At 33.5% G+C, this 72,089-nt stretch overlaps 2 protein-coding genes across 2 annotated transcripts; both read right to left on the bottom strand.

The window, feature by feature from the left end:
- Nucleotides 1–14,812: 14,812 nt before the first annotated feature.
- Nucleotides 14,813–27,050, bottom strand: LOC129222837 (all-trans retinoic acid-induced differentiation factor-like). Its single transcript, XM_054857389.1, has 5 exons — nucleotides 27,026–27,050; nucleotides 25,548–25,619; nucleotides 21,028–21,146; nucleotides 19,014–19,111; nucleotides 14,813–15,482 (listed from the first exon to the last, which is right to left on the bottom strand). Exons 3-5 carry the CDS (start codon nucleotides 21,071–21,073, stop codon nucleotides 15,369–15,371), a joined length of 258 nt encoding a protein of 85 aa, XP_054713364.1. The 5' UTR covers nucleotides 21,074–21,146; nucleotides 25,548–25,619; nucleotides 27,026–27,050; the 3' UTR covers nucleotides 14,813–15,368.
- Nucleotides 27,051–34,070: 7,020 nt separating this feature from the next.
- Nucleotides 34,071–51,841, bottom strand: LOC129222734 (zinc finger MYND domain-containing protein 19-like). Its single transcript, XM_054857267.1, has 6 exons — nucleotides 51,640–51,841; nucleotides 49,969–50,028; nucleotides 43,133–43,239; nucleotides 40,190–40,373; nucleotides 37,425–37,479; nucleotides 34,071–34,538 (listed from the first exon to the last, which is right to left on the bottom strand). The coding sequence occupies exons 1-6, from the start codon at nucleotides 51,721–51,723 to the stop codon at nucleotides 34,339–34,341; spliced, it is 690 nt and encodes a 229-aa protein (XP_054713242.1). The 5' UTR covers nucleotides 51,724–51,841; the 3' UTR covers nucleotides 34,071–34,338.
- Between the last annotated feature and the right edge of the window lie 20,248 nt (nucleotides 51,842–72,089).

Below are 72,089 nucleotides of genomic sequence, written 5' to 3'. Positions count from 1 at the left end.
ATAGTTTCCCAAAAAGTAGTTTTGGACACTTTTGGACACAAGGGTTTTGAACAGGATGGTAAAAACCTTGTCAACCCTGCTTTCATTTGCACACAGGCATAAACATAGGGAAATTTGGTTACTAATATAAAAATAAGAATAAAAATAAATAAACTCATGCATACAAATTGAAATTTTAATCAATAAGTCAACTTCTATATAATTAGATAAAATCAGCTGCATAAATAAGTTGAATGTTCTCATTGAATAAATGTTCAGTATAAAACATTACTTTGATACATTTTATTGTTTTTGATGTTTTCTCACAAAATTCAATTTTTCTAAAAATATAGTTTTGGACACTTTCGGACAGTTTTGGACACAAGGGTTTTGGACAGGACGGTAAAAACCAGGGTTTTTACCATAGTGTCCAAAACCTTGCCAACCCTGTTACATGGGTGTTCATTTATTTTTTGAAGCATATAAAATTACCTAATGCTAATATCTTCAATGAAAATAGTAGACTATAAGTATTCAATAACTGCGCGTCTCTTATTTCTCTACTAATAATAAAGCTGAAAGTCTCTCTGTCTGGATCTCTGTGACGTGCATAGCGCCTAGACCGTTCGGCCGATTTTCATGAAGTTTGGTACAAAGTTAGTTTGTAGCATGGGGGTGTGCACCTCGAAGCGATTTTTTGAAAATTCGATTTTGTTCTTTTTCTATTTCAATTTTAAGAACATTTTCTGGAGCAAAATTATCAAAAGATGGACGAGTAAATTACGAAATTATCATGACATGGAACCGTAACATGGGAAGAGCGAATGAACATAGCCAATTGGCGAGAAATTCATCATCCATTATTTGTATACAGGCTAATCAATTGACCTTTTAATTTTCTACTACGGGCAAAGCTGTGTGGGTACCGCTAGTTTCAAAATAAAACTGCTTCTAAATTCTTGAAGCTAATTCGAAAAGTCGAAGAGTCGGAGTGCTTGAAAACGTACCGACTCCGACCTGTTTTTTTTTTTTTTTAATTTTCTAGGACTTTCCTTACATTAAAAAAATAATAGGATCACTTGCTCCAATCACATATATAACTACATACTAATTTGCAAATAACTGCAATTGGCAAACAGCTGGCTTGATTATTTGTTGAATTTTCGAACTAATTAATCAACGTCAAACTGCTAGTTTGCTTATTTTTATAACGTTCTTTAGAACTCAGCAAATGGTTTTGTTGTCGATAATTATTGAAATAGAAATAGTTTTTGAACCTGACGTTATCACTTATTTCTTTTGTTTTTGAGAGCTCTCTGTGTCAACAAATATTTACGTTTCTTTTTACAAAAATTACAACTTAATTTTTCACTCAATACAAAACCTTGACTTTTACAGTGTCTTAAAGATGAACCATCAACAAAATATTCAGTTGGTTTCATTACAGGCAACACAAATTTAAATTCCTCTGATCTACCCATCCCTTTGCACACGATTCTAGCTTCAACGTCAATAAAAAGTTTTCTGACATCCGATACTGATTTAAGGACAGGATAATCTACTTTTACACCTTTGACTAAAATAGTAGCATTGATTTGTAAATTTTCTTCTACTTCAATAATGATCTTTTTATCGTCAATACTATTTTCCACATAATTTTCATTATAAGCAAAAACTACAATATTTGGAGATTTTTTAAATTTCATACAAACCCAATATTCATTAGGCAAATTAATATGAACAATCTCAATACTAATAGATTTATACGTGGTTATTTCAGTTTCATCTGCGGAAAGATCAAGTTTTATTTTTTCAAACAGGGAAAAATTTTCTTAACTGCATAATTCCTGATGGACCTTTGCTTTGGTAATTTTTTAGTAAAGTATGTCGGCAGATTTGGGAAAATTGTCGGAATTGCCTCATCTTTCAAAAAAGGTTTTCCTCGAGGAATCAAAACTTTCTCATTATTTATAATATGCTTATAATGTGTTTCAATAAAATGTTTTTCGAAATGCAGAGCACAAATTGAGCAATATTTATCAAAAACTTTATCTAACCTGGGAATTAACGAGTTCCACTTCTTTAGTTTTTCTTCATCTGCTGGGGCTTTAAAAAGCAAAACTTTTTCTTTGCATGTTTTGTACCCACTTTTGCACCCTGGTACGAAACAAGATAAAGCTTTTCTTCTTCTAACGTTTAACTTTGATGCTTCCATTAAAAGCCTTAAACACTGTTTCATGAAATATTCACAAAATAAAGGTAAAAAAGAGAAACACGGAACTCAATTGTAACAAAATCCCGCTTCTACTAATATAAACACTGCGTAATTGAACGTGCATCTCGACCGCACTGCCCTCTAGCGGTTTTCATACAATTTGTCTTCAAGAATCGCGGGGGGAAAAGCGCCGATCGGCACACTATTCTTTCTAGGCACTATAATACAGTCGAATCTATCTATCTCGAATTTCACGGGAAAAGAAAAAAATCCGACATAAAGAGGTTTTTCGAGATACGAAGGTTTTGAGAAACTTATTGAAATTTGGAATCTGATGATGAATGTTTGAATTTTATACTACACACAATACGTGCGAAAGATTAAAATTCTTCCGTATTAATTTTGTGAAGTATTTATTCTACTATTCTATACCAAGCACTTTATTGCAAGTTAAAAAATCATTTTGACAGTAATGAAATTTTAAGCTTTCCTTTTTTCAAGCAAAATAGTTTTTTATTTTTTGGTGCCTAATTTTTTTGGATTCAACTATGCTCTTGAGGTTGGCAATTGCTGAAAATATATCATTGAAAAAATCTTCCACTTTTCTTTGTAGCATTTATCCACGTACTGGAACACAATAGTCCCTGCATTGGAGGAACCATTTTATTTTATTTTTTCATTAATGGATTGCCGTTCAAAAATTCTAGAATTTATTTTTTTTTCATCTTTTTTTTTACGCCTATAATCGGCTTGAATGACCTTTAAACACGAACTTAAAAAACTCGCCCCACATTTCATATCTCAAGTTCACCCTTCACCTCATTGCCCTATTCTCTGCCCACTGCTCTGCTTCCGAAAAAGTGCTCGAAACGACTGTCCTTTCATTGGTCTTCCTAGAAAACCTACGTATTCCTGGATGCGTTTCTGTCTTTTTTACACTGCCCTCTCTGCCCTTGAGGACATACTACTGTTTCTGTGTTTAAGGGAAGTTGTTGTTAGTTGTTTTGAAGATTACTGGGCTTCGAATCCGAAAATGACCGCATTGCTGGAATTCGAGATAAAGAGGTTTTCGCATTTTTTTTTTCAAGATAAACATGGAAAATACATTGTATTTTGGTTGCAAATGCAGGGAAATTAAAAATATTCGAGATATACAGGTTTTCGAGATAAGCAGGTTCGAGATAAACAGGTTCGACTGTATAGGCGTGTATATAAAGGCTAACCTCCCATTAGCCCCTAAAATAACACTAGGGCACATAACATTAACTTCCTAACGGTATATTATCTTGTATTGGCTGTGACGCACATTATGCGTGACTTACATTACAAGATAAATATGCTTATTTTCAATATATAATATTAAAAAAATTAAAATTGGTCTATAATTTCTTTTTAGTTACATAAATGGGTAGAAGCAATGGTAAGATTGTTTTAATTTACAAGCTATAAAATTTAGAAATATTAAAAAATTCAATATTTTGTGACTCACATTACATAGAATTTAATAATTTTACAATCAAATCCATTCTAATGTTTTTAGGAGAAATTTTACAACCTACTACAATAATTGGCTCCTTATGAAAGGAATCTCTCGGAAAAAGGGTAAATAGCTGGCAGAAGAGGCTAAAACAATAAAAACATGCCCGTTCTAAATTGCTTCTAGTGGAGGGAGAATTCACTTGAATGTAAGCTCATAAAACAAGCCCTTCTTACGGAGAAAAATTAGTTCACCTGGAGTTACCTGATTCTAACTTGTAAACTTTAGTTAATGCAGAGAACAAACAAAAAAAAAAAATTTGGGGCATTTTTTCAAGATTTTTTTTAACACCAAGTTCCCATTTTTTGTGGAATTGCCCATGTTTTCAACTGTGTTTCTCCTACTTTTGCTCTTACTTTAAAAGTTAAAGCAAAACATGCATAAAAAACAACTTGGTGAATTTACTGCACATACAGATAGGATTGAATGGGATAAGTAGTACCTACCCTTTATGAGAATAGTTTGTGTATATAAAGGTGTGTTAAATGAATGTAATACAGTTGATTAAGATCAATTTTGGCAAATTAGCCAAAACTAAAAGTTCAAAAAGAAATTGGAAACAATAAATGACTGCGTCTATGTAAAGTTGGCAAAGGAAGAACCTTTATCAACATTAGTCCTACATAAATCTTAATGGTTTTCTTTGACATAAGTTTCCTAAATAACTGATCACCAGCTTTAGCAGTTTTTGTAGCTGAACTATCAATTCCTACTAAATCATCATAGTTGTCTTGTATTTCACTAATACAAATATTTCAACAGAGTTGCTTTTGATATTCAAATTCACACTGTTATGGGGAACCACTTACCCCTTAGTGTAGGGACCTCCTATAGCAAAATTTCATGGAGTAAGTGGGACCCCCTCCTTTAAACCAGTTATCTTACTAATATTATATATGCAAAAGTTTGTCTGTATGGATGTATGGATGTTTGTTACTCTTTCACGCAAAAACTACTGAACGGATTTTGATGAAACTTTACAATAATATAGCTTATGCATCAGAATAACACATAGGGTAGTTTTCGTCCCGTTATGGGGGGGCAAAATCCTCTTAGGGGGGCAATAAAACACAATTTTTGTATAAATTCTCTAATATTGGGATGAAAAAATACTTGCACACATTTACATTATATGTCCATCGAAAGCTCTGATTTTTCTGCTGAAGATGGCACCTGTTCGAAATTTAAGTAGAATAAAAAACGAGTTATGAGCTTTTTAGATCCATGTTCGAAGGCTTTCCTCAACTCAATACAGTATTTAGTGTATCATCTCAACTCCCAGTCGATAGCGACAATTGTTGTATTGTTGACTTTCTTTGCTTTTCGTGATTGTTCAAGGCTTTTCTCCAGTCAAATCTTGAAGTAAGATTTTTGCACAAGATTGGCAAATAATACATGATTTGGCTGATGATTTTCCATTTAAACGGAACTTTAATGTAATTAATGGTTTTTATTATTATTTATGCTGAATGAACACTTACTCATTATCCAAACAACCAGCAGATCGCCAAAATTTTTGCAGAAATATTTCTGTTGCTGTTTTTGAAGCCAAAGACTACGTCATAATGTTTCTCAGCTTTCACCATGTAAACAAAATATCACCAATCAAAGAATTTTCAAAAGACTTTTTTTACTGTGTTAAATAATCCAGCAACTAAATTAGGCAAATCCATAAACAACACAAAAACTTCCATTAATTTTCCTTTTTGCACAATTTCAAACAATCACCAAATTTTATTACTTATTTTGGTAACATTTCGGATGAAACCGTTTAGCGCCACTTTATGGTGACCAAAAATATCTCAGCATCTGGCGACGATATCTCTGTAACGAAAATTAATATCATATCGTTTTACAAAGTAAGGAAAGAATGGGGGAGCATCATCGAAGGTACCCCGAAACGACTTTTGCAAATTCGGTAAAATCGCACCAAGAGCCACAATGATTGAAATTTCCCGAAATAACTAAAGCAAGTATAAGGGGATTACGAGCGCAGCTACTTTTTTTTAATCACTTCGTACTTCATTAGCCATACAGAGAAGGTTTTAGACTCCATGTTAAAAAAAAAAAAAAGTATCAACAGATTAATCTTTTTAAACATGAGAAGATTAATTTCATGTTTTGTAAATTTGTATATGCTTAAATATAGTGCTTTCGCTTCTAAATCAATACTACTTTGTTCTTTATATTTATTGCTATTTTAGTTTTATGGGTAAGGAAGAAACTCGATTTTTAATCACGTCAAAAAGATGTGTTTTAAATTCTTTTACTTAAAACAGAAAACAAAAGCAAGTAACGATTTTTTCTAATAATTATTACTGACCCAGGCAACGCCGGGTATTTTTACTAGTTAATAATATTTCATTCAAAAATTCTGGTTGCAGTATGCGCTTTAAGTTAAACTGTATGTGAAGGTTTAATGATCACGAAAAAAATGATAAAAGCTGACCGGGAGACAGTTCTTTGAAAAATGTTGCTTAAACTAGGCAAAAAATATTTTTCAGATTTTATTTATTTATTTATTTATTTTTGACTAAGTTCTCTGACCTAGAAAAAAACTACACGAAACCCAAAAAAATGCAAAACCAATCACTGTGATGAACCCTGACATGATCAATGTAAAAAAGCATAAAACCTTATGCTTTTTTCAGTTTTAGGGAGGTGACCCACTTCCCCCAATCAACCCTACTTCTGAATTTTCTTGGTAAATTTTACTTCAGTATATTTAACTTGTAATTTACATATTTATAGCTGCAATCATTGTTCTATATTTACAATTAAGAGCAATAGTTTACATCCAACATAAACAATTTACGTCCGACACCAAGGTAATAATAATTTTTTTCTTTATAATATCATTTGAAAACTGAAATATGCTTCAATCATAAGTATACTTAAGAATTAAGCTGTTTTTAAAATAAAAATATAAGTCAATTCACAGGCTTTTAATAATTTTTAAGTGAACCATCAATTTTATTATTTGTGTCTTTACGTCCGACACCAATTCTTTTCTTTTTTTTTTTAATTTATACTTTAGAAATCTATTTTGAAGAACTAACATAATTTTTCATTCAGTGGGATGAAGTAAGTGTCTTGTAAATAAATTTAATAATTTTGGATCAGTTTATATTTGGTAAATGGAATTAAAACTGAGAAATTTTTCTTCATTTTTTACGTCCAACACCATGGAATTGCTCATTTCATAAGAAAGAAAGCTAGTAATGGTTGACATTATTTCAGCACTTCTCTAATGGCCGCTAACGAAATTAGATCAAGTGTAGCTTTATTTTTGAAATTATAGTTTTTTTAGAAATATTACCGTTCAGAGATTAAATTCAACAGGCTCATCCATTAGCCTGGATATCTTTAACTTATTTTTTCTTTTTGAAAGAAAATATGTAAAATATTAACGTAACATAATTTCATAGCATAACTTTGCAGTCTGTTCAGTTTAAACATTTTCAGAGCTGCTTTCCCAAAAGTTGTCTCTTCCCTGTTGTTGTCTTCTTCATTAATTCTTACTTGCAGATAACATTCATTCTGACTACAGTGTTTGCTTCAGTGTACATTTCAATTCTTGTCATCTTCACTGGACAATTAAATAAATGAAAAGCAGTTTGTTTGACTTAGCTCAATTTGATAATGTTGACCCTATATTTAGCCCCCACAAATATGAATACTGTCCTGCTCTATACAAAATTATGAAAAATTTAATCTCATGTCAGTTGAAAACCCCCCGCAAAGGAAAGAAACACTAGTTTGATTGTTACACATGATTTTCGCTTGAGCTCTACAGCAGCAGAACATTTTTTTCACTATTCATAGTTGAGAAAATTCCATTTTCAGATCAGTTATGCTAACATTGTAATTTTAAAATATCCCATACAGTACATTTGTTATGATGCAGTAACTTGAACAAATTGTACCATCTTTAACCATACCCAACTTGTAAATGTTGTAGGTTAATGAGACCTTTAATTTCATCGTGCTATAATTCTGGGCAAAGTTAACGTGTTTCGATATTACTTTTCATCTCTTGAAATTAATTTCAGTAAGGCATTTCACAAAACAGGAATTATGGGAATGTGCACAGCTGATTATTTATTCTGTTTAAAGCTATTTCACCCCTTTAGAAATTTTTCAAGAATCAACAAAAAGAACTTACTGAATAACCAGAATACAGAATTTTAAAAAAAATACTAAGCACTTTTCATAATGCACTCAAAACAACAAAATAACTTTTCTTGGTCAAAAAGGACTATATTTAAGTATTCTTGTAGTTTTCAGTTATTCCAAGAAAATGACTACACAACCAATGAAAAGTGCGGCTCAAGTCCGGCAGAGAATTTCTTATCGTTATCTAACTTTCTGTCATAAATTTGAGTGTTGAAACATGCACTTCTGAACATATTTTCCTGAGAAAGTTTGGTTTGAAATGACTTGAGCTGCACTTTTCCCTGTTTGTGGAGTCATTTTCTTGGAATAATTGAAAACATCAGAAATACTTAAATATCGTCCTTCCTGACCCAGAAAAGCTCTTTTGTTCTTTTGAGTGCATCATGAAAAGTGCTTAGAATTTTTTTTTTAAATTTTGATTCTGTTATTTTATTCTTTGGTGTGTAAATGTATTTCAGAAATAGAATAATGTTGCCATCAAGAAATTTCACCTCTTTTTTTTCATTTATAAATTATTTTAGACTAAAAGAAAAAAAAAAACTATATATGTGTAGAAAACTGTAAGCATTTGGCACTAAAAATTAATCCTTGTTCTCCTTTAGGATTTGTTTGTGTGCTAATTTAATTAAAACCGTTTAAATATTAAATGTTTACAAAACTAATTCATATTTCACAACATACAAGTTACTCGTGATAAAGATCCTGATATGTGTACTTACTTTGCCCCCTTTTTGATTATTGGCATAGATGAGGATAAAAACCCTAAGAGAGCAGTGATAGTGGATAAATTTCATGCTTGGTAAAGAGAAGCCTTGCTTCAAAATTATTATTATGATTACCAGGGTAAGATAAAGGCGTGGGCACATGGGGCACAGGCCCAGGGCACCAAATCTGTGGGGTGATTGATGTACAGCAAAATTTAGTATGGCTGTGTTAACACGCGAATACCAAAATATTTTGTTGCTTCGTTATATAGAATAAGTGCGGGGAGGGGGTGGCCAAAGGGGAGGAGCCCCAAATAAATTTTGTGCTTTGTGTCTTCCAAAATCATAGTCGGGCCCTGCACATGACTGTTCTTCCAACCGCTAAATCAGAAAGTTTAACTTTATTTCCATGCTATAACTCAAAATTTTTAGTTGTATCACTTTCTTTGCCAGCTTGTGATGTGTTATAGGCAATTATTCGAAGAAAATCAATGTAACACCACCAACTAAGATTACATGAAGAACGATTTTTTTTCTTTCGATATTCTCTGAAATAGTCTTAAAAATACATGGGATGTAATGCATATCCAAACTCTGAAAGTGGTCCCAGTTTGAAATAAAAAAAATCATATGATTTGGTTATAAGAACATGGGTCACTTTCAAAGTTTTGAAGAGTGACCTTATAGCGAGGTTCGAGTGTATATCTGTATGTTTCTATATATCTGGTTGTAAGCGAAACTCTTTCCACCTTAAAAAGCTTCTTGTTGCAACACTGGCGTGAAGAGGTCCTATGTAGTGAAAAATGTGCCTTAAAATAGACCATATAAAGGCCCTATTTTTTAATTTGCTGGAAGAGTAGGAACCCTGGTTATTATGTAGTACACTTCACGCTTATGGAAAAACAAACTCAATGCATAAATAAACAGTACTGAGTAGTATAAAAATAACTAGCAGATGATACTTAGAAAAAATTTAATTAGATGTCGGACTTTTCTCAGTGTCCACAAAGACTCTCGTACACACTCAAATCTGTTTTTGTGAGGTGGATAGGGACCACATTAAAAAAAAAAAAAATCACTTAAAACTTCACAAGTAGCTATAGAAAATTGTTTTCGCAAAACGGTCAAAACAATTTTTTATGCCCCATATAGAAACAGCATAAAAAATGTCTCATGTAGAAAATAACCCAAAAACTTACAAAATAGCTATTATTGCTGCGTGGAAGAAAAAACGAGTTAACAGATAAAACGTCACACTTACTAACAAATAAGAGGAGGTCGCCACCTGTCTATCAGCTGCTATTGGCTGGCACGTTTGATTCAAATGGATAAAACGCTCCGCGCTGCTTCACTGGTAAAATTGAAAATATTTAGTGATTGACAGAAATTATGACAGAAAAAGGTTACATATGAGTGGGTTTAACTAACTATTCAGATTTCTAAAGCGAAGAGCGTAGTTTCACTCGAATATCAGACACGGTGATAGGCACTATTTCCTTCGCTTGGTCTCAGCTCATTTCTCCACTGTCAAGTAAGCTTGCAATCGAGTATAGGAACTTCTTCAAACAAATTCAAGACACTGAAGCTACTCTGAATCTCAGCCAACCTTTTTATAATCTGGTTGATGAAATACATATGCGAACATTTTTTAATGTATCATAACGTGATTTATGTGTGAGACTAATGTCTGCAATATTCTCTAAGTTCTACTGAAATAAATCAACAAAGAAAGTATAATCCTATCATAAAAATTCTAACATTTTATTCTGTCCTTTTGCATAACAACAATAGAACAAATCTACACAAATACTTGTACAAAGTGTATCACATTGTTATGTAACATGTGCAATATTTTCTCTCATTGATCACATTGTGTTTTACCAATTCTTTGGAAAACTTTGGTTATTCTTACATATCTGTTATGTTTGAATCAATGACTATTCAATAGAACTTAAATTGGATACTGATATCCTGTCAACCTTGTTAGTCAAAACAAAAATTACCACCAAGTAAACATTAAGGCTCTAAATTTTCACAAATATTTTCTAAACCTATGCTGCCGTGCTAAGCGCAAAAGTGGTATCTGCAGTTGAGTTCAAAATGAGAAACTCCCGTATAAAGTTGTGTGCCTCCATGTATTTGATTCAGAAGAAACTTTTCCGGAAATTTTAAAAAAATATTTCCCATTGACAACTGACCATAAAACATTGTATTTGAGTAAAATATGTAACAAAGAACCACCTGGGGACAATAACTCAATTTTGACAAAAAGTGCAGAAACGACTCTTGTGCTCAGCATGGCAGTATAGTTGTGTATCACGCACCACTTGGCGACTATTCTTGTGGAAAAGGTTAACAAATTCCATAAACTGTAGCATATAATTTAAAATAAATGTAACATAAAAATCAAATCCGACTCATAATGTATCCATGATCATAAGAGAAGAAGAAAATAAATTTAAGGAATACAATTACACATGAAATTACACATTTTCACAATTAATATTCTTCAGATCGTAAATGGAATGTGCAGTGGCAGTGGTTACAAGGGGAGTGGTACACAAGGTGTATTTGCCTCTGCCTTATTTTTTTTTTTTGGCAACTAGGTTTATTCCATGCCCTTCCAGGAAAGAAAATATTATGCAATTGTCTCGGGTTTCTGCAATTCTTATTAGGGGAGTACACTGTCATGGAAGTCTGAGAAAAATGGTGAAATCAACATATTGCACCCCCGGGCAAAGAATCAACAATTCAAAATTTGGGAAAAACGTACTAGATATTGATTTAAAATCTAAATTTAATGCTCTTTCATACCACAACTCGCACCAAGTTAATTTACATAACTGGTGCATCATGGCATAAAAACAATATAATCAACATTTTTACACACATTACAATTTTATAATTTAAAAGAAAAATATTCTAACTTTAAAAATGCATTATTAATTGAGACAACGAAAATTAACCAGTTAACATCACAATTGTTTTGCGCATATTGTAATGTTTGAGACTAAATCACATAAAATTACTATTGCATAAACCCGATTTTCTCCAATGCTGTTTTTTTTTTTTGAGTTATGTCACTTTTCTTCCAGGGTGCAATATGGGAGAATGACTGATAGTTCGCCAAATGTGGCACTGCTTCCAAGAATGACCCAAACATTGTTGACTACAGGAATAAGAATGAAACAAATGATTGTTATAATAGATATCATCACAATGTTGCTGGATACAAATCTTTGCCATTTCTACTCAAAAATAAATAGTGATGTACCTCAGAAATTAGCATTAAAACAATAAACTTCAATTTAGATTTTGAGGATAGGAGATTTTTGGACGTTCCTTTTATAACCCCAGAAGACCATTGGCTAAATAGAGGAACTGCTTTTAATCACAGAAAGTCAAATTGAATGGTTTATTTCGAAAAGCTAACCGAAAAACTGACCAATGAAAGTTATATTTCTTATGTTTTACTATTTAGTTTTGGTAGGTGATTGCAATGATAGTGTGGTTAATCAAAATGAATTATGGTTGATTATGCCATGAGAAATACCACATTAACACTGAAAGTTGTTCCCTTTTCAAAAGAGACTAATGAGTTCAAAAGTAGAGACGTTACCTTTTAGAAATAAACGATTCAGTTATATTTAGACAATAGACGAATTCCATTTTAAACTGACCAATTTTCTTTGATGGAAAAAAAGATAACAGTAAAGCAATACTTTTATTAATAAGAAGAAAGGAGTAAAACAAGACTTTTATGTGGAAAATAAATAGGGAAAAACAAATTAAACAAAGTACAGAAAAGGCAAATTTTTAGCATATACATGTTTTGGGGTTGCAGGAAGCTCCTTATAGAGGGCACCTTGCAGCTCCAAAACATATTTGTTTAATAACGTGCAATTTTTATGGTGTACAGTGAAACTTCTCTGGAGTGACCACTCTCCCTTCCTGAAAAAAGTGGTCCTTAATGGAGGTTGGTCGTTTTTAGAGGTCATTTTTGAACATGCCAATATAGCACCATAGTTATTATTTACCTTCCTCCTGCAGTGTATTAATCAAGAACATTATGATAAGAATGTATTTAAAAGAAGAAACTTAATTTTTAAGGTAAAATATACTTTTTACAAGATTTTTCTATTTAAAACTAATAGCTTTAAAGTATATGAAGAAATTCTCCTGCTTCAGATTCTTTGTTTTTTCTAAAAGAACTTTAGTTTCTAGTTTAGTTTTCAGCCGCAAAAATAAATTACTAATATGTTCTTATTATTAGTGCAAGATAAGATTATCCATTTCTGTTAGAATTTGTTGTGCTAACAGCATTGATTGTACAGTATCCCCGAGTTCACCATTTTCATCACCTTCATTTTCCTCATCGGAATCTGAGAGCCTGAAAGGCAAAACTATTTTTTTAAACCGCTAATTTCCATTCTAGTTCACGTTCTTGATTTCTACTCGTTTCTCGAGCGTGAGCTAACTCGTTTTTTCGAAATTTTGACTGAGATGTATGGTATGCTGCTGAAAAGCAGAATGCAACTTCACTGAAACCAATTTTTGAGCTATTCAAAGGCTCTAAAAATAGATTTTGTCCACTCTGATGAACTAGGAATGCTCCGTTCTTGCCCCTCTCTTGTAAGAAACCACAAAATTCCAAGAAACATTTTAACAAAGTTCTATTCTTATCAACCTCCCTCAATAAAAGGCACACGCTTGACTTGCCTTGAGATTTGCATGTGCCACCTTAGCTTCCCAAAGTCTGAAAAACAATGACCTCTTTTTTGTGACATTTTTGCGGTTCAAAGCAGAAAGAGCCAAGAAAGGAACACGTTTGGACCCACAGGAGAATAGACTTTAATCCTTTATTCTGGTTTCTTTCCTCTTTCGTTAACAAGAGAAAACTATTCTGTGTATGAGCTCTAAGTTCTAATGCTTTTCTTTTGTTGTTCTTCTGTTTCTCTAACAAAAATTCCTACATTATTTTTAATGCTGAGGTTTACGATTTGCTGGTCATTGTGAGAGGTTTCAATGGTCTTTCTCAGAGGTATTTTAACAGTCATATACGGGGGAAATTCGGTGCCTCAGAAAAGTGGTCGTTAATGGCAGTGGTTGCTCATAGAAGTTTCACTGTATTAGCGTTTCTTTTTTGAACAATCAACAATTAATGACAATTATTGATTAATGGAAACAACAATTTTTAATTCAATATTTGGTTTTAAGCAAATAGACTTCACAAATGAGCAATGTTAAAGCACATTGTGTATTATATTGGCCATGTGCAAAGCTCAGCAATCAATAAGGTCAAAACAAAACTCATTTTCCGTTTGGTAAAAAATCACCTCTTGAAGCAATGTGCTGTATAACACAGGTACAATAATCACTGGTTTACATAAACATTAAAATCTATAACAAAGAATAATTGTTAAAAAAATAAAACAAATAGTTATTTTAGGGCTACAACTCAGGAGTTGTAACAAGAAGTTCTTTCAACTCAGCAAAAACAAAGAATAGTTAAAACTTTTAAAATGAGTCCCTTTTTTTATAATTACTCATTTTATTCACAGAACAGCCCAATGAATTTTTAATATTTGTTCATATAATGTATACAATCAATCAATTTCTGGAAGCCCATAAAAGTGCTTTTAATAAATGGCTCTGATGACAAGACCCAAATTAGAGAGAGTTCATTTCTGTATGGGGGGGGGGGGGGTCAAAGAGAAGAAATTCTTATAATACTGGGGGTTTCCGCCCCTGCGGTTACTCTATGCATTCTGCGGAGAGTGACAATTGTTGATTTTAATGCTTTTGCCTCTGGATGCCCTCAGGACCAGGGGAAGATATGATAGGAGGCTCATGGGGTCATGACCTCCCCCCCCCCCCACCCAACTGCCGACAATTTTATCCATCCATATTATGTTTGTTCTAATAGTTCACGAATAAAATGTAAATAATTGAAGTAATCTTTATAATTCATTAATTATTTTTAAATGTAAGCATTTGAAATACAACTTCCTCTCATTGCTTATGAAAGTAATTAATAACTTTTATACCCTATTAGGTTCCTTATTCCCTTCCGATTTGGTGCTTTTTATTGACACCCAAACATTTTCAGAACTTTATGGATCTAAAACTCTATATACTTCAGCATGGACCCCCCCCCCCCTAAAATGGAAGTCTATATCTGCCCTTGCTCAGGACTGGATGTCCAACCCCTTAAGGTTTAGAGGGGTGAGACAAGTCGAAGAAGCTTTCCCTGAATGTCCTGTATCCAATGATACCAGTATTGACCTGATAGACATTGGCAGTCTGAAGGAGGTAGCGTTTAAACAGACAGACGTACACAAGTTTTAATAGCATAGACAAGCCAATAACCATCTCAGGATGCTATCTGTGAAGCAAACCATATATCCTCACCCCTATTTTGACAAATGAAATTATTTAATCCCTTCACCCATGCAAGTGCAAGAGATCAGAGCCAAACTATGCACCAATCATAAAAAAATTCAACCTTTCATATTAATGTACACAATTCTAATAGTTGGAAAAATTGTAAAAAATAAAATAAATTTAAAAAAAAAAAAACGTAAAAAATCATCCATTACAAAAAAGAAAAGAAAAAAAAGCTGCTGAACAAAAAAAGTATTAAATAAAAGTGAAGCAAAGAATTCACTCGGAACATTTTATAACAAACAATATCTTTCACAATACCTATTCAGTATGAAGTCAAAACAAATAAAATGCCCCTTTACATTTTACCAAATCATAAAGTGTTGGTCTTGTAAACGTCTCTCCCTTGCACAAACCACACTACAACACTCAGCACAACAGCAGGAATGACAACCGAAAAGGCAAAGGCAGTCGAAGGAAACTCTCCCTGCAAATAAGAAAATAATTACAATTACAATTTAAAAAATAAGGAAGTGTCTCAATACGGAGAATCTCATTTTAGTTGCTTAAAACTCCATACATATTTTTTAATATAGAAATTTAAAATTACATATAAAATACCTGCATACTCATCCGCATAATAGGGTGGCACAATAACAAATTTCAAGAATAATGTGCAATATAAATTTAAAAAAACAATACTGGTGCAGTAGGTTCAAACAACAGTCACATACATTAAAATGGTAGCTAAAATCAACAACAGTGTAATGTAAAAGTTGCAAATGCATCGCTCATTATTGCAAACAGTTTTCACAGATGCCAGCGAATAGTGCAAGCATCGAAACTGAGACAAACCTAAAACCGAACAGGTAAAACCGAAAACTTATAGAGAAAGGGTATTTTTTCAAACAAAACTAGTCAAGTCACTCATTTAAGTACATAAGGGGCCATTCATTAATTACATAAGGATGATTTTGGCAATTTTTGATCCCCCCCTCTCCTATGTAAGGGGAAGTAAGATCCCCCCCCCCCTGTAAGATACCATTTCGTTTTTCGAAATAAAAAAATAACGTATCTTACATAACTGGAATCGTTGTTAAATTCATTATTATAAAAAAATTTTAAAACATTTTTGAGCAAAGAAATATTTACTAAGAGGAATCTAGACTGAATGTTTTTTCGACAAATATTTATTGTATGTGATGCGATACTAATTAAAACGAAGACATGCCACACACAGTGTGATTCTTTTATTATATTTTACACAATTAATTCTTTGTAAAAAAAGTAAAAAACAGCTCATCCTACTACGTTTTTTAATTTCCAGAAGCAGAAGAAATAGGATCCCTGCCAAAGCAATTGACTGCGCGTTTTCTAATATAAAATATCGACTTGGAAAATATTACGTAAGAATGGGTCTGCCCCCCCCTCCAAGTAAGGGTATGTAGAGATTTTCTCAACCCCCTCCCCCTCGGGACCCTTACAAAATTAATGAATGGCCCCTAAGTAATGCTGATCTAAAAATTACATTTGAACTGGTCAGGTTTCTGTGATCTTTGAAGGTTTAATGTGATTGGAAGAGAAGAGAAAGAAATAAATAGAAAAACGTGTAATATAGATTTTGCACTTATTAAGTTGAAATGGGTTCATTTATCAACATTCAGGTAATCATCACCAAGTAACTACAGAAAACCAATGAACAGTATAACTTCGATTTAACAATTTCCTCAATTTAATGATACATTTCACTGGTCCGGATTCAAGAGCACTGAATATCTATGCTCCTCGATTTAACGATAACTTTTTTCAGTCCCTTGACAATCGTTAAATCGGGACTACACTGTAATTATAAAGCACAAATAACCAGATTACTGCATGCATATGTTTCAGGGTTTCAAGGAGTCCCTTTTTCACTGCAAAGGTTGTGAGCACTGAAAAAGGGGTTCCTTGAAACCGTGAAATGTATGTATGCAGTAATTTGTACACTTGTGCTGTAAATATGTTGATTTTCTCCAATTACTTCTCAGCACAAAAGTATTTCTTTATTCCCTCACCAAGTGTTTTTTTTTTTTTTGTAAGTGAAAGAGTACAGGTAAATAAGGAGATTTACTGTAAAAATACTCCTTGATGTAGTAAATTTGTAAACAAATAAAATGCATAACAAAACAACTGAATACTAACTGGAAAGAAAAATGATTCATTACTCATAACTTTATAAAATACATGCATTACATTTTTAAGTTTTTACATGAAATTCATCTGAAGCAAATACAAATTCAAAAGTGGTGACGTTATGTACAAATAAAACTATGTAAACAATGACTATCAACAGGTTGATTCTGATCTTAGTTAGGCTGATCCTTATCCCTTTAATCTGTTCATTCAAGGTAAGATAGATATAAACAAACTGAAATGCCCACAGAAAAATTTTTCAACACCGATAAAGCTTTCTACAAGATGAATATTCTCTAAAAAAAAAAGTTCTGGTATTTAATCGTAATAAATCATTGAAGAGCTCAGAAATTTTAGTTTGGCTTAGCCAAAATTTTTATTTTAATGCACATTAATTACATGAGAAATTTTTAGCACAATTAAACAGCAAATCAAACTTTGCGAACATATTTTTCATTTCAGTGGCTTTTTATTAACTGATCTCATTAAGAAGTTCCTAGTTTTAAAACAATATTAAAACCAGATTATTAGTGGTTTTAGACTGTAATCCAGCGTGAAAGGTACATATCAAGGCCAGGGTTGGCCGAATTGGGTTGGACCCAATGGTTTTTTTTGAAAAAACCCATTCAAAAAAACCCATTATTTAGCCCACTTTTGGGTTTTTTAAAATTTTGTGAGAAGTTTAAAAAAAAAAAATAATTAATTTAAATGCTTTCACAATTTAAACTTTTTTATTTGTTCTTCACCACAGACAATGAACATGAAAAATGGATTTTGAGCTTTAATAGTATTTCTTAACTCATAAAGGCATTAAAAATATACTTCAAAGATTTTAAATAAATGTATTTAACATTTTCTTTAACTGGTCAATAAATAACTCAAATTATCTTGACCAAGTCCTGTCATGTCTGATTTTCTCAATATTTGTAGATTGTACAGAAGAAACTAATCTAGTTAAAAGGCTTTCATGTAAATTATTTTCTGCTAACCAACACGTCACAAATCTCGAATAAACACAAGGTAAATTTTATAGAAATAAACAGATTTTTCAAACGGTCGACAGAAAACAGAACAGGTACAGTATTTTCATTATTTTACAAAAAAGTTTAATATTTCTTACCCTGTACACAGAAATAGAAAAACAGGCAACATAAAATTCAAAGAAATGTCTTGATTAAGCTGGAATTCAGTAAAAAGGGATTTAAACTAATTGAGGTTCTACAGTAGTTTTGCATAACGAAATGAAATACTATAAAGTAAAATGCAGAAAACAAATGTAGTAATTAAAAACGAACAATAGATTTTATCACTCGAGAAGTAACTTTGCCTCAACTGTTGGTAATAATGAAATTTAAAAAATCTGAAACTTAAACATCCTTGGGTTTTTTCGTCTTTTAAACTTCTCTTCATAAAACTCTGAATTTTAACTAGTTTTCCAGCTTTTTACCCGAAGATAATCTTTGCACTTTGTCCATATACTTATGCTACAATATGCTACAAGTACCCCACATTTTCCCTAAAAAAAGACAAAAAAACCCACATTTCTTTTAAAAAACCCAACTTTAGTTGGGTTTTTTTGGGTTTTATTTAAAAAAACCCCAAAAAAACCCCTGGGTCCATGGGCTTTTTAAAAAAAAAACAGGTTTTTGCCAACCCTGATCAAGGCGGGTTTCAGCGATTAACCCTCCATAATCATGGTTTTAAACCCCTATTGTGAATCCTTGGATAATGCATGACCAGTCCCTGTATAAAATTCTGGCTGAAATAGGGGAGTGCAACAATGGAACCTCTTCTTCATAATGCGTTTTCGTTGGATAAGTGATTGAATTAAACGTTGAAAAGTTACCTGGTTCAAGCATTTGTATCCATGTCGACCCGGGTGGCAGACACATCTTGCTGTTCCTGGTCCAGTGTGCGAGCAATTGGCAAAGTCAGTACAAGATACTGGGGAAAGAAAATGACTACATAAGCAAAACACAAATACAGTCGAACCTCCATATATCGAACTTCCACATATCGAAATTTTCTACATATTTAAATCCCAGCAAATTTCTATGTTCATTACATAGAAAAATTGTTTCTATATATCGATAAAAATTTGAGACGTTCGTAGATTTTTTTTTTACATTTTAGACTGTTTGTCTCATGAAAAATGAAGGTTAGGGAAGAAAATTATGTTCACTAAAGGTTGCTACGAAACTCGCAAGTAATCTGGGGTTGAGGGGTGTGCAGATAGGTCGCTGTTCCGTTCTGTAGTTCTTAAATTCCAAAACATTTATTTCAAATCTTGGTTGTAACCAGTAACACTGTAAAATCAGTTTCAAGTTCACCCTTTTGTCTGTTGATTATCATTCCTCTTTTTAGATTCAGTAAAAACCATTCAAGTTAAGTAGATTGATTTTTTACTTTTCTCTTGATTACATTGTCAAAACAAAAATCTCCTAGTGTTGCGGATATAGTTGAATTACCGAAGAATGAAGATGTAAGAAGGCGCAAAAATATAATTTCTGTAACTTTTTAATTATTAACTTTTGTTTAATATGATGCGCGTGTAAATTAAAAATTTGGTTTCACACACGAAAATTAGCTTTAATTTTAATGTTTTAGGAGATTTTTTGGATAAAATAAAATTGTTTCTATACATCGAAATTTTTATACATCGAATTTTTTTCCAGCAATTTTCTACTTCGATATATGGAGGTCCGACTGTACCAGAATAATGCAACTTAAATTTAGAAAAAACTTTTGTTTCTATTTATTGCAGATTTTTTTTAGTCCCAATCAATTGGGATCCTACGTAACCTGGGTAAGAAACATTCCAATCAGCCGTGGGATTTTAAAAAATCGGAATGTTAAACAAATTTTTAATATTTTGCCTCAGGGGTTCCAAAAACTTTTACAGTTCATGCCGCCCTTTGAAGAATTAGAATTTTTCCACTGCACTCTAGTCTAAAACTTCTTTTACCCTACCCTTGTGTGGTAGCTCGGGAAGATAAACACTAACTAACATAGTTTTGATAGGTTGTTTTACATTTGTAACGAGCCTTGTTCCTTGAGTGTACCCCCATTTTACTTTTATCAATGAGTCTTCAATGACACAGTGCCAAACATAAGCCACTGGTGCACCAAAAAAGTGAAGGGAGTAGCGGCGGTACCCCTGAAGCTTGTTATTTTTGTTTTATTTATTTATTTTTGTAAAATTGGACTACATTTTTTTTATTTAGCATTGCTGATTATAAGATCTCTTAAAAAATATAACATGGCCCCAAAAATTATGACGGATTGAAACCGTAAACTTCCCCTTTCCAATTCCATTCTTATAAATTGAAAAAATGAGAAAATTTCATTTATTTGTAATTTTTAGTCTTTTTTCAATCCACTCAGTAAATGAATCACTTTTCAATCCATTACTAAATTTTCACTTTAAAAAATGTTAGGGGACCTTTACATTTAGAAGTTAGGAGGCAGTTGGTTGCCTCGCATCCCCCCCCCACCCCACCCTTGTACAAGCCGCCTATGGAAGCAAGCAGGGATCCAAAGTCAGAGCGTGGGGGGGGGGGGGTCACAGATGTCATCACCATTTAAAAACAACTAAATACAGTCTAAAACTGCATTTTGGGATTTGATATTTTCAAAAAAAAAAAAATAAATAAATGCTCGAGACCCCTTTTGTGCTTGAATATTGCACTTTGAGATCTAACCCCTCCCCCCTTTTTTTTCCAAAACCAGAAGTGGACCGAGACAGGTCCAAAAACAAGGGACAGGACAAACCACAGAGGTCATTCAACAACCCAGCATAACACACTAGCGAACAACATTGCCATAGAAAAGTAGGTTACACAGAGATTGTTTTAACTCACCATTCAGATAAACACATGGGTCCTCTTCATGAAAGCAGTGTGTCATGTTATTGCCATGTGACTCAGATTCCCAGGCATGCCTCCCACCGGGACATCTATGTATGTGGGACGGTAGATACCTGAAATTTACAGCAAACAATGAGTGAAAAGAAAGAAGTCAGAAGCTACAAGAAGATGAGTGGTTAAAAGTTTATACAGTTCGATGTGCTTAGCCTCTACACAGCATTTTGTATCAATCACAATATGGAATCAGTAATCCAGAAAGCGTTGTATCTGACCTATTCCGGATACTACAGTGAAACCTCCCTTAACGGACACTCCCGAATAATGGACACCTCTAATTGACGGACATTTTTGCAAGTCCCAGTCCCTCTATATAGGCCATTCCATGTAATTCACTCTGAATAACGGACACTCCGAATAACGGACAGTTATTCCACAAAAAATTTCATTTGCGATCGTAGCACTTCCGGATTTTTTTTCTTTTCACAGAATATCTTAGTAACTGCTTGCCTTACAAAGCTTTTCATCCTCCACAACTGATATTCCACCACTCCCCCGTCATTTCCTTATCACTGTTTCTTGGAATTAAAAGGGTAACTATTCAAAAGTTAAGATAAAAAGAGGAAACTGGGCGCTTTTTCTAAGTAGGGCTCTCGGGAGATGCAATTGAGCAGACCCACGCCGGTAGTAGTCGGCTTTATGGCGCCGTGGTTTCGTTAGGTTTTTCAATTTTTAGACATTAAAAAGATTTGCCCATATTCAAGGCCATATTGCCAACTGTCAATCATGCAATAGTGATACTCCAGATAAAATAAATAAATTAACCATAAAAAGTGTGTGGGGGGGGGGGAGGGGGGTTGCTCCGCCGAATCACAGCGGTTGGTAATGCAAAAAAGAGATGTCAAACTGTTTTAACTGATTACTTTAATTGATTAAACGCTTTTTGAGACAAGCGTGTGCTGTCAGTATACCTTTATTAAGATAAAACAGACTAATTACACTTGACGTAAAATGTAGTAAACCTTTCGCAATTGTTTCGATTGTGTTCTACAAAGGGAACAACAGCCCATTTTGAAAAAGATAAATTAAATAGTTCCTCCTAATAGCGGACACCTCCCAATAACGGACAAAACTTCTAATCCCTTGACTGTCCGCTATTCGAAGGTTTCACTGTATATACAGTGAAACCTGTGTAAGTTGACCACTTGCAGTGCACTAATTTAGTTGTCAACTTAAATAGGTGGTCAACTTACAAAGGTTGATTTATATGATAAGGGCTAATTCCGTGCCAGAAAAAGTGGTCAACTTAGACAGGTGATCAACTTACAAGGGTGGTCAACTTCACAGGTTTTACTGTATTTTGCCAAGGGCTTAATTCCAACCAATAGAAATACTGAAACCCTACAGTCCCCAAAACTTACATTTTCTACTAAATAGCTTGAAGTTCACCTAAAATGCTAAAATTTGCATATAATTAAGAAGTGTGGGAGCTCAGCTCTTGTGAGCTTCTGCCAGGCTAACGTAAGAAATATACTGTTACTTTGCAGGAGAGCGAAAAAGCTTTCATCTGGTGCACACAAAGGATGGGGTTCGCATTTTTTTTATGCAGGTAAATAATTATAAGGGAATGTTTTTTATAGAATTACGTTGTGATGACTTGATGTGGAAAAATATTTTACATAAAAGGCAGTTATACCATGAAATTTGCCATTTTTGAGATTACGTTAGACTGGATCTGAGGTATAGAATAACAGCAATGAATTAAATATAAAATGGTCAATATTAAAAAAGATTTAGAAAAATAGGTGACAAGAGAGGTGACATGCTACCCAACACCTGGACAATTCATAATTTATACACTTAATCAGAAAAAAAAAAAAAAAAAAGGAAGCTTCAGTTTGCTTAGGAGTTTCAAAAACTTATCTAATTCTTTTCAAGGATTCTAGAACAATTATAATTATTTAAGACTCCTTATTTACACTTTCCAGTTTCTGAAATTTAGTACTAGATAGTACAGTTTTACAGTATTGTTCTAACTTTGTAAGAAACAGTTACTTTAAGTTTAAAAGAAAAAATGAACTGTAGATTTCTCTTTACAACTTTTTTTAAAATTACAAGTAGGGCAGAAAACAGAAGAAAAAAAAATAAGAGAAATGAAATATTTTCTTCCAGGCTAAACAGGTTAAGAATATGCAGTAGAAGTAAGATAAAAGCAAGCAACACAAAAGAATGTCCAAAATACTGCATTTGAGATTAAATAAATAGCAAGATATGAAACATATAAATCACAAAAATGCATCTCAATTAATGTGTCACAGAAATGTGAGAACCATGATTTTACATTTTTGATACAGGATATAGCAGTGAGCTGCATTTGACATATTTTGGCCTTGTTTTCTCCACTCCATTTACAGATTTTTTATATTTTCATTCATATACAGTGAATTCGCGATAACTTGAACCTGATAACTCAAATACTACTATAACTCGCAGTTTTTACCAAGTTCCGACCCCTTTGTCTTTATCTCCATACTAATTATTCCCAATATCTCGAAGTTAACTTCTTTTAACTCAAAGTTTTTTTCAAAGATGACTCGAAACTTATCTGGATAGAACGAAAAAAAAAACAAAAAACTATGAGAGAAAAATTAATTCACCTTCGCTTGCAATTCCTGCACAATACCCTCTAAAAGAAGAAGAGCACCTGTTGAGCCGATGTGCAATAAAGAAGTTATACGTGCAGAAATAGGTTAGCTTGTTTTCTTTAGTTGTACTGTACTGTTTACACTTTAACATGTTGCTGGACTACGAATTTGCGTTCAAGTTGTCAAGTCAACTGATTGTAATGAAGATGTGCACCTTCCCTGAAGAACCAGCTCTATTCAAGTAGTTCCAGCAGTATCAAAATCAAAACCATGCTTAATGATTTTTTTCTCTCAATATTTTTGATTAAACTGTGCATAGTGTGCTTAAAAACTTTTAAGTTCCATAATTTTGTCTGTTGTATGTAAAAATTAATTAAAATATTCGATGGTTTTTAATATTAAAATGTCTAAAAACTGAAATTAGCAGTAAGTCGAACTTCCGATAAGTCGAAGTTTTTCGTTGGTCCCTTAAGATTTGACTTATCGCAAAACGACTGTACATTGCCCTAATGGTTTTGGGTTCAAAATAGTCTTTTTAGACATATTTTCAGCAGTGACAGCTTTACTATTTGTATTTAATGTACTTATCAGAAGAGTCATTAGAGAACTATCCCTAATGACTCTTCTGATAACACTCCTATCAGAAATGGACATTCACTATTCTCTTCATTTTCACTTTTGAACAATTTACTCAAAAAAGGGAAACAAAAACATAACTTTTTGTTTAAAGATTTTGGAAGGTATTTTGTTACTATATAAAGTCTTACAAAAACTGAGGAGGGGGGTATTGCACCCCCCCCCCCCATAAATCCAACAATGAACATCATTAAAAAGTAGGCCTTGGTAGCACTTACAGTAAAACCTGTCTACAATGCTACTGTTGGGACCTAAAAAAAAATTGTTATAGACAGGTTATCTAGACAGTATCATTATAGTGATGTTCCAGATATCCGTATCCGCGGATATCAGAGGAAAAATAAAGATCTGTATCCGTATCAGTTACTTTTTTGACGGATCTTTTTTATTCTAAAATTTTTTAAATATTTGAATAAAAGACTCTTAAATTCCGTTTAAATTAGGTTTTATTCCCTATTTAAATTATAAGCCAATGGCCCTCTGAGACATGTTTTTTTTTAGTTCAATATTAGTTTATTTATTTATTTTTATTTTTTTATTGATATGGGGTTTCTGTTTTTCTTCATTTTGGTTTTTCCTGGCATCATTCAAAAAAAGTGAGACAAAAGTCTCTATTTACTGTTTGTAAAGGTGTTCACGGATCTGTTATTTTGTCGGTCGGAGTAATTTGGGTGGAATGGGTCAGCGCTGCATTTATGCTGAAATAAAATGCGAAAAATTATTTCTAGCCTATCCAGTAGCAGTTTTACATTCTTGCTCCTGTATCCTACATCTACCGAGTAAGCTAGAAATAATTTTTTACATTCTATTTAAGCATTAATGCTGCGCTGACCCGTTCCTTCCAACTCTTCATCAATTTTAACAGAGATTTCTTCAAAGAGTAAATCATAGTCTTCCTTATATTTTTGCCATAGATGACTTTTTTGAAGAAAGCGTTTTTATAGTGACGGGAATACCTTCCATAATAAATTTTACACTTGGATAGTTGAATTAGGCAAAAACATTTTGAGATCCATATCCGTATCCACGGATCTTGACACTAATGATCTGGATCTACTTTTTTTAACGATCTGGCACATCACTAATCGTTATACACAGGTTTCACTGTATCCTGAGTGCTCGTCGGTTAGGTGGGGGGTAATGTAGCTTAAAAATGATTTCCTACTACAAAACATACAACATTCTTCTAAGACACAGTATCTGAAATGATCCTTTATTGCGTGGAAGAATACTTACAGGTCTTCCAGGAGCGTAAGTCCCAAAAGATCTTCAGAAACAATTTTATCAAGCTCATTCTCTCTCAAATCACTGTAAATTAAAGAAATAAATGGCATCAGAAAAATATTTAGTACTTAGTCAAAGGCTTAAAACAGTCACTTTAGATAGATAAGCTAATTGACTCATTTTAAAGCAGAAATTGTTCAGTAAAAGACTAAGTTTCATAATGCAAACTGTAGCAGTATAATTAAAGTCAGCACAGTTTTTAACTTTCTTTCTTTCTTTAAAATCACATTATTTTTTAAGAATGATTTCGTTTAGAATTTATTACACCCCCCCCCCCCGGTACAACAAGTTACATGACAGCATAAGGAATTCACAGAAAATAGTTCTTAAAATGTATAATATGGCATTTCTGCACATTTTGCTAGACCATATATCGGAATTTAATTTGAGAGAGGCTAAAGTTAAGTATTATAATATATCTTTGTAAATTTGAAATATTAAAATCCTTATTCACAATGATAAAATTTAAATTATAGTATTTAATTTATTTTGGAAGGAATTCTTCAGCACTCGCCTTTAATTCACCTGACTATTTCAGTAAGGCTGGGGCAAAACTTGATATTTCACTTTTGAGTGTTGGGAGGTCAAATGTGAAAAACATTCCCCCACAACTTTCTTCAGAATGACCCCAAGGATAATAGCAAAGCCAAGGAAAGGACAGGCCATAATCCCTCCTCCTAAACACATATGAAGGAACAAAATTATGCGTATGAACACATGCACAAGGGCTTAAAATGCACTTTTCATCCTCAAATTTCAAAAAATTTCATATTATCCCCTCCCCTATGAAATTTTTTTGCTACGCCACTAACAAAGGAAGAGATCTATTGGCAGTTAATTTCTGCTAGCTTAAGCAGTAATTAATTGCCCTTTAACCAGAGCTAAGGAAAATTAAATTATTCTCGTAAAAAGACTTGTATCTAAAATTTAAAACCCACTTAATGACTGAAAATTTAAGGAAAAACAAACACTTAATAATAGTGTAAAATACAATTAGAGGCCATCCACAAATAATGTTATGCTTTGAAGAGAAGTGCAGAAAGGGTGAGTTTGCATTTCTACACAAACTGGGGGGTGGGAGAGAGTAAGAATTTTTACATGTCACTTTCTTTAGTAAAATTTGTTACCGAAAAATATCATGAAAAGGGAGGGGGCAAGGTGAAGTTGTGGCAAAGGGGGTGGGGTGCAAAATGTTGAAAAAAAAAGTGACATTTTCTGACAGCACCTTAGTAAAATATAACAAAACAATGGCACACAGTAATAAAATTTAAAAAATGAAAGGAAATAATAAAAATTGAGTGGATAAAAATTAAGTTTTAAAGGTTTAACACAGTTTATGAAATAGCCATGTGCTAAGTTACACAAAAAATTTTCACTTTCACTAGAAATAAGCTTAATAAATGAAAGAACTTAAAATTATTTGTACTTACAAAACAGTTAAGTTTTCAAAGTCTGTGTTGGATATACTCAACCTCTTGATTTGACATTCGCGCAAATCGAGCCTGAAAATAAATCTCATTATCAGAGATTGAATTTCATGTGCCACAAATGAAAACGTTTCGAATCACAATGAAAAACATTTCGTTGAAAAAAACACGAATATTAAAAAATTGAATCACCCAACAAGGATGTTGTTTAAAATACAGCATCTTCCAGACATGTTACCCTCATTTTTCAAACAATAATTTTCGACATAGCTGTCATTGCGTTCAGGCACGATTGTGCTGTTACAGTTCAAGTGAAGGGGACATTCTTCATTCTGAAAAGTTTACACATGATAACATCAAGTGTCTGAAATCCACTTATGTTGTTAAACAAACGTTTTAAATATTAGTAAGATCATACCTGTGAAGAAAAACCGAAATGAAAGAGAAACACAAGAGCAAATATTAATAGTTTATGCATTTTAATAAAAAAAGAACAATGAAATATTTTCTTTATTTTCATAACCTACGAAGAAAAAAAATCACATTATCTCCACACTCTTCTCTCACATGACGAAACTGTAAACAAAATTTTGACTCAGCTGTCAGTTTATAGATGGCGCTAGTATTTCCCTTTTAACCGAACAAGGCCTAACTCGATCCCAGCCTCTCTTTCCCTAGCGGCAAAATAAGAAACTAGCCAAATATCGAAGCTCGAAAAATTGTCATTCGTGCTGCCACCTAGGGATAGGTTTACAAGTTAACTTCAATTTTAAAGTAGTTGATCGCAAAATTACCGAAAAAAATATTGACTGAAATTTTGCTAAAACTATTTTTCGAATACGTAAGTGGTCAGTTAAGGCAGAAAGTTTTTCTTTTTTTTTCAGCGAAGGGTTAAAAAAAATTCTGTTTAAATGAATAACATTTATTAGCTGTATATGTTCGTTCGAGATTTTAAAAAGTATGACATAAAATCTTGTTATTTATACTTGGTTTGTTTGAACTTGGGGGGGGGGGGACTTTAATTTTATTGGTACATATTAGTCTTTATTTTCCACTAAAACTATTAGCGAACTCAAAAGAAAAGAAAATAAATGCCTCCTGTATCGAAAATAAATAGAAATAATAACACACTATAAAAAGAGAAAAATACCTAAAATATAAGAAAACAAATAAGTACGAACAGAATTTTTTTTCTCCTGAAGCATACATTTGCAAAAACTCGCTGGCAGTTGTTTTGGCGTCACATGGAGCTCTTTCTTCAGTGAAGAAAAGATGTGAAATTGTTTTTGCACAGACAATAGATCGAGTTGGAGTTTTTAAATTCACAAGTTCACATCGTTTTTGAAAGGAAAAGGGGCTTCATTGCAACCAGAAACTCATGCTTACGAGTTTTAGCAGTTTTTATGTTTATTTATTTTCATTTTTACTTCAAGGAAAACTTTCAAGCTTCATTATTTTTCATGATATTTACATTATTAAAAGTTATGCTTTTTAGTAAAACTTACTTGCTTGCTAAATAGCATTTCAGGCTTTTTTTTTTTTTTTTTTGTTTTCAGTGTTATTATTTGTTATTTATTTTTGATACTGCAACATTATTTTCATTTTCTTTGAGCTATCAGTTTAGTGGAAAATAAGGACTAATGTACCAATAAAAGAGTTTTTTTTTAAGTATAAATTTACAAAAACTCACGGACACATGTTTTGGAGTCATGAGGAACTCTTGCTTTTTAATGTACACAAGATGTGAGCAGAGCAGAGACAATCGACTGAGGATTAGTTTTGAAATCCACAAGCCCATATCTTTTTTGAAAGGAAAAAGAGGTTCCTTGTAATGAGAAACATGTCCCAACAAGTTTTAGCAAATATATGTCTTTGTATTAATTTTTTTATTCATTATCACATTTACTTTCAAGAAAGAATGTCTAAATTTTTATTTTTTATGATACTTACATTCTTAAAAGTTATGCTGTTTAGTAAAACTTATTTGTTCATTTATATTTCTGCCGACTTTCCCTATAGTGTGTTAATATTAATTTTTGCATAGTGTAATGAGAGAATTTTGAATTATTGTGAAATAAATTCTTTTTGCATTGGGGATTTTTGTAGATCAAGGTTTTATATTTTTTATTGTGGTGTCATTGTTTTAACTCTTATGAGCAATCTAAAATATGATTGTTTTCATTTTTATGTAGGCACGTATTTTCTTCTTGTGCCATTTATTTCCATAACTAGAAAGTTGCCCATCAAGGTATGACGGGTGAAAATTGCTTCTACATTTGAACAAAGCTATTGCCTATTTGGTGATACAGTAGAAGACCGTTATAATGCCGACCTATATAACGCAATTCTCTATAAACCACACAACTTTTCAGAAGTAAACAATAGGTTTTTAAGTTTAAGAAATCCCTCTGTTTTGCTTTGCAAACATAAAAATTATTAGGCAAATTAAATTTTGAGACAGTTTTTCATCTTTCGATCTTAATTCAAAGCTTTTAAATTGAAAATGAGTACTCATAGTAAACAGAAAATACCAGATTGCTCTTGAAAATGCAGCTGTTATGCAAACCATGAAGCTAGCAGAAGTGCAGGATAATGCACTTTCTTTTGATTGTGAAACATTAATTTGTGAATGACTAATAGTAATATTAGTGCTTTAATACTCATTGCAGATAAAACTCATTCTGAAGTACTAATATATATTCTGAATATTGGTTTCAAAATTTGTGAAATGGTCTGTATAACGCAAAAACCTGTATAACGCAAAAGCTCTTGTCCCAAGGTGTGCGTTATAAGGGTCTTCTACTGTCTTTTGATAATATTTGAAAATTTAACCCTCAACTTCAGAGTGGATAGCATTCATTGTTGACCATTTTTTCATTTCTTCATTTCCCTGAAATGAGTTACCAGTAAAACAGTTAAGTGACTGGATACAGTTCAGCCTTGCCACTATAAAGCCTTTCCCTGCATGCCTAACATTACCAAAACATACCAAATCGTCATGCCATGGTCTGAGTTTCATTGTTGAAACGTGGGTTACTCGATCACCGGCTATTCTCTATATTGAAATTATAATTGTTAATTATAAAAGTAAGTGAAAAGGGGAAAAAAAGTCAAAAATTTACATTTGTTTTCATTACTTTTTAAGTTCTGTTAATCAATTTTTCTCCCATCATTAAATATTTCATTTTACACTGGCTTAAAATTGTAACAAAATTCAATATATGTATAAAATAAAATTTATCATGTACATTTTACAAAAAATGTGTTTGGTAAAACTCTCCAAAATAAAAGTCTAGTTGCGGCCCAGTAATGGAAAAGATAGAATAAGTAAGAGCAAAGTGTTATAATTTCTCTACATTACTCACAAAAGCTATGAATAGAAGAAAAAATTCATCTATACAGGAGCTAAACAGCTTCACACATAGAGCACTGCGTAAAAAGTGCAATTGCCTCCAGGCATGCACAGGAAAGATTTACAACACAAGAGAAGGAAATAACAACCAGGGCAGTGGCGAGAATGAACCCACGATCTCCGACTTAGAAGACGAAGCTTCTACCACAAAGTCGCAGAGGCCCCAAGCGAGAAAATGAAAATCAAGCTATTTTAATCAGGGATTGCCAACTGAAATATGGAAAAATCTTTAACTGAAGTGGGAAGCTTAGGGGTGGGAAGATAGCTTAAAGAAAATATAAGTTCAATCCTCCATCAAAGACTGAACAATAACAGAGTTCGTACTCAATTTCGGAAATAAAATGAAGGAGTTTTGGAGGAGTAAAATAAGATTTTGAAGGAGTACTAACGGGCTGTCATTAAATGATGTCACACTTTTTTAAAACATATTTGACCCCCTTCCCTCTTTATCACAAAATGTCACATTCCACCTAACTCCTCCTCTTGTCTCATGTCATGTTTTTTATAAACATATTGTTACAATAACTGTGTGATGTCGCTTTTTGTAACCCTCTCTCTTCTTGTCACAATGTCATAAACCAGTCTCCTCCTCAAGGCATGACATTACTTGTGGATGACCCTTTTTACTATAGTATCACAACTGCGATTTACTAAGCAATTGTTTTTTGACACAATCAACTTAATATAGTATTTGTGTATTTTTAAATATTTAAATAATAACTAGACAACCTGACTTTTGCTGCTGTGGTGGAGGGGAAAACAATAATCATAAAACTTGAAAAATAGCCAAGCACTATTTAAGCATGTTTTACTTAACTTATGAAATGTCTTAGTCATCTAATAATATGACATAACTATGATCAATTTGCAAATCACAACGGTCTTGAACTAAAAAAGGAGTTTTGAAGGAGTTATAACCAAAAAGAAGGAGTTCGAAGGGCCCTTCAAAAATTTTTCCTAAATGAAGGAGTATTGGAGGAGTTTTGAAGGAGCGTACGAACCCTGAATAATGATTTACGATTTAAGAAAACGTTGAAAGGGGTCTTTAATTTCGCTATGAATTATTTGATAATCCTGCATGCCAGACTAACGTAAGTCACACTATCACTACTTTATAGGAGAGCATAAAAATTTTTGTCTGGTGCATACAAAGGTTGGGACTTTTGCTCTAATGACTCTAAAGGAAATTTTTTAATGATATTCCATTGTTTGGGTGTTGTCGGGGATTAATTTTTTGCAAATTTGTATATTTATGTCATTCCAAATTGCTTTCCGAGGTCCCATTTTAGATATTATTTAGAAGACTTGCAGAGACATTTATGACGCCCCAATTTCAAAAGGTGGACCCCTTCAAAACCAGAAGATGACACTTTTCATGAATGCAGCACACATTAAATCTCAACCACAACCAATGACAATTATACAAGCAAAATCTTTATTTCAATCTGGAATTTATACAGACATACATCTAATGTCAGTTTTAAGAAAAATATATAAATTATGAACAATGTAAGTGGGTTAAGAATACATACATAAAAATATATTAACAATGAAATATAAAATGAACACGTTCTCGTAAACTGATAACGCATACAAATACTGAAATGCTCTAGGCAAATGTGTTAAAAACACCGAAATCATTAAAAATAATCACAAAAACTTTGGTGAGAGAGTTAGGAACAGAGGATGCATTCCAAAATCCTCAACCCCAATTAATACTGGAAAATACTCTTAAGGCCAAAACTTCTCGCATAAAGTTGGAAAAAATAAGTCAACTGGAGAATTTATATTTATAAAGGTGCTTACATACATTGAAACATGCTCGTGCAAGAAAACGTGAGTGTGCATATTACTTTTTTTTATTCGAACAATGCAAAAGCAGGGGTGGTTCTATACAAAATAAAAAGTGGACTTGACAATTTTTATGTAAGGGCATATAAATATACACATTTATTCAAAATATCCTTCCAGAGAATATTTTGAGAGATTTTAAATTCACAATAAATATCTTTGAAAAAAAAAAGTTATGTCCTGATTTTGTTTCCTTTTTGCAGTTTGGAATTAATGATCAACTTTTCAAATTTTCCTGAATAGACAGCCACAAGTTGTCAGTATTTTCAGAACAGAATGACCCCTGTGCATGAAAACTATCCTACATATTTCTTGAAGAAGCATGCTTGTGGGTACACATAAGCACCTTAATAAATAACAAATTACAAACAACAAATTTACACCTATACATATTTTTCTTTGGAATATGAATTAGTAACACAAAATGGTGCCAAACATTCACAGAAGCTCAAAGGTCACCACAGTTTTGCTTTGCATGCAACACTAGTTCATCCTATGCACACGGTGCACAATTTAATATCACAATGGACATGTGTTCTATAAATATTAAATACATTTGTAAATAATGCAATACAGCAAAATTTATAGTGAAGTGAAAAATACTTGGACAAATTATTTGAGCCATTTAAAAGATCATGCAGCTGAGAGAACCATAAAACAAGTTTTTTCTACAATAATGCACACAAATAAATTTCTATGATGGCAAATGGCTATTTCAAGAGCTGTTTACCAAAATATTAAATCATATGCTGAGTGTCACTACTAAGTAACATTTACTTAACAGAAAGCCCCGCTGGTTGAGTTTCAAACTCAAAGAATTCTAACTGTCGTTTTTTGCACTCTCAGAGGCCCATTGTATCCCAAAACAGCTATTTGCAATGATTTAAATTTACTTGTGGATTATTATTTGTTACACAAGGTTAGCACGCAAGAGTGGCAGAATTTTAAGAATTCATGTCATTAAAACTATAACTCATATAAAGTAATTAATGCATGAAATTAAGGAAAAAAAATTTCTTTCTTTTCTTTTTTTAATTACAAGTAAATGGTCAGTGTATGAACGTTTTGTTACTTAACAAATATCTAATCTGTATCCAAGTTCATCCCACACATCTTGTAGGAATACTTTATCAGTGGTAGGTACCTGCTGAACAAATGTGTTTTTCAAGCACTTGTATAACAAGTTTTTCAGAATTCACAAGAACTTCAAGCACACATATGCACAACATTACGAAGCATCCGAAAAATGATACCACAAAATGTGGCGAATGAACTAGGTTACAGACTAGATGTTTGTTATGTAAAAGGTTCACATAGTGAACATTTGTAGCTTAAAAAATAAAAAAATCTTGGTATATTTCTTTGATTTCATGTATCATTTATTTCAAGTATCAACAATATAAATATTGAAATATGAGGTATCAAATTTTTTTGACACACTGCATAGAAAAATTAAAACTGCATAGAAAAGCAATTAATTGTTGTTTTGATATCCGATTTGTACCATAAATAAATCTTGAACCTATGAAGTATAACATTGGAGAGAACCAAAAAAAATGAAAAGTGTAATAAAAAAATTTACAATGACGGCTCTATCGTCACAGTAAGAAAAACAAATTCTTACTTTGACAGTACAGCCGTCAATGTAAACTACTTTAGTTATAATTTTTTGTTTTTACAATGTCATAAAATATTCTCGAGTCAGTGAAGTACTATGGATACACACATTTGATGCGACAATATGTTGCTTTTCCATGAATTTTTAAAATGTGTCAAGAACTTTAAGACACCCTGCGCAGTAATTGTTTTGCTCCGATGCCGAATTACCGTGCAAAACCTGCCTGCACGATCCATTTTCTCAAATCCCACGATATGCGAAAGTGGCCTTAAAAGGAATCACTTGTTAAGGTGTATTAAAATATCAAGCATCGTGTTAGGTATAAAATTCTCATCCGTGTAAAAATCTCGAGATTAGTCTCCTTTGTTCCGAAAAAAATGACTACAGGCACAAAGGATCGATCATTGGCTTCGCCCAGAGGCTCCTCGAGATCGGTCATCTGTCCGGAAATCTCTGAAGACGCACCGGCCGTAGTTTCTGAGAACAGGTGGGCTTGTGGAAGGGCCAGTCCCTGGTTTGGCAGGTGGGACCACAGTAGCGGGTCACATGGCACAGCCCACAGATGCTGAATTCAAGGGGCCTCTTCTCTATGTTCGTGCAGGGCGGGTAGTGGCACTCGAAGTATCGTTCGTCATCTAAAATAGGAGACGCATTCGATGAGATTAACATGGGAGGAACCAACTAATATTTATTTTCTGAAGCATAGATACAGTAGTAAGGGCCGGATTTAAGGGAGAGCAGGCGGGGCTACTGCTCCGGGGCCTCCACAATAAAGGGGCCCCCACAGTAAATTTTTACAATATATCATAACTTTCGTGGGTCGAAAATATCGGATATATACATATACAGTAAAAACTCCTTTAAAGGACACCTCCGAATAAAGGACACCTCTATTTAAGGGACATTTTTTCTTTTCCCAGTCCCTTTGAATTGGGACCTCCATGCATTTGCATCTGAATAAAGGACACTCTATTTAAGGGACAGTTGCAGAGAGTACTTACAAAAATTAATGTGTAAATATATACGAAGTATTGAATTTACAGGAATTTAAGTATCTCAAATTCATCTAGTAGTGAAATTTTTACGTGTAGTAATTATGAAGTATTGTAAAATTTTTGCTAAAATTTACATGCATGTTTTTTCCTCTCAGGAACTTATTCAAGTCGGGTAACAGCCAATGGATAGTTAACGACCCATGAATATTTTTGTGTAAATAACACTTCAAATGTGAGCACTGTTTGAAATTTGTATTGCACTGAATTTTAAATTACCTGAAATCAAACAAGTCCATGTAAGGAATTACTTCAAATAATTCATGTATGCTACAAAACTGTACCATTGTCAAATTTTTGATTCAAGTTTAATTACTAAAAGGATAAATTTTGAAATTTGAATAATTTTGATTTGTATTCAGTATACTTTAATCATTTTTTAGCATTTTATATTGAACGTTAATAGCTTTGTTTTTTTACGAAATTACAGAGTTAAAATACTGCATGCATCATTTCATAAACCTCTGAAGAAGAGACATCTCCATTTAAGGGACAATTTTTCTGGTCCCCTTAGTGTCCCTTATCAAGAGGTTCTACTGTATATCAAAATATTCAGAGATGTATTAAAGTATCGGATATTTTTGAAAATATGATCTTTTCGAACCCTGATTGGGGGCCTCCACACTTTCAAATCCGGCCGTGACAGTAGAACCTCCTTTAAGGGACACCTCCAAATAAGGGATGCCGCTATTTAAGGGACATTTTTTCTGGTCCCAGTCCCTCTGAATTGGGACCTCCATGTATTTGCCTCTGAATAATGAAAACTCTATTTAAGGGACAGTTACATAGAAAACTTGCAGCAATTAATGTATAAAAGCATCATACAAAGTATTGAATTTACTGGAATTTAAGAAGCTCAAATTCAACTGATGAAATTTTGAAATTAACGTGTGCAAATATGACTGTTGTAAAATTCTTGCTAAAATTTGCATGCATGTTTTCTCCACTTGGTATTTTTTCAAGCAGGCTAACAGCCAAAGGATAATCAACGGCCATGAATAGCCTCGTGTAAAAAAACTTGAAATGTGGACACTGATTGAAATTTATTTTATATTACATTTTAAATTCCATGAAACTGAACAAGTTCATATAAATTCATGTTCAGTCATGGAATTACTTCAAAATAATTCCCATATGTTACAAACTCATAGCATTACCAAATTTTTTTATTAAATTTTAATTATTATAGTAATAGCATTTAAATTATTTAACATTTGAATTTCATTCAGTTTCTAAATCATTTTTAGCATTTTATCTTAAATGCTATGTTTAGTACGAAATTATGCTGAGTTAATTTTCTACACGCACCATTTCATATATGTCCAAAGAAGGGACACCTCAATTTAAGGGAAAAGTAAAATCAATTTATATTGTATTTTAGCTGTAATTTCCTTAGTGGCAACACTTGGTTTTGTTTATAATTGTTTGCTGCAAAAATTTATTCATTCATCCTTTTTCTAAAAAAGATTGATGGCCAAAATTTAATGATGGATTAAAAAAAAAGGTGTCTCATTATCTGATTGTTCATTATAAAAAAAAAATAAAAAAAACTGACAGCATAAAAAAAAAAAAAAATAGAAATGCCTCATTCCAATACTTCTGATCATGTCATTTCATGATTTAGTTTTCAAAAAATCAATGAAATAAATATACAAGTTTTTTTTAAAGTAAAATTGAAATAAGTTTATTGAAAAATATCTGGCAATGATTGAATTTTACGTCTCAATGGAAAAACTTACATTTATCAGTTTTCAAAGAGATTAACTTATCAAAAAATCACTGGAATAAATAGTAATTTGAAATATTGAGAAACTTTGTATTGTATATAAGGTAAATGCAAGATTCTTCATTTATGTCGTAACATGTAACCATGGTTGTCAGTTATCAAATAATATATCAGGAAAGCAATTATGAATTAATTTGTGCAGAATTGCAGATAAATGTAAACCAAAGTCACTATATTAATTTGTTTTTGCTTTTGGAATGGTTTATTTTAAATTATACTTAATGAAGATAAATGTAAGATGTTAAATGGAAACTCCTTTAAATTTCTCAAAATAAATAAATATTTGCTATTTTAAATTAGCGTAAAATTCAAACATTACAGTCAAATTTTTTTAATAAAAATTTGGTTTGAATTTTAATCGAATATTCGTGGTATTCAGTGCACCTCTAATTCAAATATATAAATAGAATAACAAATGTCAGTCATGATTGCTTATTCATTTATGCAGTAAAAAGGATAGAAATGATATCATTAAAAACAATAGAAACTAAATACAAGAATAAAAACAAAACCTTCGTGCAAAATTATATAAATAGTAACCACAATGTTATTAAAGCACAAAGTAATCAAATATATTACAACCCACAAAAAATTTCATAATTAAATTCACAACATTTCAACCAAAAGAAAAAAATCATTCAAAACATATTTTAAGGTTAAAAAAAAAAAATACATATACTAACCCATTAACAAAGCTTCCTCCTGACTGCCAAACAACTTCACTTGAGCTGGAACTATCTATTGGATAAAAATTAGATAATTTTACTTTTTCAAACTAATTAAAAATTAGCTCCATTAAATGATTAGTTTCATTAATGGGCTCCAGTGGCAGCGATTCAGTGGGGGGGGGGGGAGGAGGTCAACTGTCTCTGCACTTTTTATGGTTCATTTATTTTGTTTCCAATTTAGGAAACAAAACTAGAAATTATATTTAAAAAAAAGAGCAGAAGTGTCAAAATTTTCAGAACATTATTTGTTAAGGAAACATTATTCAGCACAAGCAGTAACTTAATTTATGTATTCATTGTTTAGATATTAGTAAATCAATTGCTTTACTTAAACAAGCCATACTTGATCAATGAAATTATTACTAAGTGTTTATGACAACTCAAAATACTTTGGGGCAAATAATGTAAGTCTAATTTATGTTTAAGTGTTTCTTCGGGGAAAGTTATTGTGTACCAAAGTCAACAAAACTGAATAAAAATGTGAGTTAAGTTGTTAGATTTCAATCAATTACCACCTATATACTCTCAAAACCAGCCTTAGCAAAATTTTGCACCCCCCCCCCCCCCCTCTTTTTACATTTTTTGGCTGCCGCTAGAAGTCCTATGGCTTTTAATTGTTTTTTTTTATTTGCCCCCACCGCCCTTTTAGCCCCCAACCGCCACCTCTGATGGGCTTAACATAAAAGCTTTTTTTCCCAATGGATGCAGTAGTACCGCATACAGAATAACAAAAGACATAAACAACAAAAACACCAAAAGGGTAAAGGCACCAAAAAGTTCAAATGGTAATTTGAGATGATCGCTCCATAATGCTTGCCTTCCAATATCTAGATGCCTCAGTCTCTCCATGGAGGGCCCTGCAGGTACGCAGGTGATCTTTATCAAAATTTTAATTCTGTAACACATGGGACACTTAGAAAGTTAGAGGGCCTTGCTGATTTTTGCAGGGGACCCCAAATTGATAGATTCGACCCTGATGGCATGGCAGTCATTAGCTCTTAGAAATTTTTTATCTTTCTATAACATATATATAGTATATAAAGCCATTGGAAATGCTACAAACATGTGTAGAAACAAAATTTTAGGAAGTTTAATTAGCTTGAATTTATATTTTGAACCTATTTTTTCTATAGTTTCAGAGGTTTACTTGAAAAATCCAAATATTCAATTCCTCCCTCTCCCTTTTAGGTCACCTCCTGGGGCAGAACTTTTATAGTATGTTTACTAACTATCCCCAACAATATTCAGAAGTCAAAAACACTTGCATATTCCATGCACTTTACACCCTGAACACTCACTGATCGAACTATTAACATGTGAAGTTAAATAATGCTTCAAATCAATACAGAAATAATATTGGGTACAAAGAATATCCAACATGGAAGAAATTCAAAAAAGAAAATTCAATTTCAAAAAACTTTACAAGCAATGGCAATGGATTGTGCGACTGGCTATCTACTAATCACACAGCAAGAATAACAGAATTATAAAAAAAAAAATGCTTTTCACTTTTCATAATGCACTCAAAAGAGCAATTTAAGTGTATTCCTGTAGTTTTCAATTATTCCAAGAAAATGATTTCAAAAAGGAAGAAAAGTGTGGCTCAAGTCATGAAGAGAATTATCATTATCTAGCTTTCAATCTTAACTTTGAGTGCTGAAACATGCAGTTTTTCTTACTGGGAGTGTTTGGTTGGAAGTGAATGGAAACATACTTTTCTTTGTTTGTGGTGTCATTTTCTTTGAATTTTTGAAAACTACAGGAATACTTAAATTGTACTTTCTGACTCAGAAACGTTATTTTGTGCTTTTGAATGCATTATGAAAAGAGCTTAGTTTTTTTTTTTTTTTTTTTTAATTCTGTAATTTTATTCTTTTTAGTGTAAATGTATTTCAGAAATAGAATAATGTACCATCATGAAACTTCACCTTATTATTTCATATAAATGCTCCATACTAAAAGGAAAAAATATATATATATATAAGTGTCCAAAACTTTAAGCTGTTAGTACTAAAAATTAATCATTGTTCGTCTCTAGGATTTGTTTGCTAATTTAATTAAAACCATTTAAATATCAAAGGTTTCCTAAACTAATTTATATTTCAAACCATACAAGTTATTTGTGATAAAGAGCCTCATATCGTCGCTTCAAAGCAAGAGTGACATATCTTAGTGTTATTTCTGAGATTAGATATCTTACTGTTGTTCTGAGGCGACGATATGTCTCGTTAATTAGGAGTGTTATCGATTACTGGCATAGATGAGAGCAATGATAGAAAATAAGAGTATTTCATGCTTGCTCCAGAGAAGCCATCATTCAAAATTTTCATTACGATTACTATTAATATTGCTGTTGTAAGGCAACTAACATTTGTAACATTGAGTTTTATATTTAATCATTTAATGGGGAAATTACATTAAATTTGCTGTTTTGCATCCTAACAGAAATAATTTTATTTTAGAATTAATTTTTCAGCAATAAGTACCTTATGATTAAGCAATTCATTTAGTGAAATCCTGAAGTCTCTAAGTGGTCTAGTTGCCAAGATATAAGCAAAAGCAGACCTCTGATTTTTCCATACATGCCAAGTATAATAAAAGTGCTTAAAAAAGGGAAAACATCAGCTGCAATAAAGTGAAAGAATTAAACAACCCTAACTGTTCAAAAAAGTGCATAAAACTTAGTATAGCATGTAAAATTAGGCTTTGGAAATCCTTACTTCATGAGGCATTCTAACAACGGCAGACCAGTATATGGAATCTTCAATGTTATTGTCATTCACCGTATTCGTATACTTGTTACTGATGGGGTGCAATGCCAAGTTTTCTAGGCGGTTATCTACAGTTATACCATTCTTATGGATGACTTTGTACTGAGGTGCGACTCCACCAAAATGACGCTCCCTGAAATAGTATACAAGTACACATATAGTAACCCAATAGCAATCAAATATACTGTCAGCCCTGCATAAACGAATATCATCAGTTCCGAGACATATAATTCGATAAAGCAGTGTATTTGATTACGTGGGGAAAAGTTTTTCAAATTAAACACACTTTTCTCAAAATGTAATAATAATAAATCAATAGCTATATTGAAGTGATTAATGTTATTGGTAAAACGTCTTTGAAATAAGCAAAGTAAACAACAAAATAGTACATTCATTAAATATTACAGGTATACGCATGAAAGTTATAAAAAGGTAACTTAAACTTGAGTTATAAAATCTTCGTTTTTGCACCCATTTCGATTACATTATTTTATGAAAAATAATGTAGTATTGAATTGCTTGCTGAAGGTCTTTTGAGAATATTTTCCTAACTTTTTTCAAATTTTATCTGTCATGTTTTGTCTTATCTGTAATACTTACATTTCCTTGTGTTGTTTAACTTAATTACTGATACTGCAATTTATTGCCTTTTGCATTAGAAACAACAAAAGCAATTACAGGGTGGCGACAGGAACTCTGAAAAAAGTTCCCTGACTTTTCCCTGATTAAGTTCACCAAATTTCCCTGATTTACGCTACCAATGATAATGGTTTTCTTTCTTTACTCTACTTGAAATCCATTGTATGTTTGTATAAAATGCAGTATTTTAAAAGTTTTAAGTTGTGTAAAGTTGCTAAACTAAAGATATATTTTAAAAAGATGCTACTTTTTTAATAAAATGGTTAAAAAAAACATATCAAGTCAATTTTTTTGGAGGAAAAAAAACCTACAAAACAATATATTAATTTTTTCTAGATGGAAAGATTATAGAAAATTAAGAAAAAAAACTTTACTTCCAGAAACCATTTAGCATAAGAATTTTAAGAAACTATTAAAATTACTCTTAAAAACATATGTGTATTTAAGATAGAACTAAAAAGTAATTGAAATTATTTTGAACTAAGTTTTCAAACAGTATAATAATTATTGCAAGAATTACGAGTAATAGTGAAAGAATAGAAGTAATGTAGTCATTCTTATATAACTAATCGACATATTGATGAAAAACAGATGAAACCATTTGACATCCATTCATCTTTTCTCTAATCAAGAACATAGGTTTTAATGAATGAATACAGCATTTTAACAATAAAAAATAAAGATATTTACTTAAGTACACAAGTTAATTCCATTTCAAATGATTTCAGTATGTAACGAAAAAAAAATATTAGATTACTCTTGTAACAAACAACTTTGAAATGCAAGAAAAAAAAAGAAAAAAAAAACAATTAGTTAATTTCAAAATATATAAAAGAAGAATACAACTTAGTTATAAAATTAAAGAATCACTTAAGTCTGAAGAAAAGAAAACCTTTATAATCTGCGGCGACAACAAATAGTATAACGGCAAAAAAACAAAGTTTTTTTTAATTGAAAGTTCAATTTTAGCAATTAAATTAAAAATGCGAAGAAGTAATAACTTTTAAGCTTTTATAGTATTAATTCAAAAACCAAAGATTTCTTCTTGAAATCGTGATTACAGTACGCTAATTACTTCCAGACAATGGAATAAAGGCCAGGGAGCTAAGGTATTAATGAAGGTTTCCTCTTTGCCTGTATGATTGTTTATTTTATGTAGCAGTGAAAGCGTAAAAGGAAATTTCAAGCTAAGTAAAATAAACAACCTAACAGACACAGAAGCAATCTTAGGAAGTTCATCCTGTGGTTAATAAGTAAGATTCAATACTTTGACGTTGAGGGAAAAAGATGCACAAATATGCGGCAGTGTATAATCGCATCTCATTTTACTTTTTCTTTTGAACAGATAATTGACGGAAAATGCGTAGGGAATTAGAGTACTTAATTTTGTAAAGCAAAAAAAAAATTTCTTCATAAAATCAAATTTTCCTGATTTGTCATTTTTTCAAAATTCCCTGATATTTCCCTGACTTTTCCCTGATTAATAAAGTTTCCCGACTTTTCCCTGATCTCCCTGATCTGTCGCCACCCTGAATTAGATAAAATAGGGGAAATGCTTTGATGGAATGTGAATGTCTTTTTTCTCGCCCGTCGTTGGCAGAAAATATATCATATTATTACATGAGTATTTGTTCTTAATTTATTTTTTGGTTAATCAATTCAAAACTTGAAAAAGTCCACTTACATCCCTTTGCTTCTCACTGCCTCAATTGAACTAAAGTAAAGAACAATGCATCTGTATAGGCTATTAAAATTCAAAATACATACAACTTTTGATGTTAACTGTCTGATGTGCAGAACAAATAAATAAGTTCAAATTGTAAAAGTATTTAATTCATTTTATTTACTAGTTCTTAAAATTAAAAAATACAAGGTTTTTTGTTTTTTAAATTTATTTTATTTATTTTCTGAAAAAACTCATCAAGTCCAATCACACTAAAGAGAAAATGTAAAAACATTAAAAAAAATTTAAAAAAATAGCTGTGAACAAACTGAAAATATTTCAACTGAATTTTTTTTTAAATTGGAAATAATCAAATAATCCAGGGTTTTCTATAATCTTTTTACTTAGAAACACTGAACATAATATCAAATAATGAGTAGATAAAACATTCAGTAAACCAGCTTTTGTTTTCCCCCACAGAGAATACATGTTGAAAAGGCTAGTAATAGAATTTAACATAATTTCTAGTTTTTTTGTGCACACATTGAATGAAACAAAACATTTAAGGCTTTGAAACCATAAATACTAACCACAACACATTGTGTAGGTATCTTCCTGATTTCCTTCCTTTGTTGGCATCATAGACAAAGGCATACACACAAGCTCCTTCACCATTTTTATCGATTTCAACAAATGCCTATAAAGAAATTATAAATATTAACACAGAATTATAACAGAAAAAATTATTTAATTTCGAAAATACTTATTTTCCTATGAGTGACAGAGGAATATCAGACTTAACTGAATAGGATTTGTACAGAGTTAACAAATTTTTTTAGAAAATTTAATGATACATATCAATATGTCTAAAAATAGACATATCAAAATTATTCACTTGAATCACATTTACATGCATGTTTCCTACACATTTTTTTTATGCACCTTTAAGTACACAGGTAAAGCATTTATTTTTGAGTGATTATGTGAATGGTTAGTTTTAGGGACACGTCCAATCAAATAAATCTACAAAATGAAAATTTTGAAATATCTAAAATTGAATTGATAAGAGGATAGAAAATAAAAACATATTGATATATGGCTGCAGTAAAGCACAACATGAAAGTCAGGAATGCACAGCATACGGCCCATGAGCCAACTTTAAAATTGGCCTGTGGACAATTTAAAAAAAAAAAAAAAACAAAATTGCTTGGATTTTCTTTTTTTTTTTTTAATTTTAAAATATTTTCTGAGAAAAAGGACAGGTAAGAAACAAAGACTTTCCATGAGCTTTCTGGTTAATTTGATATTGAATAAGATTTGGTTACCTTCATTTTAGAGCTTAATTTTAATTAATTTAATTGAATTGATAAAGTAAACTAAAATAAAAACAGAAACCTTGGAGAAGAATAATTAGTTTCAAACTCTATAAAGTATAGATTTCTCTGGTTGATTTGGAAATAATTTACTGCTTGACAAAACCTAAAATTAAAGAAGGCAGTCATACCAGCCTAAAATCACTGATAAATTTCTGAATGTGAGTAAAGATGTGTTTTTTTTTTTTTTTTTTTTTTTGCGATTAATGTAATATGTTGATAAGCGAAGCAAAGACACAAAATTGCCTTGGTTAAAACAAACTTTTACAGCACAGATACACAAAAATTCATATATTGTTTTTTTTTTTTGAATCAGTTTTGAAACATTTAGTTTTAAATCAGAAAATGTAATTAAAAATTCTGGAGCTATAAAGTAGCAAAGAAAAAAAAAAAAAGAAAAATTAATTTGAATTCTGAAATTTTGAATTCAAATTATGTTTTTCACAATCACGAGTTGCGACAGGACCCTACCCATTGGTTACTACCCTACTCACTTGTTTCTAGACACGGCTCCTGTCCCTTCAAGCAGGGCCCAATACAGGCTGATTTTACTACCGTTTTCGGTACCTTCACAAAAATCTTATTTTAAAATCGGTACTTTCACAAAAATCAAGTTATAAAATCAGCAGCTTCACAAAACTAACTTTGAAAATCGACACATTCTAGAAACAATATTAAAAAATCGAAAATTTTACAAAAATCTGTATTCTAAAATAGAAAACTTGTTTTTCTGTTTAAAATACAGTTTACTTATAAAACGAAATGCTAAGATAATTTATATGAGGAATCGCTTAAGTAACAACTTTTTCATAGTAATAAACTCATTTTTAGCTGTTTTTCGCTAAATTGCATTTACACAACGTAGCATCAGTTTTGGGGGATGATAATTTCCTTAATTGTACACAGTACAAAGCCTATTGAGCTGATGTACAATGGTAATTTCCCTACCTCTTAGCCCCCCCTCCCCCCCAAAGAAAAAAAAGTTAGAAATAATAGTAAATGACATTTGAACCTTTCTAACTACCATTTAAATTGCTCTAATTTTCTTAACAAAAAGTAGAATGTGCCTTTGAAAGATCCCAAACACAATGCTAATAAAAAAAAAACTTTCACAAAAATAGATTATTGATACAGTACTTTCACAAAAATAGGTAGTGAGAAAAAAATCCTGGATTTGCCCCTGCTTCAAGTCTACCTCTTCTCTTGAATGCAGACGTGTGTATTAGTTGTATATGTGTAGGCTTTTGTGTGTGCGTAGACCTGTGTGTATGTACGTAGGCGTGTCTGTATATGTGTGTGTGAGTGCGTATGTGTATGATCGTGTATGTGTGTAGGAGGTCACCGACTAGGAGCGGCTACCGGAGGACGGAGTCACACCTGCAGGTGACGGTGGGGGCTGAAAAGGCACGGACACCAAAGACAGTCAAATGAGAACAATAAGCAATCGTGATCAGGGTTGGCCGGATTGGTCCTAATTGGGTTGGACCCAATGGGTTTTTTTGAAAAAACCCATTTAAAAAACCCATTATTTAGCCCACTTTTGGGTTTTTAAGAACTTTCTGAGAACTTTTTTTTAAAAAATAATTTAAATACTTTTACAATTTAAACTTTTTTATTTCTTCTTCACAATAGGCAATGGACATAAAAAATGAATTTTGAACTTTAATAGTATTTCTTAACTCTTAAGGGCATTAAAAAACGCTTCAAAGATTTTAAATAAATATATTTAACTTTTTTCCTTCAACTGATCAATAAGGAACTCAAATTATCTTGACTAAGTCCTGTCACGTCAGATTTTCTCAATATTTGCAGATTGTACAAAGGATACTACTTTAGCTAAAAGGCTCTCATGTGAATTATTTTCTGCAAACCAACATGTGACAAAACTCGAATAAACAAGGTATATTTTTTAGAAATTAACAGGTTTTACAAATGGTCAGACAGAAAACGGAATAGTACGTACAGTATTTTCATTATCTTACGAAAAAGTTTAATATTTCTTACTCCGTACACAGAAATAGAAAAACAGGCAACATAAAATTCAAAGAAATGTCTTGGTTCTACAGTAGTTTTGCATGAAAAAATGAAATACAATAAAGTAAAATACAAAAAAAAAAATAAATAAATGTCGAAATTAAAAACGAACAAATAAACAATAGGTTTTATCACTCAAGAAGTAACTTTACCTTAACTGTTAGTAATCATGGGAACTAAAAAAATCTGAAACTTCACCATTCTTGAATTTTGTCGTCTTTTATACCTTTCTTCAGAAAACGCTGAATTTTCCAGCTTTTTTTATCAAGAAAATTTTTGTGCTTTGTCCATATACTTATGCTACAATATGCTATGAGTACCCCACCTTTCCCCTAAAAAAAGACAAAAAAACCCACATTTCTTTTAAAAAACCAAGCTTTAGTTGGGTTTTTTTGGGTTTTATTTAAAAAAACCCAAAAAACCCTGGGTCCATGGGCTTTTTTTTAAAAACCCGTGTTTTTGCCAACCCTGATCGTGATTGTTCAAAAAGAAAAAAAAACCCATAACTACAACAGAACAGAATACTGTTTGACCACCAATGAGATAGGAAGTCAAACATTCGGTGTGCAGGCGGAAATGAACGCATTTACTAGTTTCCGGGATGTCCGTTTTTGCAGATGTGTATTAACCTCTAAACTAACTACCAAACGGTACGAACTTGAGGTTCACGGATCTGGACGAAATTCTGGATATAAGTCAATTCTCACTAGATATGAGACCATGTAAAGCGGTTTGACTGCATAGGCTCTAGTTCGGCCGTAATGGGGGTTCGAAGTTTCTAGTTTGGCTCCAGAAAAGCAATGGTTTTCCTTAGAAATTTACCTTTTTTTAACTCTTTTCTTGATATTTCATTGCAGTATCACCCAACTGAATGCATTCACAGTATAGAGCAAATTCCACCATCCCTATGTTGTACTAACAAGAGTCGCGACAGATGTAAGGAGAGCAAATATTGTGCGAAAGTTTCAAATTCCAAAGAAAACGCTGTTGCAGTTCCGGGGCCAAACAAGTAAATTTAGAACCTAATTGCAGCCGAACTAAAGCCTATGCGCTCAAACTATTTTACCTGGGGTGATATCTAGTATGAATTGACCTATATCCAGAAGTTTATCCAGATTCGCGACTCTCAAGTTTTTGCTGTTTGAACCACACTGATTTGCAAGCTTCCAGAATTGTAATGGCGTTTCCATTGGAATTTGAAACTTTGGGACAATATCTACCCCCTCAAGACATTTGGAGTCTCTTGTCAATACAACAAAGGGGGGGGGGAGACTTATTCTATGTTGTGAATGCATTTAATTGGCTCTTTCTGCAATGCGAATGCAAGAGAAGCGTAAAAAAAGGTTTAATTTCAAAGGAAAACCATTGCTTTTCTGGACTCAAATAGCAACTTTGGACCCCCTTTTCAGTCGAACCAAGGCCTATGCAGTCAAACCGCATTACATGGGTTCATAACTAGTGGAAACTGACCTAAATCCAGGATTTCATCCAAATCTGTGACCCTCAAGTTCGTGCCGTTTGGTAGTAAGCAGTCACATTGAAATGAATAAAATAGGAACATCAAAATTTCCCTTTTCTGTCTCATTCAGATCAACTTGTCTGTAACTGGTCGTTGGCGAATTTCACAGAAACCCTCAAAAAAGAGTATAGGGCCATTCCAATGTCATGTGCGAGACAAAAATACGCTTAAATTTCACTAACATTTCATCATATCTCTTAATATTTTAGTTAAACAGGAGTAAGCAATTTTTTTAATCTTTACATTTGATGCAAAGGTACTCCTGACACAATTATATCTTTATTAAACAATTTTGTTATTTAAAATAAAATTTATTTACATGCGTCATGCGGGACAACCAAAGTCAACCTCTGGCAGTTTGCTTATGAATAAGCTGATATTTTTGCTCTATTAATACAGCAATGACGAAACAAATTGTAGATTACGAAAGCTATGGTTCGTACGTAAAGGAAACATATCTCATTAGTTTAAAAATAATTATTTAAACCACTGAAAAAAATATGTATATGCTCATTCCATTGAAAATGGTCATTTTGTCCCACACGTGACGGTTCCTATAATTCATAAAAAAGAAATAATTTTTGAAGAAAGTTTTTATTTAAGAAGTCACACATGCGTTTGTTGATTTCTTAAACAACAAAATTTTGTTCGTCATCCTTTTAAATTATTTTTTATGAAATATATGAAGCGTGACGTGCGGGACAAAATTACTGTTTTCGTAGAATGGCCCTATTGCTATCAAGCAGTGGCGCACACAGGAATTTTTCCATGGTTGAAGGTCCACCATTCTAATATCGTACTCCAACACACATCCAAACATTCATTTAGTTTTATCAATTGTTGGGAACAAAACACACTTAAAAAAATATTGAATAATTAGTTCTAGCATTGGTTAACAAAATAAATTTATTAATATCAAATACTTAATTCAAATATCAAAAAGCACAAGAATGAATGCATTTACTTTTCTCATAATTAGAAAGAAAAACAGTGAAGCCAAATCATCATTGGGCATCAAGTGTATGGAACAATTTACGTTCGTATACAATTCAATTTAGCAGAAGAAAGAGAGTAGATAAAGTTTACTTTTTCATTTATTAAATCTGAAATTATTGTTATTTTAAATCTCTATTAAAACTTTACATACTTAGGATTATAGTCAATCAAAAATTCTCAATGGCAAAGGGAAGGGTCCGGACCTTCCCCTTGTGGCCGGCATCTGCTATAAAGCCTTAGAAAAAATGACAGACATGAAGAAGAGGGAGGAGAGTGGGTATGGTAATGAGGTTACTTAGCAAGATTACGGAAAAATAGAGTTGGTGTGAATTATTGTACATTTTGTTGTTATTCAACTACTTTTAATTTATTCCAAAGTGTTTTAAATTTTCATTGAAGCTTATATAAAGTTTTTTTGTGAACAAATTCATTCATATGGCAGAATTTTTGTTTTTTGAATGGCTAGTGCATTCAGGAATGCTTGGGAACTTGCCACAATCACCCTGCCGTAACTTTGCCATCAGAAGTTAACCATTTTGAAAACAAAAATATTTACTACAAAATCAAGCGCAGAGCTTTGAACTGTTCTACATTTAGGCCTGAGATGAATCCCCACTAAATTTGCATTCAATATTAAGAAAATTAGTAATAATATCTAGTGTCAAAAAGCAAATTTCATCTTTTGGGATTTCTAAAGGAAAACTATTTTGGAACTGAAAATAAACTGATAAAAATAATAACATCCCGCATTCATTTGAATTTTAAGGTCCTGAATTCAAATTATGTTTCTTGCAGCAATGCGAAGAACATAATTTGAATTGCAAAAGTACCCTATACTTACTGGATTTCTTGTTTTTACAAACGGAATGGAAAAGGCCAAGAAATCTGCACCCGCCACATTATGACTAGTTATTTCCTAGAGTAGATAATACGAGGCATATCCATAAAAAAATAAATGGTGATCAGGATGCGGATAAAGATACAGGTGTTTTTTCTTGAAAAAACGTAATTTTACACACAAAAAACCTTTTTTAAAAGTAAAGCCTAAAGCCTGCATCCAGTTAAGCTCTGAAAAAAATATGGATAAAATCTATTTGTAGACAATTTCTAACTATGGCGACGAATATTTTGCTCTTTTAACCAATATTAAAAATAACCATTATCATGGTAATCTGAAAAAACCAACCAACATCACTCGATGCGCGGATATAAAGCAATTCATCATTGTTTAAAGAGTAAAAATTGCAAAATATTACATGCACACAATTTAAGATTTTAAGGAATCTCTTCCACAATGCAGCACAAGCTTATGGATGAAAGAACATCTGACAAATAACTAAAATTCTTAAAATTATATTTCCATACCATTTGTAAAAAATATCAAGATCAATTTATTGAAATTACTTTACAACTGAAATTTTAAATTGTACAAAAAAATGTTCTTACATATCCCTACCAACAAGAACATTATTAATTCTTTCAAATACAAAGTTTAATGTCTTACCTCAAACTGATATTCTTGAATTAGCTCAATGTCTTGTTTATCCAAGAGGGTATATTTTAACTGAAAGAAAAAAAATCACATCAAGAGTCAAATCTAACAAATATATCTAACTTGTAAATAGCAAGATAATTTAGATTGTCTAACATTGACAGTTGTAAAATAGAAAACATTACATAAAGGAACAAATTAGCATAAAAACAGCATAGGCCTTTTGTTGGAAGTCTCCCCCCCCCCCCCCCATAATGTCTTCAGCATTGAAAAAGGGGTTCCGTCTAACTAGGGCCCGTTTAAGATATCCAAGGGGTTCTAGGCCAAACACATTTTCGGAGCCCCTTTGTAATGAGCGTAGCCAGGATTCCTGTTAGGGAGGGACAAGCATAGGCACAACAAGAGAGTGGTTTTTAATTGACCCCCCCCCCCCCACACACACACAAACTGCTTTGAGAACTTTGCTTTCATGAACAATGAAAACAAAGCTTCAGTGATCGATATATAGAATTATTTTGTAATCGTTGTTGATGTGGATTGGGCTGAAATTAAAGATTACTTGAATATTGAGGAGAATAACTATGTGTGAATCCTTGTTCTACTAAGCGATTGTGCAAGCTGTTCGTGGATAGTCTGCTTGTTCAGAGACTGATTCAGAATCTTTACCTTGTTCAACTAATCGGCAAGTATCGGATTTAGCAAATATTTTACTGCAGTACCGGGAAAAATTCCAAAAACATCAATAAGTTCAATTGTGTTGACAAACTCAAAGCCGTTTTAAGTTGAGACAAAAAGGATGCAAGCAGTCAAAAATTATTTCCTTTCTAGAAGTTTCTTAATGAAATTTATTCTCTGTTAAGGTATCTTTATGTAGCACTAATAATTTTATCCTAACTTAGGCGTTACATCTATTATGCAATTTCTGAACAAAAGAAAATATAAATTATTCTTGAGAAGCCTGGGAAAGGAATTTCCCATAACTCAAACTACCGATTACTCCAAGCTTTTTATTCCCTTGGGACTTTCCGGTTATTGATTGTGGACTATATATATGTATGCATTGCATGACCCCCTCCCCTTCCCAGTCAAAATGTATAAGTTCTAAGTTATAATAGAATCAGAATGAATAAAATGACGGAACAGAAATTTGACATGCATAGGTAACACGATTTTTTTTAAACGAATGCTATGAATCAATTTCTGAGCACAATATTAACTGGATAAATAAAGCATTATACACGGTGGTAAGATTCATTTCTTGCTTAAAACTTATAACTAATACTTCGAACAAATAATAAACTTCGAGATACGAGTTCTTTTTAAGGATGTAAACTAAAGTGTTACTTAAAGAGGTCAAAAGGACTAATAGTTTTGCGCGAAACAACAAACGGTTTCTAGCACATTTACGAAACACAAAGTTTAATATTACTTTTATTATTACACAACAAATGTTCCAAGCAATAAAATGTCACACTATGAAAATTTTTGAAAATAAATATTCCGACCTATTTAACAAAGGCACGAAAGCCAGAGATGAATTATCCAACATTGGGACTTAAAGAAATCAACTAAGCCAAGACTAAAACAAGGAATACAACAGACAATGGCTTAAAAAAAAGTAACTGTACAAAGGGATTTAATAGTGGCTGCGGGCAAATGGCAGGTGTTTACACAATGACTTACTTTTCCGGCGGCAGGGCCTAAAAGGACAATTCCATAGTTGATTCCTTGGGCCCATGATTCGTCACTTTTGTTCAGTAACTTCATGGACTATCTCCCACCGGAATTGGAAACACCTCTCGAAGCGGTCATATGAAGCCGAAAACGCAGACAGGAGAATTTATTGCAGGCCTCAGCAACAGTGGGGATTAATAACCTACCACCCGCACCCACTAAACCATGTGCTTCCGTTGCTATGTTCTTGATTTTGTACTTATGATGAGTATGGCGCCATCTAACGGAATAATTAAAAGCCGAAAGGAAAACCGATTTTTTTTAGAATACCGCGATTATTTCTTACTCTCTCTCTCTCTTGTTTATTTATTCACTAGTTATTTACAGAACTTATACATTTGTGAAAAAAATTACATTCACGATATTTTTTTTCAAACAAGTTTCAACGAAAGATGTTACGGGGCTGAAGTTAAGCACTGAAAACAGGACAAGGGGTCATTGTTTTAAGCTATTTAAATGTCAGGCTAACATGGATATTAGGAAAAATTATTATTTTAGCAGGGTAGTGGAACAGCTTACCGGAAGAGGTGGTAATGAGCAAAGGAGTAGACAGTTTTAAGAGGGCCATTGATCTTCACTGGGGATTGTAAATGGACTAGGACCAGTCTAGCTGGGGCCCAGAGCCTGTTGCTGGTCGTCGCTTTTGTATTTGTATTTGTATTTTGATAAAGGTTTGACGTTTGAAATTGGACTTGTGACTCAATTTTTGCATTGATCGCGAGCATAAAATTTTTCACATTAATCTCACCACAAAATACCAAATCTACCGACTCACTAACCAGTTTCAGAACCCTTTTAACAGCCGGAGTCTGAAAGAGGATCATTAACTGTTTTTTGGGCGAAACTTCAACTGTTTCTGTATAATTATTAGAGCCTGATGATTACTACAGAGGCATGAGGGGCAAGGCCCCTCCTCTTAGATTTCAGGGGGGCCCAAAATCCCCTTAATTTATCATGATAGTTAAAAATAAATAATGACTTCACTTATAATCTAGAGTACAATGATATCATTGATATTTGTGCAAATGCTAAGACAAGCAAAAAATTTCTTCTTATTTGTTGATAAAATTCCCCATAAAAACTTGATCTCTTTACAAATCCTAAAACCACTTCAAGTTTAGTCTGTATTTACTATTAAAAGTTATATCATAGATAACTTTGATATTTACGATTTAATGCAACGGGCAAAAGTTTAATCACATCTTAACTATCATAGTGGCGGATCCAGCCGATTGTTTTGGGAGGGGCCATCCGAAATTTTTGAACAAACTCCCCAGGACCGAATTTAGCTTCATGCCGCCCCTAGGCAAATTTGAAATATGCCACTCCCTCCCCCCCCCCCCTTAAAAGAAGCAAAATATCCTTAACTCAAAGAAACGTAAAAAAGTGTTCCCCAGATTCAAACTGTCTAACTTATGAAGAAATGATGGCGTTTCACATTCTGAGGCGACCCGATGAAATCATCACAGTGTTCTCCCAAAAAATTTTTTATTCGGCAAATTTTGCTGACGATTCGGCAAATACCGTGATTGAAAAACATTTGACTTTCATAAAAGATGTGTGAAAGTAATCATTATTAAATTACAAGAAAAAATTGCTTCTGTGGAAAATGAAAGAATGCTAATATTTTACTATCAAGAATAACAATTTAATTCACAAAATGTGTATTATAATAGCAAATTTGCCACCCCTGAAAAGCTTGCCGCCCTAGGCAGCTGCCTACTCTGCCTATTGGGAAATTGGGCCCTGATAACTCCCCAGAAATTTTATTAAAATGAAGTTTTAAAAACTCAATTTTCGGGGTATCGAGACATTAGGTTAGGGGGTGGATTTAGGAATCTCCCTCGAAAATGTTTCAAGATTTAAATTTCCGAGTAATTTTTGAAAATTTTGGAAACTAAAAACGCATTTTGTCTATTTTTGATGATGTGCGGAGGAAGGTCAGGTTTCGGGCGCTGGCCCCAAAATACTTTTTGAAAATAAAGCTTAGAAAACAAAATATTTCGTCATTATACATTGAGAAGTTAGAAGAGGAGGGGTGCTCTTCTAGCTCTTCAGCTGTCCAGCCTAAAAATGCTCCTTTAGGTAATATTTGATTACATTTAAGGAAGTGTAAAGGTGCTTAGAATCCTTCCTTCCTGAAAATATTTTGCCTCTGAGGCTCTAAAAATTCGATTTTTAACTATATTTATACATATTTTAGAACGGTATGGAAGATGAGTGAGCTCGTTCAAAAAACCTCCTTTTAAAGCTCATCACCATATACACTAGGGAGGGAGGGGGTCCTATCAAAACTCGTTTGTAATTGAAGTCCGCGAAAAAATTCATTTAAGTTGCTTTTAAGCAAGTTAAGTGATAAGGGCTAGGGCTGGATAAGCTAGTTTCCGTTGACAATTTTTCCAAATAAACGACTTAAAATGCAATTTTTTGCTACATTTCAAGTTTCAAGGCATTTGTGAAAGGGCATGGGAAAAGGGGGTTCTCCTCTTAGTTTCGAAATCAAAGCCATAAAAACGAAAAGTTAGGCTCTCTTTGGTCTTGTGAACAATAGGTATACTCTTAGAATCGCAGCATTTAGAGATCGTCCAAGTGTCTGTAGTTGGAATCAAGAAATGATGTAAAAGATGGAGAAAAATTTTGGAAATAAAACTTTTGTTTTGAGGATAGGGATATCTCCGAATTAAGGCCTATACTTCTCTTTCATTAAAATACATGTGTTAAATTTTGTTATCTTCTCATAATATTTTTTTCCTTTTTTTTCCTTAAAAAAATTCTTACAACCACAAGACTTTGGGAGGGGCCATGGCCCCCATGATCCCCCTCTAATCCGCCCCTGATGCAATATATCTTCTACTTTGTAAATGTATAATACTCTATTGTGATATGAAGTACCACCAAATTTAGCATAGTTGGGTTAATACGCAAATATCGATATATTTTATAGCGGAAATGGGGTGGGGGAGGGCACAAAATGAATTTCATGCCTAGTGTCAAAATCTTAGTCTGGCCCTAGTGGGGTCCTGAAATAGAACTGTGCCCCGTGTCCAATATCAGAGTGATTGGGCTCTGATAATTATATATTATTAACTTCGATGGAACTCGGTCGGAAGAAATCGAATTTCAAAAACTGACTTAAAAAGCGAGCAAAAGTATATTTGATGGATATTGTCAATGTAATATAAAGACATATAAATATGCTTGGCCTCCAAAGAGGGCGGTGTAAGAACTAGTCGGCAGGGCCTGATTAAAAGTGATAGGCCCTAGGCCGACATTAATTCGGAGGCCCCCTGAAGACTATGCAGTGTTTAATTTACAGTTTCAGGGCACGAATGCACTTTTGGGGGCCTCGTTGTCTAATCACACAACTATGTATAAATCACTTATGTGCATTTTATGAATTCCCTCTGGGCCCCTCACAACTGTGATCAAGAAAATTCGTTACTGGGCAGAACGATTAAAATTCCCCTTTATAGAATTTTTTTCCAATTAATAAGTCACATTTTTTTATTTTTTGAAAAATACATATGCTTCTCATATAGTTGCAATGCTATGCATAATTCTTTAAAGAATTTGGGGCCCCTTAGGAAGATGGGACCCCAGGCCTAGGCCTAGTCGGCCTGTGCGGTAATCAGGCTCTGCTAGTCGGAGAGCGCTAATTTTTTCAGGACAGGGGTGCCCAACTTCCCAAGTACAGTGGCGTAAAATTCCTCCCAAAATTTTTCTCAACACTCCTTCCCCTTTTTATTTTTAGCTTTTTAAAAATTTTATTTACTTTTTTATAATTTTATTTATTTTTTATTATTATTATATTATTACTATTATTTTATTAGAAAAGTACTACGCCAATGACAGACGTACACACAAACTAAATAAATAGATGAAATGAAATGTAAACAGAATACAATAAAATGAAATAAAATAAATAATTTAAATTAAAAATAAACCAATAAATAAATGTGAAAAATCCCCCCCCCCCTCATTTGGATGATGCAACTTGTGCCATAATCCCCCCTGACAGCACCCCTGTTTTAGGTGTATGTTCACACATCTGTGGGGTAAGGGGGAGGGGCTCGAAAATTATTTCGAGTCTCGGGAGTTTGCACCCCCTTTTTTTTATTTCGAATTAATTTTTTATGCTAAAATTTCACATAAATTACCTACTGAATGAATGCAAATTTTCCCATTACCCTTAACATTCTACATCATTCGAAAGAGATTTTTTTTTTTTTTTTTGCATCAAATGGAGCTCTTGTTCCAATTTACTTAATAAATTAGAACAGAAGCAGGACCGTCGCTAGGTCAAAAAACTGGGAGGGGGGTATGCATTTGGCGGCCCCTTAACTGTTTCAAACGCATGCTCCAATATACATAGAGTCAGAGAAGATTTAGCTTCTGGTTTAGCAGGGATAGTCATATTACTAGACCTTAGTACTAGTAAATATAAATTTAATTCGAAGGATAATATTCAATCAGAAATAGGGGTGTCGGAGGGCTTCTTCCTGGCATATTTTCGAAATTGAAGATAAAAACGGAGCTTTAAACTATATTTAAGTTGGGGAGGAAGGGGAGAGGAGGTCCGACAGCCACTATAGATAATCCCCCCCCCTCCCAAATGTAAGTTCCCAAAACACAATCGTACGTTACATTTAATTATGTATTGAAAGGGGATCCGGGGGGGGGGCTCTTCCCCGGGAAATTTTCAAGATTGTTATTTGCAAAACACAGTTTTAAACAATCTATGGTGATGTTAAGGAGAAGGGAAATGCGGGGATCATCCCCCCAAATTTTTTTGAAATTGAAGCCTTAAAAAGGCGGTTGTAGGCTTTTTTTTTTTTTTTTTGTTAAAATTGAGTGCACCTCCAGTTTTTTGAAATTAAAGCTTCAAATACGTAATCTAAGTCAACTTTCAATGAAGGGGGGGGGGGAGGTAGTTTTGAAGGGGCTTGCGCACAGAAATGTTTCGTAATTGAAGCACTAAAAGCGAGATTTAAGACGTTTTTCGATGATGTTGGCGAGCGAGAGAGAGAGGCATTCTCTCAAAAAAATTTCGATCTGTAGAAAGCGTAGTTTTAGAAGATTTTTGTTAATGTTAATGGGTGGAGAGATTCGGAGTCCTCCCCTGGTAAATTTTCCAAATTGAAATTCAATTAACGCAATCGTAGGTGATTTTCAGTACTGTTAGAGGGGTAGGGTGTTTGGGAGATCTCCCGCGAAAAAAGGGAGTTTTTTAAAATAAAAGCCTAAAGAGACGAAATTAATTCGACCGTGAATGATGATGAATGATTAATTGAGAGGGCGTTACTCGGGGGTTACGTTGGGAGCACTCTCATGGTTTTTCGAAAGTGCAATCCTAAATACTCATGTGTAGGCAGGGGCGGATCCAGACAGAATTCTCGGAGGAAAAACATGATGCTTTGGAAAAATTTTGAGTTTTACAAATATCAATATGTCCCACCTTTAACTAGAGCATTTTTTAAGGAATTTTCACTAGGCGACGACTAGGCTAGGAAGTTTAACATAAAGGCTGTGACCTTCCCAACAAATTTCCTCTTTTCTTAACAAACGTGCGCATATATCGTCGCCTCAAAGTGATATTCCTGTAATAAGTACTGTGTTCTGGAGGCAACTGTACAGGTCTTCTGATTCAAGAGGAAGCCGATAAGAACCAATCGTAAGTACAATATTAACTCCGAAGTAAAGGGGGTCCGGAAAATTTTTGACTTTGTAGTCTTAAAAACGCATTTTAGACAACCTTTGGAGATAATAGAGGAGAAGAGGTTCGGTGACGCTCCCCTGCCTATTTTCATTGGCGTCGTCGGATGAAATTTATTGGGGGGGGGGCGACTTTTCTCCCCTAGAGATTTTTTGAAATTATTGTTCAATAAACGCAGCTTAAGACAATTTTTGGTGATGCTAGGGAGGAGAGATTCGAGGGACCTCTCCGGAATTTTTTCAATATCGAAGTTTTAAAAATATGATTCTAGGCCACGTTTGGGAACAAACAATTTTTTGAAATCGAAGCTCCGAAAAGTAGAATTTATATATAGATGATTGTCGATGGTGTTGGGAAATAGAGTTTAAAGGCTTCATTTCCAATTTTTCTTCCCAAGTCGAGGTCTAAACACGAAGTTTTAGTCCCCCTTTGGTGCTATTAGTGGGTGGGAGGGAAGGTTCAGGGGATCTCTGGAACATTTTCACAGTTGAAGCCTTGAAAACGAAAGTTGAGACGATCTTTGACAATGGGGAGTAAATGTTTCTCCTGGATTACGGTGAGGGCGCTTTCCTAGAAGTTTTCCGACATTGAAATTCTAAAACATAATTGTAGGCTATCGTTGCTGACGTTAGGGGAAGGAATGGGATTTGGATACTCTCCCTTGCATCCAAAATCTAAGATTCAGAAACACAATTTTTAGGCTACCTCCGATGAAGTAAACTGGAGGGATAAGACTTGAGGAGAGTCTTTTTCTTTTTGTAAAACCATTTGACTGCTTTGGTTTTCTATGTAGAAATTTCCAATTTCCAGCCGGATAGTTTATTTGTTTGAAATACGTCTGCGGCTTCAGTAAAAACACTTTTAATATTTTTTTGGACTAATGCAATACTTTACACTGATACTTTAGGTCTATTTTTTTAATTTATTTGAAATACCAGCTGCGTTACTGGGTTTTACACGATATACCTCGCAAATAAAAGTTAAGTCCGTGACGCATGTTCTACAATCTGGCTTGAACCAAAAAAATCTAAAATTTCCCGACATATTGCGAAAAAATAACCAAAAAGGAAAAGTTTTAAATCCCCCGAGTACAGGAAAAACCTCAAAATAAAAGCCAAAATTTTATTTTTCCATATGCGAGAAAAAAAGGCCACAGATATTTCTTTTCAATGGTTTTCTTCATGCTACAAATTTAAATAAAAGCATTGTTCAACAATGGATTTCTAATCTTACAGTTTAGCATGAAATTAGAAAGAGTTATAATTCACGTTCTAATTTTCTTGGAACATTGGAACAAATTTTATCTGATGGAGAAAAATCAGGGGGTTTCTATTTTTGTTCTTTTTTGCAAGCATTTTATCGCCCTCATATTTTAGAAAAACGCCGTTTTCGGCTCCTTAGATTAAAATTCGAACGGTTCGCTGTAATTCAACTTTTTTTCTATTCAAAACGCATTTCGGTCACCCGGTAAGGTAATTGAATAATACAGAATCTCGATGTTCCTATTATATTTTAAGATTGCATTTATAAAAATTAAAAAAATACTTTTTTTGTTTCAATTTTATTGTATTTGCTCGTTTATCACATCTACTTGTTCATTTTTAAGACTGCAGGTTTTTCTTTTATTTTTATCATCAAAATGAAATTGGAGGCCCAACTTCTAAAAAAAGGGGAGGGGGCAATATATCAGTTATAAGAGGCGGCTTTCTTCTGCTGTTGCAGGAATTTTGTAGAAACCTAGAAAAGGTTCGTAGAGATCTTGAGTGTCTTCTAACCTCGACATAATGTATAACCCTGAATTTTCTGTTCTTCCATCGCAAATAACGGAGAAAATAAAAAGTGATTTCTATTGATCTTCCAATAAGATATAACCTTAGCATTTATACACTCTTATTTTAAATATCCGGTTGAGTACATTTTCTCTCTCTTTGAAAATTCTGCTTTAGGGTTGTTCTTATGCAGAAACTTCAAAGTAGTTTATGTTCTCATAATGATTGTTTTACGTTCATTCCTTCACAGTAAACCCTCAGTATAGCTGCATGAGGTTTTCTTCACCATTGCTATATCTTTGTGGCTAGCTAATCCTTGTCCTTGTCGTGTGAGCAGGCCCGTCATTAAGAGCCTCCAAGTTTTTAGAAAATAATGTATTTACATGTGAGTGGGTGTGGCTCTTGTTTTTTTTTTTTTTTTTTGTATAATTTAAATTAAGTACCCTTTGCCCCCCCCCCCCCCCTCTCCTCCGTAAAAATTCGAAATCATGCTTCTGAGGTAGTCAGGTAGTTTAGACTTCTGGTTATAATTAGCAGCAATTCTTTGCTTCTAAGTTTTTATTGCAGACAGTTGCTTTCCTATTGTAGCAACGAAGTTCAGTTTTATTTGATTACATAATAATTAAACATTTCACATAATAAATTATGTGTTGTGTAATTGCTGCATTATCGTTCAATTTTGGAATTAAAACAATAACAAGTCCCCCAAAATAATGGATTTCATCTTAACAAATTCCAATATTTGTGGGGGTCGACTCTCAATTATTGAGGGGGTCCGGATCCCTCGGACCCCCCCCGGCCGCGACGCCCATGCCTATTTTTCAAAACAGTAACTCTAAGAATGCAGTTTTAAACGATCTTTGATGATCTTAGAGGGAGGAGAAATTTGAGGGCCCATCTAACGAAATTTTTCTGATTTGTAATCTTAGAAATGCATTTTAACTGTCTTTTGTAATATTAAGGGCTCAGATGCAACCCCACCCCCCACACCCATTTTTCGAAATTGAAACCTTAAAAACGCAAGCATTATCTCCAATAATGTTAAGAAGAAGGAAGTTCAGGGTTTCTTTGCCGGATTTTTTTTTTTTTTGCTGTTGTAGAGCCAAAAACGCAGCTTAATACGATCTTTTCATGATGATACGTGGAGGAGAAATTCGAGGGCCCACACCAAGAAATTTTTCTAATTTGCAGTCTTAAAGTTGCATTCTAATTATCTTTGGTAATGGTAGGGGAGAAGAGGTTTGGATCGCTCCCCCGAAATTGTAGCTGCAAAGAGGCTGTTTTAGACGATTTTTGATGTTAAGGGAAAGAGAGATTAAGAGGCTCACCCCAGGAAATTTTACTAATTTATAGACTTAAAAACGCATTCTAGACTATCTTTGGTAAGGTTCGGGGATGAAGAGATTCTGAGATCCACCCGCAATTTTTTTTCAAAGTTGAACTTTTTAAATTGCAAATGTAGGCAATGCATGATTCATGAGTAACTTTTAGAGGACCGGAAATTTTTCGAAATTGAAGTTCCAGAAACGTAACTCTTGAAGACTTTCAATGATGTTAGACAGGGAGGAGTTCTCCCCCGGACTCCCGAAAACATTTTGAAACTCAAGCGCTTAAAACAAAATTTAGGCTGATCTTGAACGATGTTGGCGAAAATGAGATGTGGGGGACCTTCTTCTGGAAACTTTTACAAGTTATTTTTTAAAACGTGGTTTGTAGACAATCTTTGGTAATATTAACAAGAGGAAGAGGAGTGGTTTGGAGAGTCCCATATTAAAAGGCGAATGAAGAATACTTACATAGCACTGCATAAAGCCAGGTTAAAACTTAAATCTAACTTTAACTTAATGCGCAATCATTAAATGCACACCTTTTTATCAGACACTTACTAACACATATCCCTTTTCTTTCCCACATGGGGGAAGGAAACACATCTAACAAGACGAACCCATTATGCTAAATGAACCCAAATATTTGGTATACACTTAATACGTATTTTTGAAATTTTTGTGGGGTGGCCTTGCCTTTCCTCTGGCATTGTTTCCATTCTTGTTAGTTTTCACACGAATTACAGTGTTTTTTTTTTTTTTTTTTTTCAATTTAAGCTAGGAAAGAGGGTTTAAAAAACTATACTTGAAACTTCTTCAGTGTGGTTTTATGCTCCCTGTTGTTGTTTTTATATTCTTGTTAGACTTCGAGAAATAATAAGCATTTTTTTATATTCAGCTCTAAAAAATGTTTTAAACTATTTTTGAAATTTTCTCAGGGTGGCCATGGCCTTTCACTCATTCTTTTTCTTATTGTTAGACTTTGTATGTGTTATAAGGAAAATTTTTTGCATTTTTGCTCAAAAAAGGGGATTTTAACTGTTCGTGAAATTTTTTCGGAAGGAGCCATTGCCCCCATGCTCCCCTCCCTGGATCCGCCCATGTGTGTCGGCCATCTTTAATGACGTTCGGGCAAGGGGGATGGGGTTTGAGAACGTTTTCTCGGATTTTTTTCAAAACTGAAGCTTTAAAAACTCACTTCCAGACCAGCTTTGATGACGTAAAAAAAAGGATTTGGAGTTCTCCACTCTACCCTCAGTTTGGCTACGTCCCTATCTTCATTTCAAATTTAATTACTGATAAACATATTGTGGTAATACTCTCTTCCAATTTTCCTTAGCCAAACACGATTATTTGCTTGGAGTTACCATATTAAAATTCTCAATTTCCAGCCTAATATTTTTGTTTTCTTGAAATACAAGCGTCTGCGGCCCCAGAAAAAGAACTTCTAACATTTTGAATGGATGTAGTAGTTTTCTGTGCTACTTTAGGCTTTATTTATTCCTTTTTCTTTTTTTTTTGAGCAATCACTATTGCTTATTGTTCTCATTTGACCGTTTTTGGCGTCCGTGCCTTTTTCAACTTGGACCAGAAGCCTTTGCAGCACCACCGCCCACCGTCCTCTGCTGGTGGCGCGGCGCGGCTGCTCCGGTTTTGAGCTATCCGCTTCTCCTGGTCAGAGGCGTCCATGTCCTACACACAAGCACGTTCATACACATACACACACACGACTTCACACACATACACTCACACACGCCTACGTGCATACACACAGGTCTACGCACACACACAACTATGCACAAGTAACCGCCCAGGAGGAGAGGCAGGCTGGGGGGGGGGAGGGGGACAGGAGCCGTTTCTAGAAACAATAACTCCAATGAGTAGGGTCCTGTCTCATTTCGTGATTGCGAAAAACATAATTTGAATTCAAAATTTCAGAATTTAAATTAATTTTTTTTTTTTTTTTTTTTAATGTGCCTCCTGTATCTCTTGATCTCTTGATACGATGTTTACGTTCAAACTGTAATATATTAGCATATTTCGACAACAGGACTTTTTATAATAGGGATTGGCAACAAGACTGCATTCCATGAATTGATACTTTTGAATATGGTGTTGTAACAAAATTAGTAGTAGCGTTATTAAATGTTCAGTTTTTTATAAGCGTTGTTATATTATTGAGCATATAAAACACAAACATTTAGAACTTCTAGTTTTAGTACTTATCACAATACTTTGTCTCTGCATTAAACTGTTTTTTTCCCTCTCTCGCTGTTTCAAATATATTTCGGCAACCCATGCCTTTATCTCCACTTGCAACGATTTTCAAGACAATTTTTTTCATCAAAAAAAAAAAAAAAAAACCTATGGAAATGCTTCGGCGGCCCCTATAAGCCATCCTATTTATTTATCTATTTTTTCTTTAAACTGAAGAACCATAAAGCATGGTTTTGTATTACCAGGGCCGCCGAGAGAGAAGGCGTGCACGGTTGGTCGCCGGTCCTCCCTCCCGTTATGCTAATTTTACTTTATGTACAATACTTTAATTTGAGCCGGGCCCATAGTTTCCGATTAGACAGACCTACCCCTATGCAGCCTAGTGAATACTGCACTGAATACTTTTTTTTTCTTTAAAAAATGTTTGAAGCGCACATTTCCGCGACCCTTACTTCGATAATCTTAATAAAAGTGAACCATGGATGTTTCTAAATTGTATTTTAAGATTACATTTCCCATTCAAATTTTACAGAGAAAATACTTTTTGTCACTATTATTTCAATTTCAGCGATAGATTTATCATATCGTCAGTGCACCCCTATTCTAATTTCTAGAGAATTAGAAACATCGTACTGATTTACAATGACCTGAGATTATTTGTATGAAACTGAAATTTTCAGAACTCTGAAATGTCGAATCTATGAAGTAAATGTTTTAACTAACGCCAAAATAAAGGCAGAAACAGTCTCATAGTATGAGGCATGTTTTTAAAGTAAGTACCGTTTTGATATAAAAAAAGAACGAGTACAGATAGAGCAAAGAAATTAATTGCACAAAAATCTACCATCCTTACGCTATTTTTTGACATTGCTCCCGTGATTTTCCAAGCATTTGTCATAGCGTGGTACAGGTTTTTGTATACATATTCGTACAAAGTTGCCGCCTGTGTAGTCATCCTTGGGATAACATGTTCTCTGAGCTCATTATTGCTGTTGTGCCACAGACCACCTTGGAAAGACTTTAGATGCCGAAACAAATGAAAGATGCTGCGAGCAAGGTGGGGGTGGACCAGAGGATGTTCAAAAACGTCCCACTCAAAGCCCTGTAAGAGTCTCATGGTTGACTACACGGGCGGCAACTTTGTAGGAATAGGTACACAAAAACCTGTACCACGCTATGACAAATGCTCGGAAAATCACGGGAGCAATGTCGAAAAATAGCGTAAGGGTGGTAGATTTTTGTGCACTAAATTACTTAGCTCTATCTGTACTCGTTCCTTTTTTATATAAAAACGGAACTTACTTTAAAAACACGCCTCGTATATTGGCTTGATTTTATCGATTCCCGGGAATGAAAAACAGTAACAAATAAACTATTGAAATTGAATTAACATTGTTTAATGAAATATACTTAAGTAAATAACCAGAGAGCAAAATAATTTATGCTGTTACTTTTCTTACAATTAAAAAATGGATTCAAGTTCATAGAATCTCATTTTATTCTGTAATTACAAAACTAAAAACGTGGTTTTATTACAGTGTACTCGTTTATAATCATCATTCTGCGTCTTATAGGCAATTCGTTACAGAAATAGTGCACAACATTTAAAAAAATCTTTTAACATGAGGATTTTATTATTTCACTTATAACAACTGAAAGTACTGTTACCTTTGTTTGAAATTATTCTACGTACAAAATACATAGAATCATAATCAATCGGTAAAAAAGCAAGACCTATGGGAGGGGTCCGGACCCCCTGGACCCCTCCCTTGTGTGCGCCACTGACCACGAAACATGGTTTATTGTACGAGGCGTGTTTTTAAAGTAAGTTCCGTTTTTATATAAAAAAGGAACGAGTACAGATAGAGCTAAGTAATTTAGTGCACAAAAATCTACCACCCTTACGCTATTTTTCGACATTGCTCCCGTGATTTTCCAAGCATTTGTCATAGCGTGGTACAGGTTTTTGCATACCTATTCGTACAAAGTTACCGCCCGTTTAGTCAACCATGAGGACCCTTACAGGGCTTTGGCTGGGGCGTTTTTGAATATCCTCTGGTCTGCCCTCACCTCGCTCGCAGCATCTTTCATTTGTTTCGGCACCTAAAGTCTTTCCAAGGTGGTCTGTGGCACAACAGCAATAATGAGCTCAGAGAACATGTTATCCCATGGCTGACTACACAGGCGGCAATTTTCTATGAATAGGTATACAAAAACCTGTACCACGCTATGACAAATGTTCGGAAAATCACGGGAGCAATGTCAAAAAATAGCGTAAGGATAGTAGATTTTTGTGCAATAAATTTCTTTGCTCTATCTGTACTCGTTCTTTTTTTATGTCAAAACGGAACTTACTTTAAAAATACGCCTCGTATTACCAAGGCCGCCGAGAGATAAGGCGTGCACGTTTGATCGCCGGTCCTCCCTCCCATTATGCTAATTTTACTTTATGTACAATACTTTAATTTGAGCCGGACCCATAGTTTCCGATTAGACAGACATACCCACTGTGCGGCCTAGTGAATAGTGCACTGCATTTTTTTTTTTTTTTTTGCTTTAAAAAATATTTGAAGCGCCCATTTCCGCGGCCCTTACTTCGATAATCTTAATAAAAGTGAACCCTGGATGTTTCTAAGTTGTATTTTAAGATTACATTTCCCATTCAAATCTTACAGAAAAAAATACTTCTTGTCACTATTATTTCAATTTCAGAGATAGATTCACCATATCGCCAGTGCATCCCTATTCTAATTTTTAGAGAATTAGACACATCGTACTGATTTGCATTGACCTGAGATTATTTGTATGAAACTGAAATTTTTAGAACTCTGAAATGTCGAATCTATGAAGTAAATGTTTTAACTAACGCCAAAATAAAGGCAGAAACAGTCTCATAGTATATGAATTGAATAGGACAGTTAAAAAAACGTTACTTACTATGTTTCGAAACTTTTTCCCGAGAGTATTTTTCAAAAAACACTAGTTTTTAATCGCCTGACTACCAAATGGCACAAACTTGAGGGTCACAGATCTGGACGAAATTCTGGATTTAGGTTAATTCCCACTAGATATGAACTCAGATGAAGCGGTTTGACTCCATAGGCCCTAGTTCGGTGGTAATGGGGGTCTAAAGTTTCTAGTTTGGCTCGAAAGCAATGGTTTTCCTTTGAAAAAAATCTTTGGTATAACTTTGATATACCCCCCCCAAAAATTACGCACCAAATCTGGTACTCCCTACGGACTTTTTAGGGTTGCTGTTCTTATTTTGGTGTTGCCAATTCAGGTTTTTTCAGCCTTCAGGTTTTTGCTGTTGCCAAATTTAGTATTTTCTTGTATTTTGTACCATTTTTTGAGTTTTTTTTTAAAGTTTTGTGGCAACAAAAACAGGTATTTTGCTTGGCGAGAAAAAGAAATCGCCAAATTTCCGATTTGGGGGGGTATATCAAAGTAGTTCCAAATCTTTTCTCACTCTTTTCTTGATATTGCATTGCAGTATTGCATAACTGAATGCATTCACAGTATAGACTAAATTTCACTGCCCGTACGTTGTACGAACAAGAAACGCGACAGGTTCTAGGAGAGCAAATATTGTGCCAAGTTTAAAATTCCAAAGAAAACGCTATTGCAGTTTCGGAGTCAAACAAGCGAATTTAGACCCACCTTGGTGCTGAACTAGAGCCTATGCACTCAAACTATTTTACCTGAGCTGATATCTAGTACGAATTGACCTAAATCCAGAAGTTTATCCAGATTCCTGACCCTCAAATTTTTGCTGTCTGAACTACATTGATTTGCAGCACTCCAGAATTGCAATGGCGTCTTTATTGTAATTTGAAACTTTGGGATAACATCTACCCTTCAAAGACATTCGATGTCTCTTGTCAGTACAGCGAGGGGGGGGGGTATTGTGAATGCATTTAATTGACAAATACGGCAATGCAAATGCCAGAAAAGAGTTTTAAAAAAAATGTAATTTCAAAGGAAAAACCATTGTTTTTTTTGGACTCAAATAACAACTTTGGACCCCCGTTGCATGCAGTCAAACCGCTTCACATGGGTTCATATCTACTGAGAATTAGCCTAAATCCAGAATTTCGTCCAGATCTGTAACCCTCAAGTTCGTGCTATTTGGTAGTGAGTTGGAATTCAAATTGCAAGTTATCGCATCCGCTCAAAAGTAGTAGACGTTAAATCCACTCGACGTTAAATCCCGGTTATCACAAATTTGCCATTTCAACTGCGCTTGCGCGCGGACTTAGCTGAGTTCAAAACTCTTGCTAAATTAATTACAAACATTTTAAATTTGGTATATGAGATGGCAAAAGATAAAAATTAGAAATCACAAGGTTTTTTCTGATTTAGTTTTTAGGCCTCGGTAAAGATTGAATTTTGCGTCTTAATTATTAATGGATTCGGTGTCTGAATCGTCTGTCCTTTTTCAGGACCAACTTTTTAACCTCAGAAGAGCGTACTAGAATTTCAGCATCACTTCTAATACAAAGCCGAACCCTCAACCTAAATAAAAATGTATAATACTAAGTTGTTTACGCCTAACGTAAAATATCCGCAAAAGACGGATTTCTGTACTAATATTCCAATCACTTTTGAAGTACACAACGTGTTTTACATTTATGTTAAATAAATATTTCCAAACCAATAAATATTGAAGTGTCATTTTTCTCTTAAGATTATCAGTTATTCATATCCGTAGTTTCATATAATGTGTCACGAAGTCGCTGTGAAAATATTCTAATCGCATTCATTAATTTGTTGGGACTCTAGCACAGCCTAAATATAAACAAGCAACACGAAATCTTAAAACAGAAAGCCCAAAAAGCCAAGTCCGCGCGCAAGCGCAGTTGAAATGGCAAATTTGTGATAACCGAGATTTAACGTCAAGTTTTTTGTTCGCCTTCATATTACTGATACAAAAGTTACATACGTAAAATCTTACAGAACATGCATTTCATTCCACAAATCTACGGCTATAGGTTATGTTAACGCAGTTACTTGTCATGGGCGGACCCAAAAATTGTTTAAGGGGAGGGGGATGATTTTTTTGTTTTCATATTTTTCACATGCTTGAGAGGGGGCTCTACATAATTTAATCTGAGGCAATTAAAATACAGGTATTTATCCAAGGAGGTCCCCGAACCTATTTCTTTCGTTTTCCATTGAATGAGTTATTCTAAAATTGCGTTTTAGAACTTCTATTTCGCCAGGAAAATGTTGAAACCCCTTCCCCCTAACACGGTCGAAGGTAGCCAAAAATAGTGCCTTTTTTTGCAACTTTAGTTTCGAAAAATTATCGGAGGAAAGTCACTGAATCCATTTTTTTCCCCTAGCACTGTCTGAAATGCCTACAATCGCGACATTAAAACTAAATTCTGCGAAATACCCAGGAAGGGCTCCAAACTCATCCTCTTAACATCAGCAAAGTTCGTCTACAGGGGCGGACTGGCTCGCCGGCCCATTGGCCCGCGGGCCGATGCGCCCTCTGTGTGCCTTCGTTACTTTTTTTATTTTTGCTCTCAAACCTGTGCAACTATGTTTTTTTCTTCCTTTCATTTTTTTCCTCCTTGAACCTGTGCACTTTCGTTCCCCCCCCCCATCCTCGGACCTGTGCGCCTTCGGTTTTTTTTTTTTTTCTTTCCCTCTTTCTTTTTTTTTTTTTTTTTTTGCTCCTCAAATCTATGTTCCCTCGAGAGCTTTTTCTTTTCTCGCCCTCGAACCTCTTCGACTTTTTCTCTCGCTCTCTCTTTTTTTTCGGCCTTGAATCTTTGCACTTTTGTTTTTTTACCTCTTCAAGCCTATGCGTCCTCGGTTTTTAATTCTATTTTACTTTTTACTTTATTTGTGTCTTTCGAACTTCTGCGTCTCCGTATTTTTTTTTTTTTTTTGGAACCCTCAAACCTGTGCGCCTTTGTGTATGCGCGCGCGTCTGTGTGTGCTATTAGTTCACTTCTTCTCTTTTTGTAACACATGTTGAAGAGTTCGAAAACTGCATCGTAACGTGAATTCCTATCAAACATCTCTTGATGTTTGCTTTTTGGAGATAGCTCGTGTCATTATCACGTGTTTCACACGTACAGAAACAGAAGATTTCCAACCTGTTCGTCTTTGTGGTTCTTATTTGCCGAGATTTTTGAGAAAATCCTAAATGACCAATCTTTGTCTATTCCGATTTGTTGTTACTTGACGTAAGGTAAGTCGTGAAGTTTTTCAATTAACCTTTTTCCTTTTCTCAAATTCTTTAAGTTTAGCGGCATGACGTAAAAAATAGTATGTGACGTCCCCAATCGCTTGCTAAGCATTTATATCGTTATGTATTGCACTGTGCAGAACAAAAATCAAGCAAATTCTGCTTTTTAGAACGCACACATCTAATTGTCCTTACAATTTTGTCCACATTACAGGAATATCTAAATTCAAACTTCATTCTGTGAATATGAAATTCCTATGTATTTCCAATAAAAGTAAAACTTAAATGTTTCTTTTACCATTCGTTTCCAGTCATAAAATTTACAAGACTTTCCGACTAAATGCAGCCAAGATTTTGGCCAACACTGTAGCAAATATCAAACAGTATCTTAGGTACTTTTTATCACTACTACTACTATCGCGATAATCCAAGGTCAATTTAAATACTCAAAAGCACTTATTTTCACGGGGCTTTAACTTTCAGGAGCCCGTCGTAAAAGAGAAAATTTAAGACTCGCGAAATGTTTCAACTTTGATCATATTTTGATTCTGTTAATAGTAAATTCACAAAATATTCAAAACGCGAAATCACCGATCGCTTTATTTTCGTGAAAATATATACGTGTATGTACTCTTTATATTTCTTACATGTAGTGCATGCACCCCATGTTTTTCCCTTTAAATATTGCAAGTATTTTTATTGCTGTTAAAATTCGCAATCACAAACTGAGGCAATCTGTAAGGCAAATGTTGAATCTCTATGGGGCTTTAAATCTACACAAGGCTTAAAGAGGTTTTTTTTAATTCTTTTTAGTTCGTTTCAAAAGCGTGACGATTTCAAAAGCTATTTATTACAATGAGGTTGTTTCCAATATTTTAAAAGTATTTTTTTCTGAAAGAACATGCTTAAAAACATAGGATCTGACCGTTTTTTAAATAAATTTGTTTAAGTTTAATATTTTTAAAAACTTACTTAAATCGGTGATTTTTCATTGTTTACACTTCTTGCCGATGACATCACAAATGATGAAATGCCATTCTGTGTTGCCATTCACAGTGCAAAATATTTAAATCGCATCTTTACTCACGTGTACGGGCAACGATAGGGTTGATAGCAAGCGTAGAGCGCAATTTTAATTCGCTGCTTGATTATCATAACGTGGAAACGTAGTAGAAAGATGCGCCAAAGTGCATCATTTGTGACGTCATCAAGACCACGCCTTGTTTGAAAAATCAGACATTTTAAAAAATTAATAAAAAAAAAAAAAACTGTTGGGAGAATGAAAGTATTTTCTGGGTCCATGTTTTTTTTTTTTTTTTTGCTCATTCTATCCATTTCAATAACTAAAAGTAGTACTTTTGACTGAAGGAAACCACCCCATTATGTTCTGCCTTTTAGTATTTGTGTGTCTGAAATTTTGCATTCGATTTTGAACACTTTCGTAAGACAGTGGCAACGGCGTTTAAATTGACAAAAACAGAATTTAGTTCATTTTTTTCGTTTATAAGGTAACCGCACAAAATTAACTGAGCAATAAAAAACACAGTAATTTCAAAATCATTCGGTTCACTTACTTTGTTTTCAGTATATTCAATTACATATATATTAAAACTATCAAATTGTGGCGTTTAAAGCGTCATCTTTCGTAAATAAACAATACATATTAAAAATTAAAAAAATATTCTGATTCGTTCTACAATTAAATCGTTTCTAGAAATAAATAGGACAAAACAGTATTTAAGCTTTTCCGAAAGGAGTAGGTTTTAACTACAGTGGCTAGAATACCTAGTGTGCCGTTCGGCGCGAAAAAACTGAACCCGAAACTAAGCCATCCAGGAGGTGGCGCTAGCATCGGTAGCGAGGTAGCTGTGAGTGTATCGGAGCGATTGTAGAAGATTCATTTACTCCCTTACTTTTCGCATTTTTTCAGCACTAAAAGAAGATGCGGAAAATATTCGAATTTATTTATTTTTCTTTTAAAATCATTCAGTCATCTTTTTAATAGAAAAATTTGGAGCAATAAATAGATTGCTGTCGTTAAGATGCAGGATTCCCGATAGAGCCAAGCCTGATCATCGGGGGGGGGGGGGGGGGGGGGGGCTAGGCCGCAGCCTTTTCTGGGGTCCTCATGTTGGCATGGCAAACCTTACTAATTTAGCCATTGGCGGAAACAACTTCAACCATTTGGAGGTATTTATGCCAGGGCTTAGTTTGCCCTGGATAGCGCGTAAGAATGGCACACTTATAGGAAATCTGACTCGAAAAATATTTTGATGCGGGACTTTCTCGCGATTTTTTCACCCCTGTTAAATTGAGAAATAAGTTTTTAAAAAAAAAATCTCTCAATTTTCGAATATCTCTCTAATTTCAACAGAGGGCGAGTTTGAGGGTGGACAGAAAACACCTTACAGTGGATTTTATTCATAAATTTTATTTCAGTGCAAAAGTCTGGTAATTTGATGTTAGAACAGTCATCAATAAGAAAGGTTGGCTGACAAAATTTTTCATCCGTAGATAATTTTTTTTCTTTCTTGCGTGCGAGAATGGGCGATCTTTAGGAAGTGGTCTTTTTTATACTTCAAACGATAATTAATTCGGCAAGCTTTGAAATTTTGAAAGGACCACATCGGGATGTAAAATGGATCATTCCCGTGAAATTAATACTTCTTCTCCATTTATCACATGCCGAAAATTCCGTTCGATTAAGGTATCAGAGAAGTGTAGTTTACAGACTACGCACATTTCATTCAGAGAGTCTTGTCTGCTGAATAGACTTTTCCCAGAGTTTTCTTTCGCTCTCATCAGACGGAATACGAAACAATGAAGGTTTAGTTTCATTCTTTTAGTATCCGGCATTACCAAGTTGGCACAAAACAGTGCCTTTGTCCAATAGCGTACCTACGGGGCTTGGCGCCTATGGCGAACTTCAGAAATTCGCCCCCCCCCCCACAAGGGGGCCCCGATGGGAAGTCACTGAAGGTCACTGTGACTTCCCAAAAACGTTTTTTTTGGGGGGGGGGGAGGGGGACATTCGCCGAATTGATTTGATAAATCAGGAGACACAACTTCAAATTTTTTCCTTTTTTTTTTCAAATTGTTTTCAATGATGCCCAATGTTCCTTCGCAGTAGATGTTATGTATATGTGTGCATGCTCGAATTTTATCATTCGGTA

The sequence above is a fragment of the Uloborus diversus genome, chromosome 5, assembly GCF_026930045.1.
Source record: "Uloborus diversus isolate 005 chromosome 5, Udiv.v.3.1, whole genome shotgun sequence".
Classification (NCBI taxonomy): domain Eukaryota; kingdom Metazoa; phylum Arthropoda; class Arachnida; order Araneae; family Uloboridae; genus Uloborus; species Uloborus diversus.
This window is presented reverse-complemented; position numbering and strand designations above follow the sequence as displayed.

Coding starts and splice junctions, on each gene's coding strand:
- LOC129222837 (XM_054857389.1), bottom strand. CDS start 21,073: ATGACACACTGCTTTCATGAAGAGGACCCATGTGTTTATCTGAATG. Junction 19,112..21,027: donor CCCATGTGTTTATCTGAATG/GTGAGTTAAAAC, acceptor TTCTTTCCCCAG/TATCTTGTACTGACTTTGCC. Junction 15,483..19,013: donor GATACAAATGCTTGAACCAG/GTAACTTTTCAA, acceptor TCTTATTTGCAG/GGAGAGTTTCCTTCGACTGC.
- LOC129222734 (XM_054857267.1), bottom strand. CDS start 51,723: ATGAAGTTACTGAACAAAAGTGACGAATCATGGGCCCAAGGAATCAAC. Junction 37,480..40,189: donor TTGTTAGAATGCCTCATGAA/GTAAGGATTTCC, acceptor TTTATCCAATAG/ATAGTTCCAGCTCAAGTGAA. Junction 34,539..37,424: donor GGAGGAAGCTTTGTTAATGG/GTTAGTATATGT, acceptor CTCCTATTTTAG/ATGACGAACGATACTTCGAG.